Source organism: Myxine glutinosa, chromosome 7, assembly GCF_964187855.1.
Source record: "Myxine glutinosa chromosome 7, kmMyxGlut1.1, whole genome shotgun sequence".
Lineage (NCBI taxonomy): Eukaryota > Metazoa > Chordata > Myxini > Myxiniformes > Myxinidae > Myxine > Myxine glutinosa.
The window spans coordinates 87902919-87975007 of NC_136267.1; the positions used below are offsets into that span (position 1 = coordinate 87902919).

The window sequence follows — 72089 nt, forward strand, 5'->3', positions numbered from 1 at the left end:
GCTTGAGATATGTCTCTTTCATTTGACTAGCAGATCAGGCATAGATAACATTTTATGGAACCATGGTCATCATTCCCATGGGTATTTTTAAAGGCTTCTTGGCTTCAAATAAGATTTCAATTAAATCTAACCTTATGATGTGTCCGCCTACTTGACAAAACACTGAGGGTTAATACAATGGACTGAAGAGCATAAGGGAACTCTTCACAAAACATAACTCAGAATACATTCTCAAATTGCTAAAGAAAGTACTAGTATGCAGAACATTCTAATATACTTATGGACTGCAAATAAATTCCACCTTTTAAATTTACGGCAATTTTCAGTTGATGTTATGTAATACAATTAGGCATTAAAAGGCCCCAAATGCATATCAAAGTAATCAGTAGCATCTATTCTAAACGTTCCGTGCATCATAAATGTAAAAGTGAGTAAATCCATAACTTGGTGGGTATTTTTTTGGAGCAGTGTGAAATTTTCACTTGTACCCGGGTTTTGTGACCTTTTGACCTCTGGTGACCTCATTAACATATTAATTTGCATAATGATTATTGTAATGAATAGAGTACTTAAATACAAACATTTTAATGGGTATTTTGTAGTTCTGTGATTTATACTTCCAAAGTTATTGCGATTTATGTTTCCCCTACCCATAAATTTTGGTATCAATAGAGCGGCAAAGGGCGTGGCTAATGACGTCATTTCCTCTGTTACTGCCAGGTTACCAAAAGTCTACCCAAACTTTATTGATATGTCTCATGGTCTACTTCAATATTATGAAGAGTAACTTAGGGCACATCTCATGCACACGGGGACCCCCTCAGCCAGTGGACTAATTACCTTAACATATGTGTCGAAGATGGAAAGATAGAACTGTAAGGTCTGAACAGGTTTATCAACAACGCATGTAGACGGAGAACACACAGAAATGTCATTTTATTCAAATGCAAAAGCAGACCATAACAAACAATTTAAAACAAATTGTACATAAACAAAATTAATCATCGTCTATTGTGGTGGTATGCGAACTCAAATGTCCACTTCCGCATTTCCATGAAGCAATATCTGGTAAATTGCTATGATCACCTGCAATGGAACAGAGTGGGGGATTCCCTAATCGAGGGTGAGTGGGGGATTCCCTAATCGAGGGTGAGTGGGGGATTCCCTAATCGAGGGTGAGTGGGGGATTCCCTAATCGAGGATGAGTGGGTATTCCCTAATCGAGGGTGAGTGGGGGAGTCCCTAATCGAGTGTGAGTGGGGGAATCCCTAATCGAGTGTGAATGAGGGTTTCCCTAATCGAGGGTGAGTGGGGGATTCCCTAATCGAGGGTGAGTGAGGGATTCCCTAATCGAGGATGAGTGGGGGATTCTTCGCTCTGAATCCAGGTGCTCACCTCCAGCCAATGTTGCTAATCCTCAAAGCTAGACCAGGAAAAGCTGGAGGGTTTTAGGGACATACTCAGCTTCTTCCCTTGCCGTGTGCTGTGTGAAGAGCTGCTGTTGTGTTTAGCCTGAATGTTTAACTTCACCCCAGAGCTGCGTCTGGGGGACGTCGTGCCCATCCGTGACTCTGGCGGGAACACGTCCTGTGTACAGACAGGTATAGCAAAGAAGGGCATTCATTACACACAGGACATGTTACCAGACTCCATGAGATATGTTTGACATCACTTTGGGCAAGTCTATATTATCAAGTTCGATGCTAATAGAGAAACAGAGAAACAAAGTGAAAGTGTTATTAAAATCTATATCTATCTATAATTCCAGCAATCTCTGTGTGTCTGTCTGTGTGTCTGTGTGTCTGTGTGTCTGTGTGTCTGTGTGTTTGTCTGTGACCGCTGTTTCTCGACAACCACGGGTCCGATATACTTGAAACTTGCCAGGTATATTGCTGAGGACCCGAGGATGTGCCTTTTCAAGGTTTGTAATTAATCGGACAAGTACCTACCGAGCTATGTCCAAAAAACGCTTCAACCAATCAGAGAGCAGCGAGCTATCACGTGTGCCGAACCGTTAATGCAATGCAAGCGTTAATGCGTTAATGCAAGGCTTTTCTTTTTTTCCCTCTTCTCTTTCTACTTTTCCTTGCGATTAAATTGCAAACAGCCACAATACGTTGGCGCTAATTGAATAATTGGCCATTAACACTAAAATAATCGTAACTGCGATATGCCAACTTCCGGACAGTGCAGCCTTCCATGTTGTTGTTGTTTGCAGCAGCTGTTTGCAGCAAGGCAAGGCTTTTCTTTTTTTCCCTCTTCTCTTTCTACTTTTCCTTGCGATTAAATTGCAAAAAGCCAAAATACGTTGGCGATAATTGAATAAATGGGCATTAATAGATAGATAGATAGATATGCGATATGCGAACTTCCGGACAGTGTGCGCGTTACGAGCTGACCGCCATTACGGTACGTAATTCGATTTCTTATGCGCATTATTTCTCCCAATTCAGTCAGAGCGAAGGGCGGAAGCGAAGAGCGTTGTTATTTTTTGTTTACGGGCGTACGGGCGGGGTAGAGCGTACGGGTAGCGTTTTTTTTTTTTTTGGGCAAGGAACGGGCACCCACGTACGGGCAATGCCCTAGTATATAAAACACAGTTTGTGTGTGTGTGTGTGTGTGTGTGTGTGTGTGTGTGTGTGTGTGTGTGTGTGTGTGTGTGTGTGTGTGTGTGTGTGTGTAATGTTACCGATAGACTCCTAAACGGAGAGGCTTACGTGCTTGATATTTGACATAGACATGGCCATTGAGCGTGGGACGAACATGGCCGAACTCAAAATATTTGACGATCCATATATTTTATTCATATTTACCTCAGCGCATTTCAGCGAAGTACCCGCTAATCTCAGCCGGTTCCAGAGCAGCTCGCTGATTCGCTCAGAGCGATCACGTGATGTTCCATCCCGTCACACGTCACTTCACCTTTTATGCGATCGTGTTTTGTATCGATTTTGTGCGATATGAATTAAATGCCTTTGAAACAGCTGTGAAACGTCTTTCCACAACCCTTCCGTAACCGATTGGAGCAGTTTCTTGCCGCACAAAACGAGATCCGCGAAGCGAGTTGGTCGAGTCGTGCTGACCAAGATGGCGACACGGTGGCTTCACTTTTCACGGAGTATGAGCGTTCTATATACTGTATTTTCAATTCAGTGCGCCCGTGATTTGTGGCATAGACATGACCATTGGGCCTTCACGGTGTAATTTGTGCGAGGCTTTTGTCCGAGTGAGCTTGAGTCGAGAGGGCGAATGTACGGGTTGGGAATGTACGGGTCTCCCTTCCCCCGCCCGGCAACGCCGGTACTGGAGGACGTCACAGGATCGGTGAGTCTCCAAAATCCGCTTCGTGCTGTTGCGAATATGCAGGACTATGTCCGATTGTTGTGCTGCTCTCCGACCATGAGAACTGCAACGTCATTGTTGACTGGCCATCCCCTTCCCTCCCCCTTCCCCCTCCCCCCTCCGTCCCCCCTTCCCTTCCCCCTCCACCCTACCCCTGCCCTTCTCCCCTCCCCCCTCCCCTTCTCCCCTCCCCCTCCATTTTCCCCCTCCCCCTCCCTTTTCCCCCTCCCCCTCCCTTTTCCCCCTCCCCCCTCCCCCTCCCCCTCCCCCTCCCTTTCCCCCTCCCCCCTCCCCTCCCCCTTCCCCCTCCACCCTACCCCTCCCCTTCACCCCTCCCCCTCCCCCCTCCCCTTCTCCCCTCCCCCTCCATTTTCCCCCTCCCCTCCCCCCTCCGGCCCCTCCCCCCTCCCCCTTCCCCCCTCCCCTCCCCCCCTCCCTCCTCCCCTCCCCCCTCTCCCCCCTCCCACCCCCTCCCATCCCTCACCCTCCCCATCCCCCCCTCTTCTCCCCTCTCCCCCTCCCCCTCCCACTCTTCTCCCCTCCCCTCCCCTCCCCCACCCGGCAATGCCGGGTACTTCTGCTAGTGTTGTTATAAATGAACAAACCAAAGTATAATTAATAATTATTATTAAATGAGAATATTCGAGTTATTTTTGCTATATTCGAGTCTTAACAGGATAGTGCACAGGTAGCACACTTACCTTTGAGCTGTCTACTGTGAGTTTGATTCCTGACATCACTGTTCTCTTTTTTCCCACCTCTGGAACAAACTCTCACACTCTCTTCAATCCCACTCTTCCCTCCAGGTCTTCAAAACACCATCTCATGTATTTGGTCAGGTCAGTCTTTTGGGACTGCCACAGGTAACAGGTAACAGGTAACCTGCCGCATGGTCTGGTTTGTCGGCGACTAAACTGACACCTCTCACTGGCTTTGTTAGTGGGGAGGATGACTGTGAGTGTGACCCTGCCAGGACCAAAAACAACAACTGGCAAAGGGCGGATGAGGTCCCGTAGGGAGCCAATGGCCATCCAGCAAGGAGATGGTGTCTCCTAAAAACACACATCCGGTTTGAACCGGTTCAAATCATACCAAAGTCTTAAAAAATGGTACGTGCTGCTTTCTTGCTTGAAAAGGATAGAGCACAGCCAATCCCCATCGGTTGGGGAGGGGGAAATGCCTCTTGAGGAAATGCCCCACTGAGTATGATGAGAAAAGCTGCGCCATCGTTATGACGTCACTGGTACCCAGAGTATCCCAGGTCCCCAGGAAGTGACGTCAGTGACGGCATTTCCCCCAAGCTCAGTAGCTGTGTTAAGTGTTTGTCTCATCAGTAGGTGTGTGTATGTGTGTGTGTTTGTGTGTGTGTGTGTATGTGTATGTGTGTATGTCTGTGTATGTATGTGTATGTGTGTTTGTATGTGAATGTGCGTGTGTGTGTGTGTGTATGTGTGTGTGTGTGTGTGTGTGTGTGTGTTTGTATGTGAATGTGTGTGTGTGTATGTATGTATGTGTGTGTGTGTGTGTGTGTGTGTGTGTATGTGTGTGTGTGTGTGTGTGCGTGTGTATGTGTGTATGTGTGTGTGTGTGTGTGTGTGTGTGTGTGTATGTGTGTATGTGTGTTTGTATGTGAATGTGTGTGTGTGTGTGTATGTATGTGTGTGTGTGTGTGTATGTATGTGTGTGTGTGTGTATGTATGTGTGTATGTGTATTTGTATGTGAATGTGTGTGTGTGTGTATGTATGTATGTGTGTGTGTGTGTATGTGTGTGTGTGTGTATGTGTGTGTGTATGTGTGTGTGTGTGTGTGTGTGTGTGTGTATGTGTGTGTGTGTATTTGTGTGTGTGTGTGTGTATGTGTGTTTGTGTGTTTGTATGTGAATGTGTGTGTGTATGTATGTATGTGTATGTGTGTGTATGTGTGTGTGTGTGTATGTGTGTATGTGTTTGTATGTGAATGTGTGTGTGTGTGTATGTATGTATGTGTTTGTATGTGAATGTGTGTGTGTGTGTATGTATGTATGTGTATGTGTGTTGTGTCAGCTCTATTACAAGCCTTAGCCCAAATATATAAAAATAAAAAAATTCCAAAACCTTGATCTTTTGTACCCCCGTTAATCCACCCCAAATCCACCACTTTCAAATTCCGTTTTCCTGCCTGAAAGTCCTTGTAGTGTCCATCTTGTTTATCCCGTGTGCGCCACCCCAGCCCCCTCCCTTCCACAGATCTCCCAACATCCCTGTTCTCTACTGTTGTTGTACTTCCTTCTCAACCCCTCTTGTCTCCCGCTCCCTTTATTATATGTTATATATATGCTAACTCTTACACGAGCCTCGACTTAGTATACAAAAAACTGTCGGATTAGTGCTTCACAGGCTGCATGGGTGTTGCATCCATCACATTGCGTTAAATCAGGTGTCCTGTGTGCTCGCATTAAGTGGTATTTTCGAAGAGGATCTCCATCTATATCTCCCTTCCTGATTTGAAGACCTTCGGACAAGTTTGCTCTCTCTCTTTTTTCTCGTCTCTCATCATGGCAAAAATTTGGAATTTGAAATTTGGAGCAGGAATTTGTCATTTGTGAAACTGTTTTTGAAAGAAACCGTGGGATCTTTAACTTCCACCAACTTGAACAAAGCAGAAACTTTCCAAACTCACAAACAGAATAAACTGTGTGGAGGTGTGAATGATGAATGGAAGTTGTGGAGGCAAACACAACGAACGAAGTCGTGAAATGGATGGTAGTTGGGTGGGGAATGTAGGAATGGAGTTTAGGTTTGGGGATTTAGGGAAGGGCGATGGAGGCTGGGGGTGGGTGCCCCAGTTGTGTTCAAAAATGACAACTATTTAGGTATTGTTGCTGCTAGCAGGTTGTGCTGTTGTTGCATTACCCCATGTGTTTCGCTACACTAACTTGAGTTGCACAGGGATCAATGTAGAATGAAGAACTTGTCTTGCTGGTGAAGGTGAGTGCTAACCTGCGTCCGGAGGACAGGTAGAACAATGGATGGAATCAACAGGACATTAATTGGGGTATGCTAACCGCCGGGGCAAGCAAGGAGAAGCTCACATTGCAGGCATTAACCCTTTGTTGGAGCAAAAGAGCCTCAAACCTTGTTTTTCTTTAACGAAAAGGTTAACACCAGCATCTCCACGCCTCCAATCAAATGGCGGTTAGCATAGCTCAATCAATGTCCTGTTGATTTCATTCATTGCACAGGGATCCACTGGAGACTGAATAATCGGTGCCCAAACCCTTCCAAGAAACCCCAAGGCCGTATCGAGCCCAGTCTTGTTCCTCGTATACCTGAACGACCTGACCTTTCTGAAGCTCTGGAACAAATCTCACCGTCTCACCGAATCACTCTGAAAAGATCTCCAAATGAACCCCACCTATCTATTTACACGTTAGCCACTCAATGACGTTAAGTCTATTGAACTTCGAGGCCTTACAATCAGCCACCCCCTCTCCTGCACTGACCATATAGCAAAGCTTGCGTCCCAAACCGACAGCACATTCGAGACAGGACATCCTTTGTTGTTCCAAGTCATCTTCCTTAAAAATCAGAACTACTCACAGTTGACAGGCCTCTGTCCGTAGCTTAATGGCGTACTGCTCTTCCCTATGGCCTGGCACCTCAGCATCAGTGTTTCCTTGATCTATGGAATCTAAAGCTCCCACAAATTATTGAAATCCTCTGTGAGGCCGAAGCACAAGGTCTGACGCTTTGACGTCGCAGGCAGGTCGGTGATCTTCCTGTTTCTTACCACCATTCCTGCGGATGAGTTCCCTCTGCTATTTCAGCCCCCGAACCTTTCTAACAAGTACTGTTTGTTTCCGGTTTGGGATTGGCACCTTTTTCTCTCCTCTGTGAGTGACCTGCTTCCAGGGTTAAATGAACCATTCCAGATTTGTCTCTTTGTTGCCATCGATTGTTTTCCACTCTGTTTCATCTCTTATTATTCACTCATTCCATTCACTCATTCACCATCCACTCATTCCACATCTCCACCACTGAAGGTGGAAGGAGGTTGTTACCCTGCGCTCGCGAAGCGAAAATCAGGGTAGGCATTCGGTTACGTACGACGTACGTGTGCCGTACGTGTGGCGTACGTGCGTGTCTGCATTTTTAAAATTCATTTTCTCGGCAACCGTTGGTCCGATTGACATGAAATTTTACCGTAGGAGCGCCTCTGCCTGTAGATTTTTTTGGTGGTAATTATGACGTCATAGGTCACGTGGTACGGACGCCATCTTGGAAAAAAGTTACACCTCTATATCTCCCAAACCGCGTAATGGAAAAAATTGAAACATGGCTCGTTGTGAAGTACACACCATGGGGAATAAGATATGTTAATGATGATGCCATAGGTGCCTCCATTATGACGTCATAATTCGACAAGTACAATGCTTGATCTGATCAGTATGAAAAACAAAAAATTCCTCTGCAACTGTTAGTCTGATGAACACGAAGTTTTCAGAATATGTGCGGCTCCTCCTGTAGAATTATTTAATGATAATTATAACGTCAAAGGTCACGTGGTACAGACGCCATCTTGGAAAAAATCGAAAAATGTTGCACCTCTGTATCTCCGAAACCGCTGCATGGAAAAAAATTGAAACATGGCTCATTGTGAACTACTCCCCTTGGTGAATAAGATATGTTAATGATGATGTCATCGGTGCCTTTGTTATTACGTCATTATTCGACAAGTACAACACTTATCCTATAATTGTGAATTACTTTTCTCAGCAACTGTTGGTCTGATGGGCTCGAAATTTTCACCATAGGAGTGCCTTCTCCTGTAGAATATTTTAAGATAATCATGACATCATAGGTCATGTGGTACAGGCGCCATCTTGGAAAAAACGAAAAATGTTGCACCTCTATATCTACGAAACCACTGCATGGAAAAAATTTAAACATGGCTCATTGTAAAGAACTCTATATGGGGAATAGGTGTTGTTAACGATGACATCATTGGTGCCATAATTATGACGTCATAATTCGACAGGGACAACGCTTAGTCTGATCAGTTTGAAATGTATTAAGCGTGATCTGTGCATCAATTATATTAGAGAATATATACTTATGATGTCATCGCTCACGTGGTCTGGCAGCGATATTGTATCAAAGAAAAAACAGAAGAGTTGGCTCACAACAAGTTGACTGCGCAGAGTAAGTATGCTTTGAATACCATCTGATTTTCACTCGTGTGTTTGTCTGTTTGTTTGTGAACATGATATCTCAAAAAGTTGTGGGAGGATTCAGATGAAATTTGGTGGAGAGGTTGGGTGTGTGACAAGGACGAAATGATTCGATTTTTGTGAAGATCTGGATCCGAATACTATAATTTTAAAAGTAATTCTTCACCATTGAGAGAGGGGAAAAATATATAATATATAACACGATATCTCACAAAGTTGCAGACGGATTCGGCTGAAACTTGGTGGACAGGTTGGGTGTGTGACACGGAAGACTTGATTCAATTTTGGTGAAGATTCGAATCCAGATCCAGATCAGAGAATTTTTTAAAGTGATTCTTCACCATTGGGAAATAGGGCCAAAATCGATATATAGCACGATATCTCAAAAAGTGGTGGAATTGTTCTGACGAAACTTGGTGGATGAGTTGGGGAAGGTGACAAATACAAGTCGATTAGATTGTGGTTCAGGTCCGAATCCAGATCTGACCTATCAGTGGGATGCAAAACGTAAACTGTTCTGCCTGATGGAGGTATGCTCTCTACCGAGTGCCGTTCTAATATTTGTATCGTGTGCTCATCGCCTGTTTTTGTTTATCGTTATTTGATCTTGTGCATCTGCCTCGGCTGGTGTGTTTTGATGTGTTCAACAGGCCTGCTCTCTCATTCATTCACTCCTTGCTAAAAGTTTTCCTCATATCCCTTTCATTGGAATCGGGTTTTTTTCAACCTCATTCAAAACCTTTCCCTCATTATTTCTACTTTCTATAAACAACCAAAAATCTATAATAGTAAATGTCAGTTTGTGTCAATAAGTCAGTGTGTGTGTGTGTGTGTGTGTGTGTGTGTGTGTGTGTGTGTGTGTGTGTGCGTGCGTGCGTGCGTGCGTGTGTGTGTGTGTGTGTGTGTGTGTGTGTGTGTGTGCGTGTGTGTGTGCTTTATTACTTGCAAAATCGAAGATTTTTGCACCTTTTCTACAATAACGTAGACGTACAATAACGCACAAGACAAACCAATATGGTTTGTCTTGTGCGTTATTGTACATCTACGTTATTGTAGAATCTGACATACAGATCTGTCTGTCTGTATGTCAATCGCCTACAGGTCACAATTTTAAACCAATCTTCACAAAACATCACCAGATGGTAGAGTTGGTCAAAAGGAAGAAGCCTAATGATGTTGAGGTCAAAGGTCATCCTCAGGTCAAATTTCTAAAATCGCTAATTTTTATCCCATTGACATGGCAATTGAACAGCATTTTCAGATCGAGTCACTAAATTGGGAAACCAACTGTTTTTGGGGTCAAAAGGTCAAAGGTCAACTCAAGGGCAAACTTCTAAAATCATCAATTTTGATCTGAAAAATTGTCAATTTTAATCCGATTGACTTGAAAATTGAACAGCATTTGCATAGTGCACCACTGAATTGGGAACCCAACTATTTTTGATGTCAAGAGGTCAAAGGTCAATTCAAGATCAAACTTCTAATATCAATTTTCATCTGAAAAATCATCAATTTTAATTTGATTGACCCAAGCTTTCATTACGATTGTCAATTTTAATCTTAATGAAATTGACAATTTGATGTATCCATGGTAACCTTTTTGGGGGGGAGGGGTGGATTTTGCAAGTATCGTGCTTTTGCAAGTATTGTATGCAGTCTGTGGCTGTTTGGCTGCATCATTTTCTGGACACTGATGCAATTCCCCCTTACCAGCTAGCTGGTACTCATTTTGTCGATCTCGGAAGGATGGCAGGCTGAGTTGACCCACCTTGGTGTTAATTCAACGGCATGATAGGGGCTTGAACTCAAGACCATAGGATCTTAAGACCCACCTTTATGGTTAAGCCAACACCAGGCTAGTGTGAGTGTGTGTGTGTGTGTGTGTGTATGTGTGTGTGTGTGTCTTCCATAACTCCAAAACCATTAAACATATTGGCCTGAAACTTTGCATGCATTATAAAGGAACTCCAAGGCTTTATTCTTAGTCAGCCCAACTTTACTTTATTTTTGGCCCTATCACTCAATGGTGAAGAATCACTTAAAAAATCAAATAACTCTCATATCCGAATCCATATTCAGATCTTCACCAAAATCGAATCTATTTGTCCTTGTCGCACACACAACCTCTCCACCAAGTTTCGTCCAAATACGTCCACAATCTTTTGAGATATCCTGCTATGCATAGTTTTTGGCCCGATCTCGCAATGGTGAAGAATCACTTATAAAATTCTAGTAGCCGGATCCGAATCCGGATCTTCGCCAAAATCTAATAATTTTTTCCTTGTCACATACGCTACATCTCTGCCAAATTTCGTCCGAATCCGTCCACAACTTTTTGAGATATTTTGTTCACAAACAAACGGACAAACAGACAGGGTTGAAAACATAACCTCCATCCACCTTTGGTGGCTGGGGTAACAAGAAATTTGAAAAATTTAAGAAATTGCTGATTCTTAAAACTGAGCATATTTGACAAGCATTGGATTTTTTCAATATGCAAGGGGTCTAGGTTCGTAGAAGAGTTTGGACACATAACAGGTCAGGATAAAACATGGCAAAGGGAACAGCAGGGGAAAGGAGAAACGCCAACAGCAGGGCAGAGGGAGAAAGCCAGACGGAAGCCTCTCCTCGGTGAAAGACACATGAAAGCCCACTTGGAGTTTGCAAAAATGCACCTAAAGGACTCTCAGACTGTGAGAAACAAGATTCTGTGGGCTTTCATGTGTCTTTCACCGAGGAGAGGCTTCCGTCTGGCCACTCTGCCAAAAAGCCGAGATCGGTGGAGTGTTGCAGTGATGGTTGTCCTTCTGGAAGTTTCTCCCATCTCCACACAGGATCTCTGGAGCTCAGCCAGAGTGACCATCGGGTTCTTGGTCACCTCTCTTACCAAGGCCCTTCTCCCCCGATTGCTCAGTTTGGCCGGGCGGCCAGCTCTAGGAAGAGTCCTGGTTGTTCCAAACTTCTTCCATTTAAGAATTATGGAGGCCACTGTGCTCTTGGGAACCTTCGATGCAGCAGAAATTTTTTTGTAGGCTTCCCCAAATCTGTGCCTCGACACAATCCTGTCTCTGAGCTCTGCAGGCAGTTCCTTCGACCTCATGGCTTGGTTTTTGCTCTGATATGCACTGTCAGCTGTGAGACCTCATATAGACAGGTGTGTGCGTTTCCAAATCATGTCCAATCAATTGAATTTACCACAGGTGGACTCCAATCTAGGTGTCGAAACATCTCAAAGATGATGAAGAGAAATGGGAGGCACCTGAGCTAAATTTCAAGTGTCATAGCAAAGGGTCTGAATACTTGTGTAAATGTGATATTTCCGTTTTTTATTTTTAATAAATTTGCAAAACTTTCTAAAATCCTGTTTTCTCTTTGTCATTATGGGGTATTGAGTGTAGATTGATGAGGGAAAAAAATGAATTTAAACGATTTCAGCACAAGGCTGCAACATAACAAAATGTGAAAAAAGTGAAGGGGTCTGAATACTTTCTGAATGCACTGTATGAGCAAAAGAGAGTTGGGATGAGTGGTTAAAAATTGGTTCACATCATATGAGAGAGAGTTTTAGATGGAGTTGTCACTGTTGAGAGGATGGTACAACACACAGAGAAACATGAGGTTGGAGTGGAGGTGAAGTTGCAGCCAAAGGTACTCCTGGGTTTGGGATGTGTAAGAGCAGTATCCGGAGAGTGAGAAATGGAGTTTTATGTACAGCGCAACGCTGCTGCAGGGACACGGTTGAGGTAGATCAAACCAGAGAGGACAATAGCCAGGGAGAGACACTGACGAGTCAGGGACATCCTGTGGAAGGATGGATTCTGTTAAACAGATTGTTGTGGCAAAGCAGAGCAGAAAAGACAAGTAGGCCTTTAGGTAGGCTTTAATCAACACAATGGTGGCCAGGTGCACAAGAAGAGGCCTAGGCAGGGCTCAAAGTCCTTAAGAGGGAACCTAGCATGGAGCGGATCGTAGGCAGCCCGCATGTCGTCGGCTGACTCGCTTTTATACAGTAACGATCCCAGAACACAGGAAGTGAGGACACAGGAAGTGAGGCATCAAGAAAACTGGAATTATGTTACAGATGATGCACAGGCCTATCGGCAGTGGCCTGGATTGAGAGATCTGTCAGGTTAGAAGGGAGGCCCTGGATATTTGAGGTCCACATAGTTAGGGACAGGGGAGAGGAGCTGCTGATAGGGCATAGGGTGTTGAGAGGATCAAGGAGAGGGTGCCAGGTGGGTAAAAGGAGGGGGAAAGGACAGGGTGATGCCGGGAGGGGTAGGGGCAAATCTGGGAGGAGGAGGAGTGGATGGGAAGATGAGAGGGGGAAGGACAAAGGGGAGCAGATGGGAGGGATGGTACTGACATGGAGGGGTTTGACACGATGAAGGGTGTGAAGGGGAAATTTTTGTCGTGTGCGCATGACCTTTGCAAAATTTACGCCTCAGAATGCCGACAATGGATAACCTGTGACAGACGTCCTGAGTGGGATGGTGGTGATAATATTTTTGGTTGAAGGCATGGAGAAAATTTTGACTGTTAGTGAAAAAGTTTGGATGAATTGTGTTTGGGAGTGAGGAGGTTTTGGGAAATAAGCCATGTCAAGGAGAAAAGGAAGATTTTTATGAAGAAGAAGAAGAATGAATGGGTTGTTCCTGATGGGATAATAAGCAGAATAAGACGTTTCAAGATACATTTTGGAATCGTGTTTTAATGTTGTGAAGATAGTGGGGCAAATTAGCATAACAATTGTGCATTTTGTGAGGAAAGCACCAAATTTGGCACACTAGTAGACTATCATATTATGAAAAGATCTGGATATTGGGCCATCTCAGATTCAGAGATTTGATTTTTGCAAGATTTCGATTCGATTGGGATCGAAGAGAACACCTTCTTCGTCTTCTGTACAGTGAAGTTGCCAGCTCTGAATTCTCTGGCTACATCTGGGTGCTTCATTGGGAGTGCAACCATGTCCCTCAGGTGAACAGGGACCCACCTGGCATAGTGTGTGTGGTCTAAGGCATGGAACCATGGGACCAGTTCCGTCAGGGCATCAAGGTACATCGTGAATGAAGCCTGCCGCAGAGAACGCACGTAGACCAGTACCAACATCTCTAGTTCCAGCACAGTTGCCCAGTACTGAAAGTTGGGAATGTCTTCTCCTCTCTGGTGACACCAGTCTTCGAACTCTGGCAGGTCTTCTGCATCATCAGCATATGTCATACAGGTCGGCAAATCGGTCGGTTTCCGAGATCGGCAAAATGAGTACCTAGATTACTGGTTTGATGGAGATGAGTGGCGACCGCCCCCCCCCCCGCCCCCCCCACCCCTTCTATAGCACACACTTACCCCTGTATACCAGCCTTAGAAAGGCAATGAATTGCCCGAGGAGACTCGACATCATCATCATGTTTTATGAGAAGATCAAGGTAAGTGCTGTGTTTGTATTATCTATGATCTTTAAGTAATTGTGTGGCTGAAATAACGCTGAAGATATTGCTGGTGATACTTAAGCACCGTATAGAGATGTCCGGAGACACTTTATTTTAAAGCAAATCAACACTTTTTTAGCAGTCGGAACTGCTAATGAGCTCAATTCCACAGTTTAATTTTTGAAATTCGGCTCAGGTTAAGGAATTCTCGAGCTTATCACATTTTACTTGTAATTAAATAAAGGCACTAGCACTGCCTGGAGATGCCAGGAGAGTTGTATGGGGGTGGAGGTGGAGAGGGTTTAGGAGGAGGTAAACCTGAGGGGAGGGAAAGGCTTCCTTCCCCCTCCCTCAAGTCCTCCTCTTGCTTAAGCCTCCTTACATAAGATATGTTACGGAGTCCTTTACAATCTCCTGGTCTCGGTAACCTCCGAACCCCGAGAGGAACCCCGGCAGAAAAATATATTACCCTGTGTTGAAAACAATGGTGAAACCACACCAATGATTATAAATGAACAAACTTGTATTATAAATCACACACAGGTAATACGGTACAGCAAATGGCCATTAAGAGTGCACTCTATATATATCTTATATAAAGTCAAGTGACTCACTGCCCTGCCAGCAAATGAACGGACACTCCTCAATGTCTCTATGACTTTTTCCAAGGCGAATGGGATTCGCTCCAGCGGTCGATGGAACGAAATCCGGTCGAAGCCCGAATCTCGCTCTCCAGTCGATATCCGAAGCGTGTACAGTGGGCAAGGGTGCTCTTCCCGCCAAACTGTACAACGGCACCCTCCAGAGGTGCACCTTCACCGCTCCCTCAGCAAACCGCAACGTAATTGGAGACGAAGCGGTCGCACCCACTCATCCCCGACAGACGGTAGGATGTTAGGGGTGACGATGACATGAAGCAAACGTTCACCAGTGTCCGAAGCACGGGGTTCAAAATGGCTGACGGCTCTGGCTTGAGCTGATGCGACGAGGCAAGGATTCGTCGGAATCTCAGTGCCCCAAATCCGTCTTCGCAGATTTCTCCACTACAGCAAATATTCTTATCGCCGGATGTCCCTTCCAGGAACTCAAAATCCGCTCACGGCTGTCGGTAAACCCGGCTCGTTACGGAGCGCTGACGTCACCGTCCTCTCCGACTTTGCGCGCGCTGCTTCTTCCTCTGCACCTTCTCGTCTTTCCAGTTCGGTGTCCTGTATCATTTAAAGTTAGCCTTTTTAACTTTAAATAACCGTTCCTGGATAATAAGCCTTTTGAAGATAAATATAGTACATAATATCAGAACTACGTCAAGTGGGTGAAAACCACAATAATGGAAGTCACGAATCCGTAACACTTCCCCCCCCTCAAGAAAGAAAGTTTGAACACAGCGAAAACTTTCTTTGCATGCAAACTTTTTTTTAAAACAAAAGTAAATTCATAACCCACATCATCAATTCCCGTGGGCAACAATATTCAACACTCCCCAAAAATAAAGCAACAAAATTTCACACAACGCACAGAGATTTCCAAAGTTAATTCACTCTGGACAAAGCATCAGCAACGACATTGTCCCTGCTCTTTACATGCTCAATTTCCCGTTGGACTCCTGCAAAGCCAAACTCCATCTCATCACCCTCTGATTTTTAATTTCAGTTTCTTGTGAATGAAGGTTAAGGGGTGGTGATCAAAAATCCAAGGCCAGCAAATCTATAGCACTTTTCCCGGGAGGCCGAGCTGAAGGCCAGGTTCCATGGTGGTTGGGTGGTGAGGCCTGGAAGTATTCACTACATGGACGCCTTTATGAACTTGGCGTTCACGGTTAATCCGTGTAGGAATTTTTGCTCGGCTGCTCCGCAGCATTCAGTGCTTCAACTCTTTCTAACTTTCGTAATAATCCTGGTTGGACCGCTTGTCCCTGTGGTCACGGGAATAGCGGTCTCCTTCTCGACCGCTACCCTGATAATCATTCTTTCGGGAGATGCCGTAACTCTGGGAGCCTCCATGGTAATATCGGCTGCGGCCACCACCAAAACTACCGCCAAGTTGTCCTCTTCTGTAGACCCCTCGGCGCCTACGAAATTCCTTCCCTACAGTTATGGTCCGACCCTCCAACTTCTTGCTATTCAGATCCTTTTCTGCATCTCTGGCGTCCTTTGAGTTTTCAAACGTGACAAAGCCAAACCCTCTTGACTTTTGTGTCTCCCTGTCTTTTATCAGCACTACTTCCAAAAGTGGTCCATATTTGCTGAAGGCAGACTCCAGAACATCTCCCTTTGTTTTGAAGTTCAGTCCACCTACAAATAACTTGCTAACTTTGTCGCCATCCCTCACTGGTGTGGTGTTATTTTCCCTACTGGGCTTTTTAACAACCATCGGGTTACCATAAACTTGACCACCGGCCAAATCATTCCCTATAACAACAGATACTCCCTCTACAGGAAGAGTGGTTTGTAAACCTACGGTGACCGGTCCTGACACCACATCGGGCTCCAACTGGATGGCATGAAGTGGAGCTCTAACACAGCCACCAATCCCCTGTAAACGAACACTATCACCAGTTGCTGTCTCCTCTGACAATGGGAAGATGCCTTCAAGCATCAAAGATTGATGTGCTCTGGTGTCCCTCAATACCCTAACAGGTCTCCGGCTAGTCGAGGCTCCATCCAGTGACACAAACCCCTCTGAAATAAATGGTTGGTAACCCTTTTGAGGGCGACCACTCACATTTTCCATTGCATTCGGAGTGGTACTAGTCAAACTCCGCTCCTGATTTTCCTTTCCCAGAGCATAACAGTGGGACATCAAGTGTCCAGGTTTATGGCAAAAGCGCAAGTAGGCCCGGAGGAGAACCTCGTGATCTGCCAAGGCATGGGGGCGGCGGTCTGCCTCGAGCCCCCCGGACGATAGGTCTGTCTTGGAACCGCAGTCTTCTGATTTCTAGTAGTCGTGGTGTCAGAGTGGTCCTCATTTTCATCTCGAGGCCGCCCCCCTGAATCTTCGTTCTCCGCACCAGATGTATCATAACTCTCCATGCGAACTCTAGGTGGGAAGTTAGGTTTATGGAACCTCATCCTGTGTGTTAAGGCATAGTCATCCGCCATGATTGCTGTCTCATACAACTTTGGGACTTTCCTTTCCTCCAGATGTACTTTAATGTCCTCGTGGACGCACTGTTGGAATTCCTCCACCAGGATCAATTGTCGCAATAGTTCGAAGTCTTTCCCAACTCCTCTTGAATCACACCACCGATCAAACACGGTTTCTTTCATTCTGGCAAACTCCACATGGGTCTCATTCTCCCTCTTCCTGGCGTTCCGGAATTTTTGACGGTAAGCTTCAGGGACCAATTCATAGGCTTTGAGAATGGTTTTCTTCACTATCTCATAATCTACACATTGCTCAATCGGTAAAGCCGAATAAATATCTTGAGCTTTACCCACCAGAACACTTTGTACTAATATGGTCCAGGACTCCTCCGGCCATTTTAGCATTTGAGCCACTTTCTCAAAGTGTAAAAAAAAACTTGGCTACCTCCTTTTCATTGAAGGGTGGAACCAGCCTCACATGTCTGCCAACATCCCAGGTGTTTTGACTAGTTGTCGAACCAGTCGGCATGGCTGGTACCTCTCCCCGTTCTCTCATTAACTCCAGCTCCTTGACTTTAATTTCCTGCTGACGCGCCAATTCACGGTCCTTTAACTCCCTTTCGGCTCTTCTCTCCTCTGCTTCGAGTTCTCTTGCAGCTCTCCTTTCCTCTGCTTTTTTCTCTTCTAACCTTTCCTGGAGTTCTCCTTCCTGTACTTTTAACCTTTCCTGGAGGTCTCTTTCCTGTACTTTTAACCTTTCCTGGAGTTCTCTTTCCACTCTCCTTTCCTCTGTTTTTTTCTCTTCTAACCTTTCCTGGCTCTTCAATTGCATCTCCGTTTTTTGGAGCTCCACACTTTCTTGTTCTTCTGGTAACAAATCCAAGGCTCCCTCTCTCCATGTTCATTGTTCCACCATAGATTCTATCACCACTGTCTGCATCTCTGTTTTCTTCATTTTAGCTCTGACCTCCAAGCGAAAATGTTTGCCCAATATCAAGAGTTCCGATTTTAGTAACGCTCGGAACTGTGCCTCACTAGGGGTCGCTGTAAACTTCTCTGCGTCAAACTCCATGGTGACTATCTGTTAACACCTGTTAACCTTCACACAAGAAATTTCCCCAAAAAAACAAAAAGGTATTTTTTGTTTTTTGAAAAATTTGGGACCAGGAATTTGGGACCAAAATTGGAAAATTTGGGAATGCTAGGGAATTCTATCCCGAACGATTAAAGGAATTTTATATCCCAGACGAGCCCCCAATTTCTGTTACGGAGTCCTCTACAATCTCCTGGTCTTGGTAACCTCCGAACCCTGAGAGGAACCCCGGCAGAAAAATATATTACCCTGTGTTGAAAATCAATAGTGAAACCACACCAATGATTATAAATGAACAAACTTGTATTATAAATCACACACAGGTAATACGGTACAGCAAATGGCCATTAAGAGTGCACTCTATATATATCTTATATAAAGTCAAGTGACTCACTGCTCTGCCAGCAAATGAACAGACACTCTTCAATGTCTCTATGACTTTTCCCAAGGTGAATGGGATTCGCTCCAGCGGTCGATGGAACGAAATCCGGTCGAAGCCCGAATCTCGCTCTCCAGTCGATATCCGAAGCGTGTACAGTGGGCAAGGGTGCTCTTCCCGCCGAACTGTACAACGGCGCCCTCCAGAGGCGCACCTTCACCGCTCCCTCAGCAAACCGCAACGTAATTGGAGACGAAGCGGTCGCACCCACTCATCCTCGACAGACGGTAGGATGTTGGGGGTGACGATGACACGAAGCAAACATTCACCGGCGTCCGAAGCATGGGGTTCAAAATGCCTGACGGCTCTGGCTTGAGCCGATGCGACGAGGCAAGGATTCGTCGGAATCTCAGCGCCCCAAATCCGTCTTCGCAGATTTCTCCACTCCAGCGAATATTCTTATCGCCGGATGTCCCTTCCAGGAACTCAAAATCCCCTCACGGCTGTCGGTAAACCTGGCTCGTTACGGAGCGCTGACGTCACCGTCATCTCCGACTTTGCGCGCGCTGCTTCTTCCTCTTCACCTTCTCGTCTTTCCGGTTCGGTGTGAATATATGAATGAATGTTCGTTTTAAAGCCATTTTTCCCCGCTGGAGCGGGGGCTAGCCTAACAGGTGTCCTGGACAGGTGTCCTGGACAGGTGTCCTGTATCATTTAAAGTTAGCCTTTTTAACTTTAAATAACCGTTCATGGATAATAAGCCTTTTGAAGATAAATATAGTACATAATATCAGAACTACATCAAGTGGGTGAAAACCACAATAACGGAAGTCACGAATCCGTAACAGATATAAGAGGGTAAATCATCCACTCTCCCTTAAGATCCTCTCTTGCTTATATACCTCCATCTAAGTAAACTTAAACCTAATGCATATCAAGAACCCCACACCCCCTTCTCCCTCCCCACTCCTCCATCCTCCTTGCTCCTCCCTCTCTTGGTATTCCCGGCAGCGAAGCGAAAGGTGGTATTTGTAAGTGATGGGTGGTATTTTGAGAGAGACCTGCGGTGCAGTCCCACAGTGTTCACACACGTCTTTTTAGAATGTGTCAGTGCCGAGTGAGTGCCGCGGTAAGTTTAAGTAAACGATGAAGTATTCCATACATAGTTCGATCACCTGTGCTACATACAGTGTTAATTCATGGGCAAAAGTACGCATCGGTGACATGCACTGTCAATCTGGTAAATAAAAGCAAAATACATCCTATGTGTCTTCGTAATAAATGGTCCATGGATCAAAGTACAAGGTTCAGGCCTACGGTGTCATGTGGTGCCTCGATGTCATCCGGTCCGCCTGCTGAAAATGTGAAAAAAAATTTTAAGACGCGATCGCATTTTTCACATTTTTGTGCAACCTGATTTCATTATATCATGATCTGCTCCAATCTGATCTACTCCTCTCCTCTCATATCTCTCCTCTCTCTCTCACCCTTCTCCATTAGCATTCCTGTCAGCTAAATATAAACAAACACAACAGGCATTTTAAGGCCATTTTCCCTGCTAGAGCGGGGGTTAGCCTTGCGGTCCCCATGACAATCTTCTCCATTCTTTCCTATTTTCTACATCTCCCCTTGTTAACCCCCTTGCCCGCATTTATTCTTCCACCACCTTTAGCCAAGTCTTTCTCGGTCTTCCCCGTCCTCTACTTGATTCTACATTCATTTCCATCACTCTTCTCAACCAGTCACTTTCATCCTTCCTCAACACATGACCAAACCATCTCAACCTGTTTCTCTTCACAGCAGCCATCACAGGCTCTATTCCCATCATCTTTCGCAATTCATCATTTGTCTTCCTCTCTCTCAACGATACTCCACACATCCTCCGAACAATTCGCATTTCCACCCTTTCCAGCCTTCGTTGCTGCTCTATATTCATTACCCATGTCTTGCTCCCATAAATCATAACACTTCTCACACATGCAGCATACACCTTTCCCTTCAGCTTCAATGACACTCCCCTCCTCATCAGCACGCCACGCAGTTCCCGAAACTTCTTCCATGCACATCTCACTCGAGCAACCGTTGCCGAGTCTGATCCACCTTCTCCATTCAGCATGTCTCCTCGGTAGCAAAATGTTTTCACACCTTCCAGCTTCACGCCGTCTCCAAGATCCAACTCAACATTTCGTCCATCTGCAGCTCCCTCTGTGCACACCTTACACTTGAATGTAGCTGCCACACTGGTTAATGACCCTCTCAAACCACTACATTTTTTATGAACCCACTCAGCGCACATTGTACATTGAATGGAGTTCACTCCGACACCCTTCCTGCACAGAGCACATGGCCACTTCCCAGTTCTTTCCACCTCACCACATGCTTTACCATTTGCCATCACCTTCGTCTTTCCGATATTCACCTTCAGACCTTTTGCCTCCATACATTCCTTCCACTTGTTCATTTTCTCCTTCAGTCCATCCATACACTCCCCAATCAACACCAGATCATCTGCTTGCAACAACTCCCACGGTAAACCCTCCTTTACTTTCCGAGCCAGCACCTCCATCACAGCTACAAATAGTAGGGGACTTAGTACCGACCCCTGATGCACTCCCACCTTCACCTGAAACTCACCACTGTTCCCGTCCTTTGTCCTTACAGCTGTGCGCGCTCTCTCGTACATTGCCATCACTACTCTGATCAACAATTCCTCCACTCCTAACTTCCTCAATGCCCATTTCACTACTTCACGTAGTGAAGACCCCTATTGAATGCTTTCTCCAGATCAACAAACCCAAGAAACAACATCTTCCTCTTCTCCATGTACTTCTCGTGCAACTGACTTACAATAAAAAACGCATCTATCGTTCCTCTTACTGGCATAAATCCAAACTGCATTTCGTCGATCTTCACATTCTTCCTTATCCTCTTCTCCAACACCCTTTCCAATACCTTCATTCCATGCTCCAATAACTTTATCGCTCATTACGAGCCACACTCTACAGGGTCACCTTTCCCCTTGTATAGAGGGACGGGGGTACTCATTTCCCAATCCACTGGAATGCGGCCTGCTTTCACCATCAGATTACAGATCTCTGTCATTCTCTTCACACCTCAACTTCCTGCTGCCTTCAACATATCTCCCACAACTCCCGTCGGCCCTCCCACTTTTCCACTCTTCATTACTTTTATCGCTTCCTCAACTTCCTTCTCAGTTATCTTCTCTGCTGGTCCTAAAACTGGGTTTCTCTCCATGTTGCCATCCCATTCATTCTCTGCATTCAACAGCATTTCCATATATCTTTACCACCTTCCTTTAATCCCATCTGGGTCCACAACTATTTGTCCCACTTCATCCTTCAAGCAACTCACCCCCATCACATCGAACCTCTCTTTCGCTATCTGCTTTGCAATCCTGAATACCGCTCTCTGACCTTCTTCCAAATCCAAGCGTTCTCCGAACATTTTCCTCCATGCCTCCTGCGCCTTTGCTACCTCTTTCTTTGCAGCCTTCTTGGCTGCCTTATAACTTTCATTCTCTGCCTTTTCTGCCCCCGTACCTTTCGCCTTCTGCCACTCCTTCAACTTCTTCCTCTTCTCGTCAATCCTCTTTCCAACTTCATCATCCCACCACCATGTTTCCGAGTGCCTCGGTGGTCCTTTAGTCCATCCACATACCTCACCAATGGCTCCCAACAGACTATCTTTCATTGACATCCAACCACTTTCAAGCTCAACCACATCATCCTCTACCATTCTCAGCCTCTCTTTTAATGCCTCCCTCACTGTCACCTCATTCAACCTCCACACCTTCATTCTTGGTACTTCACCTGCCGAGCTCTCCTCGAACCTTTCACCCTTATGTCGCAGACAACCAAGTGGTGCTGTGAAACAGCCTCCTCCCCCGGGATCACCTTTGTGTCCCGGAGGTGCCCCCTGTCTCGCCTACGCACCAGCAGGTAGTCAACCGTTGTCGTCGACCCACCTGACGTGTATGTAACAAGCTTATCATCCGCTTTCTGGAATTGATTATTACAAATCAACAGACCAGCTCCATCAACAAACTCCAAAATCCTTTCACCTTCTCCATTTCTCACACCATATCCGTAACCCCCATGAACTCCCTCAAAACCGTCCATACTCCTTCCCACATGTCCGTTTAGGTCTCCTCCTACCACAACAACTTCCTCATCTTTCACGTTTTCCATCACCTTCTCTATTGCTCACCCCTCCCCTCCAAATCTTCCCCATCACCCCTCCCCTCCAAATCTTCCCCATCACTTCTTCCCTCCAAAACTACCCCATCCCCCCTTCCCTCCAAATCTTCCCCATCACCCCTCCCCTTCAAAACTTCCCCATCACCCCTCCCCTCCAAATCTACCCCTTTGCCCCTCCCCTCCAAATCTTCCCCATCACCCATCTCTTTCAAATTTTCCCCCTTGCCCCTCCCCTCCAAATCTTCCCCAACACCCATCCCTTTCAAATCTTCCCCCTTGCCCCTCCCCTCCAAATCTTCCCCATCACCCCTTCCCTCCAAAATGTCCCCATCACCCCTCCCCTCCAAAACGTCCCCATCACCCCTCCCCTCTAAATATACCCCCTTGCCCCTCCCCTCCAAATCATCTCCATCACCCATCTCTTTCAAATCTTCCCCCTTGCCCCTCCCCTCCAAATCTTCCCAATCACCCATTCCTTTCAAATCTCCCCCCACACCCCTCCCCTTCGAGACTCTCCCTCGCTCCTCCCCTCCTAGATTCCCCTCTCACCCCTCCTCCTCAAAGCATCCTCCCCGCTTCTTCCCCCTTCCAACTTTCACCTTCATCTCCCTCAACCTTCTGCCTCACTCTTCCCCCTCGTCAAATAACACCTCACTGCGCCTCACCAAATCACCATCAAACCTTTTGTCCGCCCCATTCTTCCCTTTCTCCAAGCTATTCTGTAATCTCTGACACACCTTCAACAGCTCTTCCTACCTCTTCCTCCTCTTCCACATCTTACCCTACCGCTCCCCCCCCCCCTGTTCTGTATCCGATGCTCCCCCTTCCTCTTCCTTAAGAGTATGGACCTCAAACATCCGGGGCCTTCGCTCAAACTTGTCTGATCTCTCCATACAGGTTGCTTCTGATAAACCAGACGTGATCTGCTTTACAGAAACTTTCCTCCTTCATGATGTCTCTGATTCCTTGGTATCTCTCCCAGGTTACTCCCTCCTCAGGTATGATAGACCTGAGCCTCGTCCTGGAGGTGGGGTTGCTATCTTAATAAAAAACTCTCTTCCTCACTCGCCCTGCACTGCCCTCTCTCCACCTCACCCCCAGGAATACCTTTGGCTACGGCTTCCCCTTCACTCCCACCTTTTGTTCATATGTGTGTTGTACCGTCCACCAAACAGTGATGACTCCATCTATATTTCGCTGTCTGAGAATATGGACCAACTTCTATCTACCCATCCCAACTCTCTCTTCCTCATATGTGGTGATTTCAACTGTCACCATGCCAGTTGGCTGGGTGTGGGTACCTCTCTCACCAGCCATGGTTCTTCAGCAAAGGACTTCTGTGACTCACTGGGACTGACACAATCTGTCAATTTCCCGACCCGGATTTCAGTCAACGGAGCATCTTCTCTTCTGGACTTGGTTATGACTAACTTCCCTAAAAAGGTCTGCTGCTCTTCTTCTGCTCCAATCGGCTGGTCTGATCATGTGCTTGTTAAAGTGAATCTCTCTGACCATTCTCAGAGAGCCTCCTCAGCGTCGACGAGTCTGGCATTTCACTCAGGCCAACTGACACGGTCTTCAAGCAGCCATCAATCATCTGGACTGGTCTCCCATCTCTACCGCCTCTGACATCAACTCATCCTGGGAATTCTTCCAAAGTAAATTGCTCTCTCTCATGCACAGATTTATCCCATCTCGTCTTCAGTTGTCATACCCTTCCTCCCGTCCATGGTACACGGAATCTTGTGGTGAGGCTATTGCCCAGAAACAACTTGCTTTCATCTCCTGGAAAGCAAATCCAACAGAAGGAAATCTCATTTCCTTTCACAAAGCCCGAAACAAGTGTGTGTCCATCCTCAGGAGAGCCAGGAAACAATATCTCTCCGTTCTCAGGACCGAACTCTCTTATCTGTCTCCCTCTTCCAAATCCTGGTGGCGTCTGGTCAAATCTGTTTATGGTGTTTGTTCCCCCTCCATCCCCTCCCTCACCTCAAATGGCCACACGGCTGACTCCGCACGTGAAAAAAGCTGAATGCCTCAATTCTGTGTTTGCCTCTAAATCTTGTGTCCCAAACCCATCCCTCTCTGTACCCACCGTACCCAGTCGTACCCAGCTGCTCCTGGACCCTGTGTCCTTTCCTCCTGACAAGGTGGAAAAGTTTCTGTCAACCCTCGACTCGGATTCTGCAACTGGACCTGACGGCATCAGCCCCGGGTCCTAAAATCCTGTTCTTCCGCTCTTTCACTCCCTCTCTCTGTTCTCTTCACCCTCTCTTTTGCTCAAGGTCATCTTCCATCTGCTTGGAAATCTGCCAACATCACCGCTTTGCACAAAAAAGGTGCAAAAACAGATCCCAGCAACTACAGACCAATCAGCCTTCTCCCAATTATCAGCAAAGTCATGGAATCCATCATTGCTTCAGATATGAAATCTTTCCTCTTCTCCAATGGCTTGATCTCTGATCATCAATTTGGTTTCAGACCTGGACACTCTACTCTGGACATGCTGCTTCTGCTTTCTCAACAATGGATGGAGGTCCTCAATGCCAAACAGGAAATTAGAGCAGTCTCCCTTGACATATCACGTGCCTTCGATACGGTCTGGCACCCCGCTCTGCTCACCAAACTCTCCTCTTTTGGTATCCATGGAAATCTCCACGCATGGCTGGCAGACTTCCTCTCTAGTAGTAGTCAATGTGTGGCCCTGAATGGGTTTCTCTCATCTCCTCTTCCTGTTCAGGCTGGAGTTCCCCAAGGCAGTGTTCTGGGCCCTGTGCTTTTTCTGGTCTTCATCAATGATCTCTCTGACTCTCTTGAAAATCCTCTCTATCTCTTTGCTGATGACTCTACTCTCTGTCGCTCCATTCTTCATCCCTCAGATCAGCAGTCTGCAGCCTCCTCACTCTCTGCAGACCTGGACAAAATCACAGACTGGGCAAACAAGTGGAACATGTCTTTCAATCCTGACAAATCTCACACTCTTATGATGTCTCTCTGAAAAGACCGACTGGACAACCCTCCCATCCACTTTCTGAATAATCCTCTCCAAGAAGTTCTGTCACTCAAGCTTTTGGGTCTCACTATCTGCCATGATCTTTCCTGGGAAAACCACATTTCAAATCTGGCCTCCAAAGCCAGTCGCCGACTGGGCATCCTCCGTCATGCGAAGTCCTTCCTTGGCACACCTGAGCTCCTCACCACATACAAGGCTTTCATCCGCAGCTCAATGGAATACTGCTCTCCCCTCTGGGCTGGTGCTCCTGCCTCACACCTAGCTCGTCTTCACGCTGTTGAAACCAAAGCATTCAGAATCATTGGATTCTCCCACGATGAAGCTAACTCCAAGGGCCTCTCACTCACTCACCGCAGGCAGGTTGGTGGTCTTTCCGTCTTCTACCGACTCCTCTCTGGCCTTGCCCCCCCCAGCTCTCTCTGGGCTCTGTCCCGCAAATATTCCTACAGGTCGCACAAGATCTGCCTGCAACCCTCTTATGGTTAAACTGCCAAAATCAAGACTCTCTGCTCACCTTCACTCCTTCATTCCTCTTTTCTCCCGCCTCTGGACCAAACTCCATCACTCTCTTCAATCCCACTCCACCCTCCAGGTCTTTAAAACAGCTGTTCACCACCATCTCTTATCTTCCCCCATCCAAAACCTTGATCTTTTCTACCCCCCGCTAATTTCACCCCAATTCCACTTTTTTGAAATACCAACTTCTGTCCTGGAAGTCCTTGGTGTCCTTGTGTTTTATACTTCTCCCTCCCCCCCCCCCCCCCTTCCCACACCTCCTCCCCCCAAGCCCTCTCCCTTCCACACATCTCCCTGCTCTCAAATGTTGTGTTTGTGTGCTTCCCCTTCTCTCCCCATCTTGTCTTCCGCTCCCTCTTTTTATATATTTTGTTTGTCTCGTTGATTTGGTTGTGAAGTAAATGTTAGCTCTTTCACGAGCCTCGATTCAGTATACAAGAAAAAAAAAAAACAAAAAAAAAAACTTGTCCTTCTCTTCATCGCTCCAACCAACCTGCGGAGCATATCCGGAGATGACGTTCACCGAGAGCTTTCCAATCATCATTTTCACCATCATCAACCTTTCACTCACTCTCGTTACACTCACCACACTGTCTACAAACTCCTCAGAAAACAGGACACCAACACCATTCACGCCTTCCGAGCACCCTTGCCACACAAACTTGTATTTCTATCCCTGCCTACCCTTCACCATTCTCACACCATTTCCCTTCCATCTCGTCTCTTGCACACAACATATGTCCACTCTTCTTCTGACCAATACTTCCACCACTTCTCCTGATCTCCCTGTCATTGTCCCTACATTCCATGTCCCAAACCTCAGAAATCGATCTCCACGTCGGGCATCAGACGTTTCGTCGTCATAAATGGAATGATTTCCACCCTTGCTTCGATCGGGTTCCCCACCTTGATTTTTGACGAGAGTGGACGAGGTCCCCCACGGGTACTTCGGGCTGTACACTGCCCATATGTAATTGTAATTGTCATGGTTCCTTTTGAGGCAATGTTTTTATGGCCGGATGCCCTTTATGACGCCAACCCTTTTAGTCGCTTCTTACAACATGCAGGGATACGGTGTACGTGTACCTATTCTAAACCGGGGTACACACCGGGATCAGCTAAATGACGAGTGGTATTTGCTCGTAAATAATAAAAAGTCATTCATAATTTCCACGAATTCTGACCTCATTCCTTAAATCATTCATATATAGTCAAGCTAGTTCCTTCCTCCTATGCCATTTTCTTACTCCTCCTCTTTCTCTGCATTGATACAAATCCATGAAATGACAAATTTTATTACGATTCATCTTCCCACACTCTCATTTCCAAATCAAGGATACCTGCAATAGCTCATGGAAATTTTTCATGAAATGCAGAGAGTTCTCACGTTGTAACTGCACACAAACATTGTGCACGAAACCCTTCACCTTTCGCTATTGGTTGAGGTGCAGTCCTTTGTCTTGTCCTGTCTGACATTAACTTGTCTGATCGAGGAACAACTTAATTTAAATTGAATGTTATATTTTGAACACGAATCGGAAAACAAACCTGTAGTTTTACAGTACTTTGACTCTGAATTCATCCCGATCGGACATGCGCAGAGAGGAGAGAGATCATTTTGTTTTCCTGTCTGTCTCTCTGGCAGCTAAAACAAAGTTGACATTTTTTTCCCAAACAGGAAACTTACTGTTTTGAGGGTGTCATAAGGGACACATATAACAGGCATGAAGAACTAATGGAAAGTTTTTAATAAGGTGGGTGTAAGAAACTGGGTTTTTTTTTCTATGGTAAATAAGGTGATCTTTTTCTACAACCTTAAATTTTTTTTAATTTTTTTCAAATGAATTATATACTTCAACACTGCAGAACACAAATCACCTTTTCGTCACTCACACAAACCTGTTCGGCAGGACTTGGCAACATATTCATGCCCTGAGGGCAGAATAACTATGAGACTTAATCAAATATGGCGCATAGCACTGTGTAGTTACCATCACACCTGTTATTCAAGCCCCCATGATCCAAAATCTAAAAATCTAAGCCTGAGCGATTGTGCAGGCTACTGTTTTGTATTATCGTGTCAACTTTCAGAACAATCAACCAGGTGATAAGGGAGGAGTAGCAGAAAGAGCAAAAAGTTAACCGGCGGACGGACGGACAGACAGACGAGCATCACGACCCATTTTATAAGGTCATCTATTCGAGATTGAGATGACATGACCTTAAAATTCCAACAACTATTGCAGGTATTCCATTTTGTTGGAGGTCACAATGAAGTGGTGTGCAAAGTCTCACCTCACCACATAGTCTTAGGTTTTTGGTTAAATACTTCATACTTCAACCTCAGACCTTTACAAAACCCTCGCAAATTTTCACCAAATATTAATGAGCTCTTTTGGGTCATTCTTAAAGCAGCGTTAAAAAAAAAACTTTTAAAACTATGTCTAAGTCTCATGGCATATCTTGTACGGACATACTGTATGTTTGAGATGTAGGAAGAGGACATCAGCAGACATTTGCAGTGTGCGTTTACATTAACGAGTACACCCACTCACTGTGGGAGCGGCAGGGGGTGTCATGTTATTATCCTTATTATTATTGCCAATTATTATTATTACTGTAACGTATATTAGATCACGTCATTGAAAAGATCAGACCGTGCCAGCCATTATAAATTCCATCTTACTATAATTCACCAAATGTCTGCCTGTCTGTCTGTTCCCAGGTACCGCAAAAACGGCTGAACCGATCGCAACTAAATTTTGGGTGGGTAATCCTGGGACCCCCTGGAGTAAAATAGTCGATATTGTTTTTTCCATTTTTTTTCTTCCAATTTTCCAGTTTTTCCAATTTCCAATTTTTCCAATTTTCCAATTTTTCCAAACACGATGGAATAATATTTACTGATATGAACAGTGGTGTGGCTTTTATTGAAATTCTACAAATACTGTTTAGATTTTGATGATTTGCGTGTGATATGATTTAACGGATGTTTATATAAATCGTTTAAAATAAAAAAAGCCTTAAATTTCTGATATTTTGCCTTTTCATTTGGGCCTCCCAATTGAAGCCCCGCCCGTCGGGCAGGTACCGTTGCTCGTGCAGTAAAATGGCCAGTTTGGTTTACGGTTACATAAAATGCAAACAATGGCATGTGGATATTTTGGTCTTCACATTTAATCTTCGAGGTGCATCGGAACGATTCTGGTGAGCATATACTTTCCCGACTAATTGTGTTCGTCCTCCAAGTCTAATCATTTCAGCAATCATTTTTATGTTAGAATGCGTACGTTTAAACGTCTTGGCATGTTTGGTAGTGTATGATTTACCTAATGTGCGGTACATGGTAGCATGAGAGTATAAATAGAGTCCAGAATCCGACTGGCCCAGTGATCATAAGGCATAATAAAATTTACTTCTGTGAGAGTGTCGAGGTGGGGGAGGGGGGGGGGGCGGGGAGGGGGAAGGGTGGAGGCAATATTGTGTGACAAAACCCCTTTGGGAGGGGGGATATTATAAATATTACTATTCTGCTATTATCATGAGCATTGTTGTTACTTTTGTGATTAGAAGCAGCTTTGGAAAAACGCCACGATAAAGCTGTCGTAACACGGATATACACCTCAAAACGCAACACCTTTGGCGGGGAAATCCCCTTTATGGTGGAGGGGGAGTTAAATCGCTATAACCTTCATTGTGTGATCCTTAGTCCTCCTGTCAGGTTTGGTTGAGATTGGATAAGTATCGACCGAATGTATCAAGGTCGAAAACCGTCAGACAGACAGACAGACACCAAATTGCATACTTTCGTATGATTGGGCATCCAAGGACAGGACAAAAAAAAACGGTGAAAGATCAAAACGCAATATGTGAAATAGAGAGACAGGAACCTCAGGGCCATGAGCCAAGTGTGCAAAAGGTAACATCAAACAGGGCAACACTTTTCACATTTGAGCCTACCTGAAAATCTTTAACACCACTGATGTGATCGTAATGCTTCTGGTCCAGGCCGCATGGCGCCTTCCGATCCGCAGCGACTCCGGTACAGGCCTCTCCATTGCTCACAGATTCCAGCTGGCACGAAAGCTCAGAGCTGTTGGACTCCTCCGTGTGAGATTCGAAGAAGGACTCTTCAGCCAGCTTCACCTCTAACGGTGAAAACACCTATGACATGAAGAGACGAGGAAGGTGAGCATATCGAGTTGTGGACATGCAGGTAAGAGTGTACATCATTTCATGTTTGTGATAATGGGAGCTGCGGTGGTCGTACAGGTTGCTGTGCTTGTCTGCGGAGCTGCCGCTCCCACTGCCGCAGTCGTCTTTCTTTGTTCCTCAACTCCTCGTCACGGCTACTCAGCTCTACCTCGAGCTCTCGAAGTCCTTGCAGCTTTTCCTCGATCTCCCACCTGCATCACATACAAGTACGTTTACACGCACCTGCATTAGTCAGGAAGTCATGTCCCAGAAAGCCTAGGACATGTCTGCAAACAGTGCATGGAGCCAGAGCCATGACAGATATGTTTTAACTTTTAAGATGCAATGACCTTGTTGTCCGAAGGGAATATTTAACACAAAGTTCGAATATATTATGTTCAAATTTAAAACCACATTTCAAATCTGGCCTCCAAAGCCAGTCGCCGACTGGGCATCCTCCATCGTGCGGGGTCCTTCCTTGGCACACCTGAGCTTCTCACCACATACAAGGCTTTCATCCGCAGCTCAATGGGTTACTGTTCCCCCCTCTGGGCCGGTGCTCCTGCCTCACACTTAGCTCGGCTTTCCGCTGTTGAAACCAAAGCTTTCAGAATCATTGGAATCTCCCGCGATGAAGCTAACTCCGAGGACCTTTCACTTATTCACCGCAGGCAGGTTGGTGGTCTTTCTGTCTTCTACCGACTCCTCTCCGGCCTTGCTCCCCCCAGCTCTCTCAGTGCTGCGTCCCCCAAATATTCCGACAGGTCGCACAAGTTCTGCCAGCTACCGTCTTCTGGTTAAACTGCCAAAATCAAGACTCTCTGCTCACCTTCATGCTTTCATTCCACGTTTCTCCCACCTCTGGAACAAACTCCCTCACTCCCTTCAATCCCTCTCCTTCCTCCAGGTCTTTAAAACAGCTGTTCACCACCATCTCTTATCTTCCCCCATCCAAAACCTTGATCTTCTCTACCCCCACTAATTCACCCCAGATCCACTTTTTCAAATACCGACTTCTTTCCTGGAAGTCCTAGCAGTGTCCATGTGTTTTATACCTCTCCCAGCACCCCCCCCCCCCTTCCCATGCATCCTCCCCCCAAGCCCCCTCCCTCCCACAGATCTCCCGATGTTCCTGCTCTCCATCTTGTCTCCCGCTCCCTTTATCATATGTTTTATGTGTCAGTTTGTCTTTTTGTGATCAATGTTAGCTCTTACATGAGCCTCGATCTTGTATACAAAAAAAATAAAAATAAACAACCAAGCGTCTTATTTGTGTGTAGAGTAAGGTAGTTTGTTTGAGCAATGACCAAAATAGAGAGAATACTACATTCCTGTAACTCCAAAATGGGAAATGCTCTTCTCTTTGCCTGACATTCAGGTGTTAAAAAAGAAAAGTAAACACAGCAAGCAAAGGTATATTTGGAGTACATCATCTGTTTAATTACCCTGCACTCGCGAGGCGAACAGAGTTAGGTGTTCAGGTGCATACGTGCGTACGTATGTCGTATGTGCGTGTCTGCATTTTAAAAATTATTTTTCTCAGCATCCATTGGTCCGATTATTGACACGAACTTTTCACCACAGTATGCATCTACTCATGTAGAATTTTTAGCGATATTTATGGCATCATACATCACGTGGTATGGACAGCAACTTGGAAAAACGTTTCACCTCTATTTCTCAAACCGCTCAATGGAAAAAACTTGAAACTTGGTTCATTGTCAAGTACTCCCCATGGGGAATAAGATATGTTCATGTTTCTGCCATCCATACCTTTATTATGACGTCATAATTTGACAAGTACAACACTTGATCCGATCAGTATGAAATAATTTTGACGGCATAGACCATAGGGCAAAGCCGTCTAGAACAGTGTTTGTCCGTCCATATGTATGTATGTATGTATGTATGTATATCCCCTCAAATGTATACCAATCAGAGCTGAGGATCTGGTCACATGACAGGGCGATGTGATTACGTCTGATGCCATTACGGCGGTGCGGCTGCTGACTCTCCACACTGGCATTTTGATTCCAATTTCCTTCAGGCCGAACATATCGTATACGGTACGTAACCCTAACAACAAATTAAGCCCAGGTTTCTTAATACAGTAGTGTATCGTTTTCGTAATAGTAATAATAATAATATAGTAAATATGACCATAACAATTTAATCAAAATGTCTTGAATACAAAGTTAATGAATCAATGATAAGCGATGTACGGTACTAACATTTGCGGAAGTAAGGAATTCGCCTCGGTTTTTTGATAGCATGTTATTAACTCAACCCTTGTGGGATATATAGATTACAGTAGATCTTCCCTCAGTTCTGTAAGTAAAACTTACGTCCAGATTCCTCCAAATTTCTTTGTTTAATGTTATAAACAGCATTAGCGACTGTTTAAAAAACTAATCATATGTGTTTGTGGTTTATAATATTTTACAAGCCCGGCTACGCCGCTGTTAGACTTTCAGTCTTGTTTTCTATGCAACTGTTAGCCCGATGGACACAAAATTTTCAACATAGGAGCGCCTCCTCCTGTATGATTTTAAATGATAATTATGACGTCCTATGTCACGTGGTACAGGCGCCATCTTGGAAAAACCGAAAAATGTTGCACCTCAAGATCTCCGAAACTGCCCCATGGAAAAAAATTGAAACGTGGCCCATTGTAAAGCACTCCACATCGGAAATAAGTGTTGCTAATGATGACGTCATTGGTGCCTTAATTATAACGTCATAATTCAACAAGTACAAGGCTTAGTCCTATCAGTTTGAAATTTCTTGAGCATGCTCTATGCAACAATTATATTGGAGAAAGTAAATTTATGATGTCATTGGTCACGTGGTTTGGCAGCCATATTGGATCTAAGTGAAAATCTTTGAAAACATTCTTCTCTGAAACCGTTTAACCAACCAAAGTGAAACTTTAACGAATAGATCAACTACCCATGGGAAATATGGTTTGATAAAGATGACATCATCGGTCACGTGGTCTGCCAACCATGTTGTGTCAAAGAAAAAAAAAACCTTAAAAAAAACAGAAGAGTTGGCTCGCACCAAGTCCTTCTCAAGACTGTGCGATGTAAGTATTCTACGAATACCATCTAGTTCAATGGAGTGTGATGAGGTGCAGTCTGACCTCCACTGTGCTTTATGATGCAGAAAGGAGTTTGCCTCCTCAGGTAGACAGCTGTCCCATAGCATCGTCTCGAGCGTACGAAGAACAGTCTGAAAATATGGCCGTTTCTGCCAAGGAAAGATGTATAATTGTTTCAATTGGCTAGAGAATTTGCCTCCTCGACATGGGATGCTTTTTGCCTCAAGCATCTTCATTTTCCTTAACTACTCCACCCAGGATGAGGACCCAGAGGCATTCGTACATCCAGTAAAATAAAAATTCAAGTTTTATCTGTGAATGTTGGGGGTTTCACCTTGGGGTCTTCATGCCAGCACTGCTGCAAGAGTGAGGCAAGGCTGGTGGGACATGAGCTTGGTACCATAGGTCTCTAAAAGGAAACACACACACACAGTGTCGTTTCATCGCCATTTAAGTCTTAACGTTGAAAGGGGTATCAAAAAGAGGTTTATGCAAGCTACATCATTGTACCTCCTTCTTCTCCACCACCAACCAGGCCACCTGCATGCCTTCAAAGCCCTTAAATGGTACCTCACGGGTCAGCATCTCCCAGAGTACCTGCCACGCACAGGAGGTAAACCGCATGAGCTTCAGGAAGATTCCGAGGAAGTTCCGATGCATCCGCTGATGGATCCTGAGCGGTGGGGAACTCACCACGCCAAAAGAGTAGGTGTCACAGGTCTCGGACACAGGCTTGCTCTGGATGACTTCGGGGGCCATCCAAGGGAAAGTACCAACGAGCGACATGTTGGTGGTCTGGCCATGGAATCGAGAAGCACCGAAATCGCAGATCTATCAGAGGAGGGGAATGGATCACTCCATTGGCAACGTCACGTGACTGAAATTATATAAAGAGGCATCAAACTCATTATGATGAATAACACACCAGGTGTTCAAGGCAATGCCATTATTTGCTACAGTAGTTATGCAGTTGCTGAATTTAATCCCTTGTGCTGAATATTTGAGGATTCTAGTACAATATATATATATATTTTGTATACAAGATCGAGGCTCATGTAAGACCTCACATTGAACACAAAATAACAAACTGACACATAAAACATATGATAAAGGGAGCGGGAGACAAGATGGGGAGAGAGAGGGAAGCACACAAGTACAACATTCGAGAGCAGGGACATCGGGAGATCTGTGGGAGGGAGAGGGCTTGGGGGGAGGAGGCACGGGAAGGGAGGAGGGGGGTAATTTAATACAGGTAGTAGTCTTACCTTTAATGTGTTGTCAGAGGCAATCAACACTGAGGAGTAAATGTAAGATGTTAGTGAGAAGTTTTCGGTTCAGGAATTGTAATGAGAAACATTGGTATGGAATGTTCAGGAATTTCATTTGAACCAATCTCACCATTTCGGGATTTCAGGTCGCGGTGAATGACGGTGACAGGTGCTTCGGTGTGCAGGTAATTCATGCCTACGCGTCACACACAAACTCACAAAATCACTGCACAAACAACGAGCAATCACAGTGTTCACACCAATCCACGTCACCTTGAACACCATCATTATATACAGGTATGAGGTATCGAGCCTCATGAACGATCAGGATAATGGGGGCAATGGAGAAAACGGACAAAGGTAATCCTGGAGGGAATTGAACGTGGGACAACGCACTCAGGAAATGGTTCCGCAGGTGAAAAAGAGTGCTGTGAATGAATGTTGACTTTAGAGATGGGAAGGGTAACAAGGACAGTGATTTTGGCAAAACACGTGACCTGGAGGTGCAGGGTGGAAAGGTGAGGGCAGGAGGAGCAAGGCTAATAAATAAATAAATAAAAATAGAATAAATAACAGTAGTGACCTTGCTTAAGGTATCAGTGTATGAGTGCGTGAGTTCAGGTGTGTGAGTTCATATGTGCAGGTGTGTGTGTGTGTGTGTGTGTGTGTGTGTGTGTGTGTGTGTGTGTGTGTGTGTGTGCGTGTGTGTGCTCTTCTGTGCTTTCTCACTGACCCTTGGCAATGTCCATCGCCCAGGTGAGGATGTCCTCAAAATTGAGATCGTTGCTTTCCTCGCTCTCCAGGAAATCATATAGAGATCCACAAGGTGTGAACTCTGCATGCCAACGCACACAACACCAACACCAACACAGGCATACCACATACGCCAACACGGTGAAGCACTTCAATGAGCCTTTACTAACTTAGCAAAGATCTTGAATATTGTAAGTTATTTACAAAGTATTCACATCTTTACGACTATTCGATTTTTGATTACTGAATAGCACACACAAACATGGTTTCACAAATTTAACTAAATATACTAATTATAACTAATTAGCAAATTATTAACTCTTTAATATTAACTATTATTAATTAGTATTAATTATTAATTTGGTATTAGTAACTATTAACTATTTATAACTAATTATATAATTATTAACTTTTGTTTGTAATTCACTCATTAATTCACTCAAATTCACATTAATCACTCAAACTATTATTATCAATTAATTAATCAATTATTATTAACTATCAACTAATTATATTTAATCCTAACTAATTATGTGTGATTTCCAATCAGATCCCAAGATAAACAAACTATTAACTAATTTATTATTAACTATTATTATCAATTATTTATTAATTAATCAATTATTATTATTATTAACTATTAACTAATTATATTTAATACTAACTAATTATGTGTGATTTCCAATCAGATCCCAAGATAAACAAACTATTAACGAATTTATTATTAACTATTATTATCAATTATTAATTAATTAATCTATTATTATTATTAACTATTAACTAATTATATTTAATACTAACTAATTATGTATGATTTCCAATCAGATCCCAAGATAAACACACACACACACACACACACACACACACACACACACACACACACACACACACACACACACACACACACACACACACACACACACACACAATGGTTAATTATTTTATTATTTCATGTGCAGCACAGCTGCTGGTTGCATCATTTCCTGGGAGCCCAGGCTCTATGGTACCAGCGATAGCTCGCCTACTCTTCATTCTTCACGAAGGACACACAAACTGGTGCCGGCCGATGGGCAACCGGATTATCGTTCAGATCGGAGGGAGGGCACACACACACTGATGACTCGCCCTGCATGCGAAACGCCAGGGTGGAAGTGTTTAGCTGGGTCGGGATTACAATCTAGCTTCGGCAGCTCAGAGGAAAGTGTGCATACCTCTAGGCTAAACTACTTACAATGAATGGGTAATAAAGCAATTACAAACACAAAACTATGCACAAAGCTTAATGAGTGAATTACAAACAAAATTGAAGTTTTGTAGAAGGCAGGGCCAACAAGATGACATTTGGTGCAGATTTTAAAAGACGGATGTGGAGAGAACGAATATGTAGGGAAAGGGAACCGGATAGCCTCAGGGCAGGTGTCCAAAAGGTGGATGTGAGCAGCAGGTTGTGGTCTTGTTTGCAGGTAAGTCCAAATTGCAGGTGAGCGGAATGGTGGATTTAATGGGACCAGTTCGGCTGTGCGCAAACTACAACACCACCGTGAATGACTTTGGAGGTCATAAAAATAATAATTTCAAATAAAAACAAAAAACAACATCAAAAAGCTTCAACAATTACTAAGTAAATTGCACACAATGGCCAAAGAGTTATTAATGTGATTACAAAAAAAACCTGAAACAAAGTTTACAAAGACCTTGAATAACAATGAAGTTTCAAGAATTAATTTAAAAAGAAAACTTTTAAATGACCCCCAAACCACACCTCATCCCCCTTGTTTGAGGAACTCATCCACGAACCCGGAAATTTATCGGGGATGTGATCTTGCATACCTGCTGTGGGGCCAAGAGAAGAAGTTCCACCTGTTTGCTGGGGGCTTCTCCCTTCGGTTGCTCAATAATATAATTAAAACAATCAGAACAATTGGTTGACTTGACTTGACCCTCTTTAGTTTAATGCAGGGCCACATTGCCCATCCTTTTCTATCCAATGCAATTTAAGGCCATTGTATAATAATGCAGAACAACAAGGAATAACAAATAAATTAGGCGCAGGTGGAGGACATTCGGCCCATCATGCCTGCACCACCCGAACACCAGATTAACCTAGAATGGCACTCAGTGGAGAGCATACCTCCACCTGGTTGGCCATATCACTCAATGGTGAAGAATCACTTTAAAAATTCGATTAGCTGGATCCGAATCTTCACCAAAATTGAATCAATTCTTCGTGGTCACACACACAACCTGTCCAACAAGTTTCGTCCAAATCCATCCATAACTTTTTGAGATATCCTGCAATGTATCGTTTTTGGCCCAATCTCCCAATGGTGAAGAATCACTTTAAAAATTAAATAATTCTCATATCCGAATCCATATTCAGATCTTCATAAAAATTGAATCGATTCTTCCTTGTCAGACACCCAACCGGTCCACTAAGTTTAGTCCAAATCCGTCCATAACTTTTTGAGATATCCTGCAATGTATCGTTTTTGGCCCAATCTCCCAATGGTGAAGAATCACTTTAAAAATTAAATACTTCTCATATCCGAATCCATATTCAGATCTTCATAAAAATTGAATCGATTCTTCCTTGTCAGACACCCAACCGGTCCACTAAGTTTCGTCCAAATCCGTCAATAACTTTTTGAGATATATTGCTATGTATCGTTTTTGGCCCTATCTCTCAATGGTGAAGAATCACTTTAAAAATTATATTAGCCGGATCCGGATTTTCACCAAAATCGAATCATTTCGTCCTCGTCACATACGCTACATATCTGCCAAATTTCGTCTGAATCCGTCCGCAACTTTTTGAGATATTTTGTTCACAAACGGACAGACAGACACGGGTGAAAACATAACCTCCATCCACCTTTAGTGGCGGAGGTAATAAATCCGTTAAACAGTGTGGCATGCTCAGGTATGTCATAAAGGTGTTAAAAAGTAAAATGGAGAAATATAGATATTTAATTATTACTCTGCACTAGCGAAGCGATCCGTTGAGTTCGTACATAGTTCGCCGTACGTACGTGTCTGCATTTTTAAAATCCATTTTCTCTGCAACCGCTAGTCCGATTGACACGAAATTTCCACCGTAGTATGCGTCTACTCATGAAGGATTTTAGTGATAATTATGACGTCATAAGTCACGTGATAGGTCGCCATCTTGTTTAAATTCATTTAATCATTGTCTTGGCAACCGATGGTGCGATTGACACGATATGTTCACCATTGTATGCGTCTATCTGTATATAATTTTTTTATTGATAATTATGACGTCTTGGTCACATGGGCACCGTCTTGGAAAAACCCAAAAACTTCGGACCTCCATATCTCTAAAACCACTCCATGAAATAATTGAAACGTGGCTCATTGTAAAGAACTCCGAATGGGGAATAAGTGTTGTTAACGATGACGTAATTGGTGCCTTCATTATAACGTCACAATTCGACAAATACAACGCTTAGTCCGATCAGTTATGAAATTTCTTGAGCGTGATCTGCGCAACAATTATATTGAATGAATGAATGAATGAATGATCGTTTTAAGGCCATTTTCCCCGCTGGAGCGGGGGTTTGCCTTGCGGGCCCCATGACAATCATGGTTCCCTGTTTGAGGCAATGTTTTTATGGCCGGATGCCCTTCCTGACGCCAACCCTTGGTCACGCTCTTACAGGGATACGCAGGGATACGGTGTACCGATTCTAAATCGGGGTACACACCGGGATCATTCATCCCAGCAAGCTGGTACTCAATTTGCCGACCTCGGAAGGATGACAGGCTGAGTCAACCCCCCTGGCGTTAATTCAGCGATCGACCAGGATTCAAACCCAGGATCCTAGGATCCCAAGCCGGCACCCTAACCGCTAAGCCAACACCAGGCTGGAGAATATATTGGAGAATTTAAATTTATCACGTCATTGGTCACATGGTCTGGCAGCCATATTGGATCAAATTAAATTAAAAAAAACTTTTAAAGAACAGAAGAGTTGGCTCGCACCAAGGCGACTCCACGGGGAAAGTATTCTATGAATACCATGTATCGTTGTAAAGAATGCTTTTAATACATTTTTTGGGGGGTGGGGGGATTTTAGGGTGAAGAATATACAACAACAAGCACACACCATCCCTTGACAAGACGCTCTCTCTGTATCCCTTCTATATCCAATGCTTCGAGGTATCTATCTAATTCCAATTTAAACTTATCTACTGTTTCTGCTGCCACTACCTTTCCAGAGCGACCATTCCATGCTCTAACTAGGAACGGCACTCGGTAGAGCGCATTCCTCCACCAGGCTGAACAATTTATGTTTTGTATCCCACTGATAGGTCGGATCCGGATCAGGATCTTCACCAAAATCAAATCAATTCGTTCTTGTAACACACCCAACCTGTCCACTAAGTTCCGTCTAAATCCATCCACAAAGTTTTGAAATATCAGGGTGTATATCGTCTTTGGCCCTATTTCTCAATGGTGAAGAAGCACTTAAAATTTTTTCGTGTCCAGATCCGGATCTGCATCCTCACCAAAATCGAATTGATTCGTCCTTGTCAGATATCAAATCTGGCCATGAAGTTTCGTCCGAATTCGTCCTTAGATTTTTAGATATCCTGATCACAAGCAGACAGACAGACAAACAAGCAGGGGTGAAAACATAACCTCCGTCCATCTTCGGTGGCGAAGGTAACTACTCTCTGAGTGAAAGATCCTTGCCTTGCTACTATCTCAACTGTCCTCTTATTTTTCTCACAAGTTTATGTCCCCTGGTCCTATTACTACGTCCTTTCATCCAGAATATGAGAAATTTGAGATGTATGAGAATATGAGAATTATATGAGAACATAAGCATCAGAATATGGGATGAAAGTCGGATATAGGACGTACCTTATATATAATAATTGTTTAGGTCCATCATATCTCCTTTTTGGTGAATCAGTACCACTTTAGCGTTCTTCCCAGTTATTTGTTAAATAATTATCTATTATTAACAAGTTAAGTTAAACTAGCAATTAATTAAACAGGAGTCCTGGCCCAATTTATCGACAAAGGTGTCATCCATCTATTCTTAAGTATGGATGGATGGAGGAAGCGGTGAAATAAGAGAATAAAAATGGGGACAAGGATTAAGAAAGGATAGAAGAAGTAAAAGGTAGGCCTGGAATATATGGGGGTAGTGGGGTTGAGGGGGGTGGGGGCAAGAGGATGAGACAAATTGCCATTTTTGCAAAAGTAATAAATATAAATTCCTAAACAGATTTGATTTTCCTTTTCTCTATTATTTCCATGATTTATTGCTTCACATCTCACTCCTCTATAAAACCCACCCAACCACCCCCGACCTTCCTGCATGCTAACCCTATTGGATCTATAAATAACTCACGATGAAGCCAGAAGCAACAAGTAATTGGAGCCAATGAACAGGTGTCCAACTGTAAATAATCCAAACCCTCTGGATCATTCCAGAATGATGACACCATGATTTGAACCATCTCATTAAAAAATGTCAATACAGTACTAATTTACATTAATTGATTAATTAATTATTTACATTAGGTAATTACCAGCAGAAGCCTGTGGTAAAAAAAATACCTTGATATACAGCATGGCAAATAAAGCCAAAAAAAATCGCAACTGTATCTGAAGGAAGTGGTTCCAGTTTGCCATTTTTAATATGAAATAGGCAAAGCCTAGAAACAAACCAAACCCTTTAGAATAACCCATTAGAATCACCATTTGGAACCCATTTAAATTACCCTTAAGTAGACTGTATATATGGGGTGGGGGGAGGGGGGGAGAGCTCACCTCACCACGCTTCGCTGCAGAGGGACAGGTTTATTTCAACTGCGGATAATGACTGTACTTGAGTTGCTGTGTTGTCATGATTTACAATTTTTACATCAATGTTGATACAAACATTGATTTTGCACAAATGTATTTGTAATATATGTGATATAATATTTTTTATAGACAAATGAAGTTGAAGATCCAAGTTGAAAAAAAAATCATTTTTTCTTCAAAAAAAAAAAGATAGGTACATTACAAAAGTTTGGTACGATTTCACAGTAGTTTGAGGGAAAGTTCAGTGACAACATAACACAGGACAGACACTGCACATATCTATCTATAATTCCAGTAATCTCTGTGTGTCTGTGTGTCTGTGTGTCTGTGTGTCTGTGTGTCTGTGTGTCTGTGTGTCTGTGTGTCTGTGTGTCTGTGTGTCTGTGACCGCTGTTTCTCGACAACCACGGGTCCGATATACTTGAAACTTGCCAGGTATATTGCTGGGGACCCGAGGATGTGCCTTTTCAAGGTTTCATATTAATCGGACAATTACTTACCGAGCTATGTCCAAAAAACGATTCAACCAATCAGAGAGCAGCGAGCTATCACGTGTGCCGAACGTGGCGATCAGACTCTGCCTCGGACGGCACATTTGACAGCGTATTCATTTATTTCACGTTGGAAAACTATGTTGCCGTTAAACTATGTTTTAAAACGATTTCAAACTGCGATTAAATTAAAACGATTCATCGTAACTGCGATTTGCGAACTTCCGGACAGTGAAGACTGTCCGGCAGCACGCTTTCCGGCAGCCAATCACAGAACGCTTTGTTGCGTAGGCGTGGCCGATGTGAGACGAGCGGAGCTGAGCGCGTTACGAGCTGACCGCCATTACGGTACGTAATTCGATTTCTTATGCGCATTATTTCTCCCAATTCAGTCAGAGCGAAGGGCGGAAGCGAAGAGCGTTGTTTTTTTTGTTTACGGGCGTACGGGCGGGGTAGAGCGTACGGGTAGCGTTTTTTTTTTTTTTTGGCAAGGAACGGGCACCCACGTACGGGCAATGCCCTAGTATATATAAATACATGTGCAGTATATATGTACTTGTGGGGTCACCCGTGGGAATCTCACGGGCGTGGATGTATGTGACATTTGGACATCTTCATTTAGATGCTGCACATTCAGTTTTACAAAATGGTTACAAGCAATTTGTCCACAAATTATGTAATCTACACAATGTATTTACTTCTGATAACATGTGAATGCATGTGCGTGCACATGGGAAATACAGTTTGAAATGTGTGATTACATCGCATGTAAAATGTGACTTCAAGAGCTCAAATCCTCTCCCTTCCCGCCCCCATCCCTCCCACATCACGCACACTGCACCAGGGAGTGGATCACCCACAGGGGAGTGGGTCACACACACACACCTGGGGGAGTGGGTCACACACACACACACACACACACACACACACACACACGGAGGAGTGGGTCATACACATGGGGGGGGGGGGGGAGTGGGTCACACATGCACACGGGGATGGGAGTGGGTCACACACATCTCGTTTTTTCATTTCTGTTCCTCACAATTCTGTCTTTCTTATTCACACACACACACACACACACACACACACACACACACACACACACACACACACACACACACACACATCGTTTTTTCATTTCTGTTCCTCACAATTCTATCTCTCTCTTTTATACACACGCACGCACGTACGCACACACACACACACACACACACACACACACACACACACACACACACACACACACACACACACACACACACATCTCGTTTTTTCATTTCTGTTCCTCACAATTCTATCTCTCTCTTTTATACGCGCACAAACACACACACACACACACACACACACACACACACACACACACACATCTCGTTTTTTCATTTCTGTTCCTCACAATTCTATCTCTCTTTTATTCACACACACACACACACACACACACACACACACACACACACACACACACACACACACACACTTTTTCCACATGCGAAATTTGCATATATGTATGTTTAAATTATACAATGGACTACAAAATGTAAATGATTCATGATATTTGTTATATTATATCACCTTTATCTCTCAATATTGTTGAAATGAAGATCAAATAGCTGTATGTTGAAATATGTTGAAAAAGTCAAAACTTTACATGGGGTGTACTTACTTTTTCACGTGACTGTATGTGTGTGTGTGTGTGTGTGTGTGTGTGTGTGTGTGTGTGTGTGTGTGTGTGTGTGCATGTGTTTGTGAACAAGATATCTGGAAAAGTTCTGAACGGATTTGGATGAAAGTTGGTGGGATGATTGCCCTTGGGATAAGGAAGGATTGATTAGTTTTTGGTGAAGCTCAGGATATTATTCCGGATCCAGGAATTTTTTGAAGGATTGTTTACCATCGGAAGATAGGGCTCATTTTTTTTAAACATTATCTTCTATATATTCTATATTTAACATTGTGATATGAAATTAGTTTTCATATTTGTTATAAATGTAGTTTAAACTCGTGGTTATGCGTTAGAGCGGTGTATTTTGTTAGCTGCGTCGTCTTCAAGGTTCTTTTTTTTTTCTTCTAATAAAGACATATTCTGTCATTTTAAAACCACCAAAGTGTGTAGTCGGTTTCCCCGTTTCATAAAATGTATCGTTTGATACGTATAATGCTTTAAAACCTTTTCTTAACCTCAGAAGAGATATCAACATTTACCTCAGCGAATGTCAATCGCGGTGTCAGTATTTGATGAACTTATAAAGACTTAGGTGAGTTATAAGTGTGACAAGCATGTGCACGGGATTCTTCCCAGAAGAATGAGTGGTCGCATTAGCTTGTATGACTTAAAATGAGCGAGTTTTGTTTTGGCGTTTGGGCCAGTTTTACATGTTGTATCCCTAAGGAATGAAACGAACGTTTTTTCTGGCTTACAATTTTATTTGAAGCCACACATGCCTCAAAACACACTCACTTATATAGAATTGAACGCTGAATCCGAAATGTAAGTGAAATTGCCTTGTTTTTTTTTTAACATTATCTTCTATATATTCTAAATATATATCTGTGCAGTGTCTGTCTTGTGTTGTCTTGTCCTGTGTTGTCACTGAACTACTCCCTCAAACTTTTGTGAAATCGTACTATTCCAACTTGACCCACGGCGGGAGTATGTGCTCTACTGAGTGGCGTTCTGGTAGTGTGTGTGTTGTCTTAGAGCACAACGTATCATTGTCTTTGCTAACTCCCCCTGTCCCCTCATCTTTGTCTTTCTTTTCCTCACCTACCACCTTCCTCCCGCCCCCACCCCCCTCAAAAAAAATACCAATTTGTGTTCATCAATTTAACCCCCTCACCCCTGTTGTTTTGTTCTTTCATGAGCCTCAGATTTGTACATCAAAGTATCTCTAATATCCAGTCCCTCATGTTAAACAATGTGATAGGTTTACCCAAAACCAGTAAGTACAACCTCTTACATTGCTGCCACTGCATGGACTATCTGGGGACAGACAAACAATTGTTTTTCATAATGGTCCCATAACCTCAAATCCAAATCCCATGTACATCAGGGTGGGGCAAGACCTCCCCTTACCCCCACCCTTTATCACCTCGTCACTCTTGGTTACTCGTTCAGCATCTTGAACGTCCAGGACTCTCTGGATGTCGGTCAACGGACAATTTCAAATCACAAATGTTCAGTATGTTGTACAAAAGTGGTTGAGGTTTGTGTCTTACACCATCCGACTCCACTGGGTTTATTGATCCACAAGGTACCCCTCTTGTACTTATGCTATTCACAAAACGTGCAATAATATCTCTTAGTGTCTTTATTCATGTGAAACTACATTAACATTACTTCCAGTCATTCATTCTAAACTGTCGATATACTTCCTGCAAGTGGTCAAGACCCCACTCCCTTTACTCACCATGGTGCACTTCCCGGTTGCTTGTAAAGTTAATCACATACCGTCGAGTTAAATCGATGCTAATGGAGCGATAACAACGACCTCCTGTGGACCTGGCCCGTAAGGTGTGCGTGCGAGAGGAAGAGGCAGGGGTTCACGCGTGTCGACCCCTCTCGCAACCCTACCAGACTAGGCCCAAGCCTACATGTTGGATACCGTACACGATTAATACAATACCTCTGCCTTCTTTGTACCTTTAGTGTGGTAAATAATTATCACTTTAAACGAAAAATAAAACGCTATCTAACTTTAATATCCTGCACACAAAAACATGGATGAAACGACCGTCATTAGCTTAGCATGGTACCGGTATCCCCGCACCCATGTATACAGTGTGCACTGCAATGTGTACTACCATGTGTAGGCCTACAGTATGCACTACCATGTGTACAGTGTGCACTACCATGTGTGCAGTGTGCACTACCATGTGTACAGTGTGCACTACCATGTGTACAGTATGCACTATCATGTGTACAGTGTACACTACCATGTGTACTCCCATGTGTACAGTATGCACTACTAAGTGTACAGTGTACACTACCCTGTGTACTACCATGTGTACAGTGTACACTACCATGTGTGCATAGTGCAGTACCATGTGTACAGTGGGAAGTAGTATGTGTGCTGCCATGTGTACAGTGTGCACTACCGTGTGTACAGTGTGCACTACCGTGTGTAGTGTGCGCTGCCATGTGTACAGTATGCACTACCATGTGCACAGTGTACACTACCATGTGTACAGTGTGCACTACCATGTCAACTACCATGTGTACAGTGTGCACTACTATGTGTACAGTGTGCAACCTACCATGTGTGCAGTATGAACTACCATGTGTACATTGTGCAGTACCATGTGTACAGTGTGCAGCCCCCATGCATACAGTGTGCACTCTCATGTGTGTTGTCATGCCTACAATATGCACTACCATGTGTACCACCATGTGTACAGTTTACACTACCATGCATACAGTGTGCGCTGCCATGTGTGCAGTGTGCACTACCATGTGTATAGTGTGCACTACCATGTGTGCTGCCACGTGTACAGTATGCACTACCATGTGTACAGTGTGCACTACCATGGGTGCAGTGTGCACTACCATTTGTACAGTGTGGAGTGTCATGTGTACAGTATGCACTACCATGTGTACAATGTGCACTACCATGTGTGCAGTGTGCACTACCATGTGTACAGTGTGCACTACCGTGTGTACAGTGTGCACTACCACGTGTGCTACCATGTGTACAGTATGCACTATCATGTGTACAGTGTGCACCGCCTTGTATACAGTGTGCATTCACATGCGTACAGTGTGCACTGCCATGTGTGCTGCCATGTGCACAGTATGCACTATTATGTGTACATTGTGCACTACCATGTGTACAGGGTGCACTTCCATGTGTGTTACCATGTGTACAGTATGTACTACCATGTGTACAGTGTGCACTACCATGTGTACAGTGTGCACTACCATGTGTACAGTGTGCACTACCATGTGTGCTGCCATGTGCACAGTATGCACTACCATGTGTGCAGTGTGCACTACTATGTGTACAGGGTGCACTTCCATGTGTGTTACCATGTGTACAGTATGTACTACCATGTGTACAGTGTGCACTGCCATGTGTGCTGCCATGTGCACAGTATGCACTACCATGTGTACAGTGTGCACTTCCATGTGTGTTACCATGTGTACAGTATGTACTACCATGTGTACAGGGTGCACTTCCATGTGTGTTACCATGTGTACAGTATGTACTACCATGTGTACAGTGTGCACTACCATGTGTACAGTGTGCACTACCATGCGTACATTTTGCACTACCATGTTGTGGAGGTTGTTGTGGTATGGTGGCTATGATTGTAGAGATTGTTGTGGTATGGTGACTATGTTGTGGAGGTTGTTGTGGAATGGTGGCTGTGTTGTCGAGATTGTTGTGGTGTGGTCGATATGTTGCAGAGATTGTTGTGGTGTGGTCGATATGTTGTAGAGATTGTTGTGGTGTGGTCGATATGTTGCAGAGATTGTTGTGGTGTGGTCGATATGTTGCAGAGATTGTTGTGGCATGGTGGTGGCTTTGCAGTACAATTTTCCTGTCCATGTTCAATGCGGTACCTGTAACGATCCCGAAGTTTGAGTGTTCCATCACAGCTCCATAAAACTTGATGATGTTCTTATGACTGAGAACGCTCAGTACTTCTGCCTGCAATGAATTTACAAAAGTAATAATGACAGTAATATTGCAATAATAATAGTAATTTCACATGAAGAATGATGATGACCAGTAAATAAAATATTTGATTTGATAAACTAGCATTTCTGTAATAAACACGTTTATCTTCGTCTCTCAGGCACATCAGTGTTAACACAACAGTTTACTACCTGCACCTTCACACCATCTACATACATGGTAACAGATATGATCAGCAGGATATTAAAGTTCACCTGTTCGTTCCCACCCGACTATAAACTGTGGGATTGGTATTTCATAAGCAGGGAGTTGGTTTCGTGACGAGTGTGTGTTGTTCTTCGGATTGATGTGAATCACGGTGTCCCTTCTGTATTACTCGGTGGACGTTATACATTTGCCTCTGAGCTCTCTAGCCTGGGTTCGAATCCTGACCGAGCTATAAACTGTCATCTTGATGTTTCACGTGCTGGGTTATGGATTCATCAATGAGTGCGCCGTCCCTCGGATGGACGTTGAAGATCCCACAGTGTCCTTTGTGACGAGCAGGGGAGCCATCGCAGGGACCCTGAACAAATTACAAACTAGATGGTATTGAAGGAGCTGCGCTCCAACGCGAGTCAAAAGAATTGACGCGACCAAAGACGGAATTCGTCCGAGTTGCTTTATTGAAACAAAACAGCTCAGGTATTCTGACAAGCCCGTTTATCGGGCAGCAATATATATACACATTTATGCCGGGGCGTTTGCCCGGGAAAACCGAGACCGGGCATGCCCGGGTGTCAAGGGCGAGTCCTGGAAAGGCGAGTCTGGACATGCCCGGGCGTCCTGGACGCGGCCTGGCAAGTCGAGGCTGGGCGTGCCCGAGCGCTCTGGGCGAGCCCTGGAAAGGCGAGAGCGGGCATGCCCGGACGCTCTGGGCGAGCCCTGGAAAGGCGAGTCTGGACATGCCCGGGCGTCCTGGACGCGGCCTGGCAAGTCGAGGCTGGGCGTGCCCGGGCGCTCTGGGCGAGCCCTGGAAAGGCGAGAGCGGGCATGCCCGGGAAAGACGAGACCGGACGTGCCCGGGAGGTTCGGGCGTGCCCGGGAACAGCGAGTCCGGGCATGCCCAGGAGAGGCGCGTCTGGGCCCGTCCGGACGAGCCCGGCATGGCGATCGCGCCCTGGCCGCGTCCTGGCAGGTGCAAGGCGATTGTGTACATTCAGCAGGAACCGCTACACACGCCCCTCCAGAATCGACCTGCACCGGCAGGGTCAATTTAAGGGGGGTCCGGATGACCCGGCCAAAGCGACCCCTGGAGGGTCGTGGGGGGGTGGGGGTCTGATCTGGTGGTGGGTGGTCGAGCGGGGGGAACTGTGGACGGGGGGCGGCCTCGCCGCGGAAGAAGGGCCAACCATGGTGGTCGGCCGACGTCCACGTGCGCCGGTTTGAGGCGGTCCACAGAGATCCGGTCCGACCGGCCGCCGACGTCGATGACGAAGGACTTGTCGCCCCGTCGCAGGACCCGGAAGGGCCCGTCGTACGGCGGCCGGAGTGGCCCCCGGTGCGCATCATGATGCACAAAGACGTACTCCGCTGTGCGAAGCGCTGGGGGGACGTAGGACTTGGGGCCACCATGGCGGGACATTGGCACGGGGGCAAATCGTCAGGCGACCTCCTGGAGGTCCGAGCGCTGGTGTGCGGCTGACCAGGGACTGGTAGTGTCGGGCACGAACTCGCCCGGGACGCGGAGCAGGTGGCCGTAGACGAGCTCGGCGGCGGACGCCCGGAGGTCCTCCTTGGGGGCCGTGCGGAGGCCCAAAAGGACCCACGGCAGCCGGTCGGTCCAACCGTCGTCCTGAAGGCCAGCCATGAGTGCGGCCTTCATGGAGCAGTGAAACCGCTCGCACAACCCGTTGGCTTGGGGGTGGTAGGCCGTGGTGCGGTGCAGCGTGACCCCCAACGAGTGGGCGACCGCGCCCCAAAGTTCGGACGTGAACTGTGGGCCGCGGTCGGACGAGATGTCCGCCGGTGCGCCGAAGCGCGCGGCCCAGGTGGCGATGAACGCCTGCGCCACGTCGGCGGTGGTGGTGGAGGTGAGGGGCACGGCCTCCGGCCACCTGGTGGTCCTGTCCACCATGGTGAGCAGGTGGGTGAACCCCCGCGATGGGGGCAGGGGACCCACCAGGTCCACGTGGACGTGGTCGAAACGCCGTGCAGGCACGGTGAAAGGTGCCAGCGGGGCCTGGGTGTGGCGGTGGACCTTGGCCCGCTGGCAGGCCGTGCAGGCGTTGGCCCAGTCGCGGACGTTCCGTCGAAGGCCGTGCCAGACGAAACGCGCCGACACCAGCTTCTGAGAAGCTTTCCGGCCCGGGTGAGAAAGGCCGTGGATAGAGGCGAAGATGCGGCGCTGCCAGGAAACGGGCACGATGGGGCGAGGCTGGCCCTGGGAGACATCGCAGAGCAGGACGGTGCCCGCGAAGGGGATGTCGGCCAGGCGGAGGCCCGTGTCCGCCGCCCGGAGGGCCTGCACCAAGGTGTCGGTGGTCTGGTCGGCCGCCATGAGCGCGAAGTCCACGCCGAGGTGGACCGCGTTCGCGCTGGCCGGAGAAAGACAGTCGCCCACGGCGTTGTCTTTGCCGGCGACGTGCCGGATGTCCGTGGTGAATTCCGACACAGCGGAGAGGTGGCGCTGCTGGCGGGCCGACCACGGCTCCGTGACTTTGGCCATTACGTAGACCAACGGCTTGTGGTCGACGAAAGCCGTGAACGGGCGGCCCTCCAGGAGGTGTCGGAAATGGCGAACGGCCAGGAATAGACCGAGCAGCTCGCGGTCGAACCTGCTGTATTTTATCTCATTCGGCCGCAGTTGCCGGCTGAAAAATGCGAGTGGCTGCCAAACCCCGTCCACCCATTGCTCATGGACGGCGCCCACCGCGTAGTTGGAGGCGTCCGTAGTGAGGGCGATGGGCGTGTTGAGCACCGGGTGAGCCAGCAGCGTTGCGTCGGCGAGGGCCCGTTTTGCGCTCGCGAAGGCCGTGTCCATGGCCGCGGACCAAACTATGTCATGCTTGGCCGGCTTGCCCCGGAGGGCCTCGTAAAGGGGCCGCATGAGCTGAGCAGCGCGGGGCACGAATCGGTGATAAAAACTCACCATGCCGAGGAACTCTTGTAGGGCCTTGATGGAACAGGGACGTGGGAACGTGGTGATGGCCTCGACCTTGGTCGGCAGCGGCACGGCCCCGGTCTTGGTGATGCGGTGGCCCAAAAAGTCAACGGTCGTCGTGCCGAAGTGGCATTTGGCCGGGTTGACAATTAAGCCGTGCTCACTGAGGCGACCGAACAGCGTTCGGAGGTGGAGGAGGTGCTCAGCGCGGGACGTGCTGGCGATGAGGATGTCGTCCAGATAGACGAAAAGAAATGGCAGGTCGCGCAGCACGCCGTCCATTAAGCGCTGGAATGCCTGGGCCGCGTTCTTGAGGCCAAACGGCATCCTCAAAAATTCGAACAGGCCGAACGGCATGATGACGGCCGTCTTCGGGACGTCGGCCACCCAGACAGGTACCTGGTGGTATCCCCGTATCAGGTCAATTTTGGAAAATATGACCCGTTCCGCCAAACGGGTGGAAAAGTCCTGGATGTGCAGGATCGGGTACCTGTCGGGGGTGGTAGCGTCGTTGAGGCGGCGGTAGTCGCCACACGGGCGCCATCCGCCCCCCGGGTTTGGCACGATGTGCAGTGGTGAGGCCCACGCGCTATTGGAGCGCCGCACGATGCCGAGGTGCTCCAACGCGTTGAACTCGGCCTTTGCCATGGCGAGCTTGGCCGGGTCGAGGCGGCGGGCCCTGGCGTAGACCGGCGGGCCCGTAGTGGGTATGTGGTGCTCGATCCCATGCCGCACTGCGACGGCCGAAAACGTCGGCCGCGTGAGGGCCGGGAATTCCACGAGCAGGCGAGCGAACTCGTTCGCCGTTGGGAGGGCGCACGCCAGTTAGGTCGGCGCGGAGCTGCTCATCGTGCACGCCAGGGAGCTGAAGGTCTCGGCGTTGACAAGGCGACGTCGTTTGACGTCGACCAGCAGCCCGTGCGCGCAGAGGAAGTCGGCACCCAGCAAAGCCATGGGGACGCAGGCGGTCACAAAGGTCCACTGAAAGCGCTGGCTGCCGAAGCAGAGGGTGATGTCGCGCGGGCCGAAAGTGCGTATGGCCGAGCCATTAGCAGCGACCAAAGAGGGGCCGCAAACGGCGTCCCGCCTGTCCTGCTCGGAGGCGGGTATGACGCTCAGTTGGGCGCCGGTGTCACAAAGGAAACGCCGCCCGGACGCTTTGTCCCAAATAAAAAGCATGTTGCCCGAGTGGCCGGCGCTCATGGCTGGGAATGAACGCCGGCCCGGCCGTTTCCCGACTTGCCGAAAGTGCACGGGGGTCGGCACGTCCGAGCTTTGTGTCCGAACCTGGCATGGTAATAACACCACGCCTGGTCAGGTGGAGGCCCCGGCCGTCGTGTCGGAAGCGGTCGGCGCGGCGTGGCGGCCGCCAGTTGCACCGGCAGTTCGGCCTCCAACCGCGCAGGGCGCTCAGGCATCGTGGGCGTCGCCTCGGACGGCGCCAGGCTCCAGGTAGCCGCGCCGATGTGTTGGCCCGCCGAGGAGATCTTATCGGCTTCCCTGGCGAGGGCGCGGGGATCGGTGATCGACGTGCCAGCCAGGGCGAGGCGTACCGGGTGAGGCAGCTGGCGAAGGAACAGCTCGCGGAACAGTAAATCCAGAGAGTGCTCACCGAGCAACGAGAGCATATAGTCCATGCGCTCGGACGGGCGCGTGTCGCCGAGCTCGGGCAGGTCGAGCAGGCGCCGTGTGCGTGCCGCCGGTGAGAGGGCGAAAGCGTCGAGGAGGAGCGTCTTCAGCGCGTCATACTTGTCAGCAGCCGGCGGGTGCTCGAGGAGGCTCAGGGCGTGGGCCGCGGTGGTGGAACCGAGCGCTGCCACGACGTGGTGGAAGCGGGTGTCTTCCGCGGTGATGCCTCGCAGGGCGAACTGGGAGTCCGCCTGGGCGAACCAAACAGCCGCGTGAGCCTCCCAGAAGGTAGGCAGTTTAAGAGTCACTGCCGTGTCCATGTCAGTAGGTCACCAGTGAAGGAGCTGCGCTCCAACACGAGTCGAAAGAATTGACGTGACCAAAGACGGAATTCGTCCGAGTTGCTTTATTGAAACAAAACAGCTCAGGTATTCTGACAAGCCCGTTTATCGGGCAGCAATATATACACAAAGAATTAAGTTAAGCACCCCCCCCGTTTTTTTACAACCTCGCACATTACAAGTTTGTTGTCGTCAAAACAGTGTAATATACCCATGATATTGCTATATTTTCTGGAGAAGTGATATTATGGTCACATAAAAACATAACAATCATGCCGTTTTCAATATTTTATTCTGAATAATTTAAGGTGAAATTTTTTGGGAATTTTAGGCATATTTTCACCTCAATTTAAGTATGGAGCTATAGGTCCATCACGGACAGTGTGGATGACGTTTATGTTTTCTAACGTACAGTCATTGTTCTGAGAAGACCTCTAGCGATCTTTGCGTCCATAACGTGTGTAGGACCCACGTGATCGGATCACTGACTCAACCCTACGTCTCATAGACCCTGTAAGCCGTCGTATGCGTTGCTGTGGCAGGTTGTTCCATTCCCGATGTAATGCACGTTCCAATTCATCCAGATTGGCTATTGGAGGGACCATCTTCGCAATTTGTCGTCCCAACATGTCCCAAACGTGCTCGAGGGGGTTCAGGTTCAGGACAGGATTAGGGGGTGCTTAACTTAATTCTTTGTGTAGGGGTGCTTAACTTAATTCTTTGTGTATATATACACATTTATGCCGGGGCGTTTGCCCGGGAAAACCGAGACCGGGCATGCCCGGGTGTCAAGGGCGAGTCCTGGAAAGGCGAGTCTGGACATGCCCGGGCGTCCTGGACGCGGCCTGGCAAGTCGAGGCTGGGCGTGCCCGAGCGCTCTGGGCGAGCCCTGGAAAGGCGAGAGCGGGCATGCCCGGACGCTCTGGGCGAGCCCTGGAAAGGTGAGTCTGGACATGCCCGGGCGTCCTGGACGCAGCCTGGCAAGTCGAGGCTGGGCATGCCCGGGCGCTCTGGGCGAGCACTGGAAAGGCGAGAGCGGGCATGCCCGGGAAAGACGAGACCGGGCGTGCCCGGGAGGTTCGGGCGTGCCCGGGAACAGCGAGTCCGGGCATGCCCAGGAGAGGCGCGTCTGGGCCCGTCCGGACGAGCCCGGCATGGCGATCGCGCCCTGGCCGCGTCCTGGCAGCGTCCTGGCAGGTGCAAGGCGATTGTGTACATTCAGCGGGAACCGCTACAGTATCTTATTATAATCTTATTATAATAGAGCAAACGTATATGGTTCGCTATGTATGTATGTATGTAGGCCTATGTACAGTCACGTGAAAAAGTAAGCACACCCCATGTAAAGTTTTGACCTTTTCAACATATTTCAACATACAGCTATTTGATCTTCATTTCAACAATATTGATAGATAAAGGTGATATAATATAACTTCTATATAAGCAGCATGGACTACACTGCTTGGACTTCCGTTTCCGGTCTTGCTGGCGAGGGTTCGTTTATTCGCAGCTCTACACGCTATCCATCGAAATCGAAGTTAAGTAATTGTTCCCATTTGTATTTTCGTTATAACTGTATTTATTTTATGGTGTATGTACGTATATTGTCCCGACGAAGATTTTCGGTGCAAATCTTTCATACCTGTATTGAAAATTGTGTTAATTCGTGTCGTGTCTTGAGGCCTTGTACAGTGTACACTGTACAACCTTGAGGCTTTGTTTTTCTCTCAGCGGTCCGTCGTTTGTGATCCAATAACTTTCGTTCTCTGTTTTCCCAGTCTTTTCACCCCATAGCCTACTTCCTTATGTAAATCTCAACTCAAAAAAAGAAAAAAGAAAAAAAAAGACTACCTTCTCTGTGCTCATTCGTTTATTCATTCTTATTCGTTCGTTCGTTCTTCGACCACGTGTTTCTCCCCCATTTCCCCAGATAGATTGTCAAATTTCAACTCGTTATTTTATCGTCCATGTGATATTGTTTGATTATAGTTAGTTTTGGTTTGAATTTCCTGTAACTCGTAATTAATTAATCGTGTTCTGCTCCTCGTGTGTGGCCTTGTAGTTGTACCCCCGTCGGTGTTTTGTTAACTTTAGCGTGTTTTGCTTGGCTCTTAGTTTTTCCCTTCTACCCCGACCATAATACTCTGTCTAACGTTCTAAATCCCCACCCCCCCCCCCCCAAAAAAAAAAACATCCCAAAAAAAAAAAACCAAAAACATTTCTTTTCCTTTCTCCACGTGTACTGTTGTCTCATCCTGTATTTTCTGTCCAGGTGTGCTGTTCGCCCCGCCCCCATTATCTCCTTGCCATCCACCGTTTGCCCTGTTCACGTGACTCGTGGTGGTCCCTCTCGGCTCTCCCCCCGTTGGTATTTTGTGCATATAAGATTGTTCACAGTTCTGTTTAAATATTATTTAAATATGTTTAACCTTTCCCCTTCTGTGTTTTATTCAGTGGTATATTACAACACGCTGTTTTTCTACCTATTTAAAAGGCTTTTCTCAATTTCCTCTCCAACTCAATCCACTTCAAAAAAAAGAAATTAAATATCTTATACGTCTCCCTCACTACATGGTCTAAATTCACATTCATTCCATCCCTCCTCCATCATTCTGAATCGGATTGCTAACTTGAAAATCACAACAAACCCAATTTGTTATCAATGTTCGTCTTTCATTAATCATCCACTTTCTAAACTCCCCTCTTGCCCCTCCCATCCAATTCCCCCCCCTTGCACCTACACTCCTAAACTCCCCCCTTGCCCCTCCCCTCATAAACTCCCCCCTTGCCCCTCCCCTCCAAATCCCCCCCCTTGCCCCTACACTCCTAAAATTATTTTATTGAGCCGCCAAGGGGGCACTGCATCAGCGGCACAGCTGCGCCCCCAGAAAATGATGGTACCCACAGGCATGTGTTGCATACGAAAGACGATGCGCAGATAGTCTTTTATCGCAGGTGACACTGCTTTCGTCTCCGTGTGGTTGCAGCAACTCGAGCGACATAGACAACAACAAAGTCACGTGTTCTGGCCTCTGGAGGTGTTTCCTGGACCTCCATGACATCGCGATTATCTAACCCCAGGGGAAGGCCCCCATTACCCGCTTATAGCCTCGACATAACAAAACATCGAAGGTGATCGATAACGTGCAAAGCAAGTATGACCTTTAACCTTTACAACATCTAGATTTCGATACATCTGCAGTCTAGTCTACACCAAGCAGCATCCATTAAGGGGGCAAACTGCCTCCCCTTTTCGGGCCCAAACTACCACGTGTGAACCTTCTCTGGCCATGCAGGCTTGTTCATTCCATTCTCCAAGAGGTTGTACGTTTCATTGTTCATCCCGCTCTACATCAGTGTTTGTACTGCTGGAAAATTCTGGAACGTGTAACAATAACATTTCACTGCGGATGATGAACCCTGCAACACCTTTCACGGTCACTAATGATTTATCAAATGAATTGACTCTGTCTAAACAACTTGCTCTACATGGTGTTTATTGTTAAATAAAGAGACTCCTTCCTCCTTCTTTAGTTTTCATGTCCATGTCCAGTTTTCACAAACATGACCCCATGACACTTATGGTTCCACGTTGAGGTCTTGTCCTTATCCTCGAGCATCCTCGCCACCTTACGTCCATTCCTGCCCAGGTATTCGTTACAGTCACGAGGGTACGCACCCACTTCAGCTTCGGGAGTGCTTGATTAAACAACTATCCAGATTACGAGCTGGGAATGGTCCATCATCGACGTTTCAACCTTCAATCCCAGAACCTCTCCAAACGGTAGGTCCCCCGACCTTAATTCTGTCTTAACGTCACCCAATCAGGCTGGGAGACACGTATAGTAGGGTAGGAGAGAAAAAGACAGAGGAGGGAGCGAAAGGAGAAGGATACAAAGAAAGAAAAACAAGTTACACCTTGTCATTAATCAAAGGAAGGGAAATTCTGAGTCAGTGACCAAACCAAACCAAACTTTTTCGTCCCTACAATGACCAGCCCTGAGCAGAAAAATAAATAAATAATTATGCCATAATGAAACCTCTACAATTGTTGAGGGTTGGTGCAGCACCTCCACAATTGTTGAGGGTTGGTGCAGCACCTCCACAATTGTTGAGGGTTGGTGCAGCACCTCCACAATTGTTGAGGGTTGGTGCAGCACCTCCACAATTGTTGAGGGTTGGTGCAGCACCTCCACAATTGTTGAGGATTGGTGCAGCAGATGTTAAATACGGTAGTTCAGTTGTCCTTACCTCGCGGCCAATGCTGAGAAGCTTCTTGAACGCAACAGTCAGAGCACGTGGTTTCCAGGTTGCGCGGTACACGCTGCCAAAGCTTCCACCACCGCACATCTCGTGCACCTCCAGGTCATGCAGGGAGATCTTCATCACAGAGTGCATTGCCTCTGTCCCACCTTGGCTACGCTCATCCATGAATCGGTCCCACAGGGTTTCTAACCTGTCTCCGTGTCCGAAGTAGACCAGAAGAACCAAAACGTACTCGCAGGAAGACGATTAGGTCATCCTGACGCGTCGATCTGTGGAGCACGGGATATTGAAATAGGGGGTGATGACACCAGAATTCACTCCACACCCCTCGAGTAACACCACCTTGACACGCTGTTAAAACCAAGTGATGATATCACAGCCGAGAGTTGACCTAGAAATCCTGAAGGCCTTACTCGGCTTTCTTCGCAACCGAATGAGACCTTTAGGCTGCGAAGCTCTGCCCCAAACGACGATGGGTGAATAAGGACCGCCTCTGTACCCTCACAGCAATGGAATGCTGGCAATGTCCAGGCCTGCCAACCCTAAGCCGTGTGGTGAGGGGCAGGGTGGTTTTGGGTGTAGTTTTGTTTAAAACGAATTAGAGGGGAGAAGGAATGGGGGTAATCACTCAGGATTAGACATCCATTTTACAAAACACATACGGTACAGTAGGTTAGATGACTTCGGCTTTATGAAAGATGATTTGAGAGCAAATCCCAACTGGTACCACAAGCAATGTGGAGAGATGGAGCAACCCTATCTTTTTTAGGAAAACTATGATGTCACGGAGAGTATTAATAGCGCACTCTCAGAACCTTCTTGCTAATGGAGATACAGTGATGGAACTTTGCAAGGAGGGTAGGGTTCAGAGGTAATTCCTCGTTTCCATTTCCTCATGTGCTTCCAGATGTTGTGAGATGAATGCACGATTTCTCAAAAAGTGTAATTTAAACTTTGCACAAACAACAAAACTTGCATCGTCCTTCGCAGGTAAACCGTGGGCACCTTGTCTGAGACCAGCCCTTGGGACGGAGTGATCAGCAGTTCTGTACCCATTTCGTCTATTACGTTCTAAAGTACTTCATGAAATCGATGAACCAGTTTAAAAAATTTTTTTTAACGAATGACTTAAATGTTAAAGAATTTTAAAATGTTAAAAGTACAAAAAAAGTTGTTAAAAAAGTTTAAAAAAATGAATGAGTTAAAAGTAAAAAAAACAACAAAAAAAAACTTCCTTACAAGCCTCAGACTTTTTCTGTGTCCACCATGTGTTTAAAGAGCCGCTTTGTTACCACAGAGATGCTTTGTTTTCACAATAAAAGCAAAGGGTGGATAATGGTGGCTTTCGGCCTGGTCCGATGGAGTCTCAGCGACAAATGTCATTCCGTGCCCTTAAAAACAAACAGCGGTATAATAAACTTTGGAGAGTGGGCACAAGACCCATGATGGTCCAACAAGCATGGAGCGAGTCACCAAAAAAGTTCTGAGATCTTTAGCAAGCCTGAAACGTAAGTATTGCACTTGATCAAAAGTTAACAGTGGATGTAAGGAAGGAAGGAAGGAAATTCATCTTGGGACGTTTAAATCACAAAAACAAACAAAAGGAGCTCTTCCATGAGCTTTAAACTCCGAAAGAAAAAGAAATATTTTTAAAACAAGGAGTCGATAAACAAAGCAGTACTCCTCCCCCCAAGCCCTCTCCCTCCCAGAGATCTCCCGATGTCCCTGCCCTCTAATGTTGTACTTGTGTTCTTCCCTCTCTCTTCCCATCTTGTCTCCCGCTCCCTTTACCATATGTTTTATGTGTCAGTTTGTCTTTTTGTGATTAATGTTAGCTCTTACACGAGCCTCGATCTTGTATACAAAAAAAAAGAAAAAAAGTACGTGCACTTCTGTACCTCAAGGTGACAGGACCCACTACTTGGTCATCAAAAGAATGGAAATGAATTCACACGGCACGTACATGACAGCACAAGGCCAAGCAAGGTGGACGGGATCTATGCCAGGTAGGCATGATGGGGGCACCACAAGGCACGTGGTAAGTCGATCCACAATGTCGTGGTGGTGCAAGCGACTGAACACCCACACGTGGAATACATCCTTTCCTCAACCACAGAGCAGCATGTTTGAGTGTTCAGAAATGCAACACAAATGCTTTAGCCGCTGAACCCTTAGCTCACGTTGCAAAGAGACTCAGGTTCAAATCCCAAACACCATCGGTGTTTCTCCCATTGGCAACTAATATCCTCATAATGTAAAAACAGTGATGTCCACTGACGTCTGTCTTAAATGTGTACAAGCTCCTCCATGATCTTTAGATCGATGTAAATAAACATAGGGGCAATACCCCTGGCGCTCACCTGGTGGAATAAGCAGTATACTGCACCGACTAAAGGTATTTTAAACCAATTTCAATGGTTGCTCGAAGACAGAGCAGTATGTAGAATCACACTGACAGATTCATGACTTTAAACAAACAATAAAATACCTATTTTGGGGGGCAACTCCCCCAACCCTGTATACCTCCTCAGACCCCAATTTTTTAATGCAGTGAACAAACTTTGGTACATCATGGGTGATTAAGGTTGTGGTGAAGTTTCATCGAAAGTGTGTGTAGTTTTAGAGGAAAAAGCAAATTCCTATTTTGGGGGATAAAACCTGGACCCACTTTGACCTCGGTAAACTCCCTTATACCCCGATTTTTTTAAATGCCGTGAACAAACTTTAGTCAAAACACAACAAATATAACTTGTGCCAAATTTGGTCGAAATCCCATCAGCGGTTTCGGAGAATAAGTCTCGAGTGTTTATGGACTGACGGACGGACAACGCGCCATCGAATAAGCTCCCCTGAACTTCGTTCCAGGTGAGATAAAAACTAGAGCGAAGTCGTACGCTCGTCATTGCAAATCCCCGTGCTTCCCACCTTTTCTTTTTTTTGTTTACAAGATCGAGGCTTGTATACAAGTAAGAGCTAACATTAATGTAAAAAACAAACAAACAGACACAGACGAAACTAGAACGGGCACTCGGTAGAGCGCATACCTTCGCCGCAGCTACTGTTCTGTACTTGGCATGGGAGTGTAGGGAACAGAACAGTGAACAGTTTGGTGCTGATTTCATGCAAATCGGATATGAATTGACCGAGTTATGACAAAAAACGCACATTTTGCAAGGTCGTGACCCCCCTGACCTTTGACCCCCAACCGCTAACAAGGGTAATGTCTTCACTGGGTCATGTCGTATATCACAAGATCGGGCATTGAATTCTGAACATTTTGGCATTAGTTGCATGCCAATTGGATAAAAATTGACCGCGCTATGGTAAAAATACGATTTTGACCTTTTCGTGACCTTGACCTTGACCTTTGACCCGATTGCTCCCAAAATCTAATCAAATGTGTCCCGTATAATAACCAATCATCCCACCAAATTTCATGCAATTCGGTTGAATACTTTTTGAGTTATGCGAATAACATACACACACACACACAGACATACAAATAAATACACAGCGATCAAAACATAACCTTCCGCTTTTGCGAAGGTAATAAAGGGAGCAGGAGACAAGATGGGGAGAGAGGGGGAAGCACACAAGTACAACATTTGAGAGTAGGGACATCGGGAGATCTGTGGGAGGGAGAGGGCTTGGGGGGAGGAGGCATGGGAAGGGGGGGTGGGAGAGGTATAAAACACATGGACACTGCTAGGACTTCCAGGAAAAAGAAGTCGGTATTTCAGAAAAGTGGATCTGGGGTGAATTAGTGGGGGTAGAAAAGATCAAGGTTTTGGATGGGAGAGCTAAGAGATTGTGGTGAACAGCTGTTTTAAAGACCTGGAGTGATTTGAAAGCAAATCCTAAAACCAAACCAAAAGCAAAGTGAAAGATGGCAAAAAAGTTCCACCACGAATGAACCAATAATAAATTCGGAGTTGTTTTTTTTCCACCCCGTTTTGATCCTCGTGACACCCCGGGTCATAAACTGGGGATCAAATCCAAGAAAATCGTTACATATTCCATGCATCCCCCAATGTTGATTGCATCACCGCTCTTGCACCTTCTTGCCATGTGATGATCAGAACTACCAAGTTTGGTGAATTTCTGACAAATGGTTAGGAGGAAATAGCGTGACAGACAGAGAGCTGATTATATCTCCCCCGCCACGTTTTTTGTTTTTTCCAAAAAGTGTGCTGATAATAAAAATTAAGGAATGTCCAAATTCCACACCATGCCAAAGAAGCGGGGCAACTTTCGTGCTTTCCATCCAGCACACTCAGATTTGATATATTTTAAACAGGGAAGAATGTATGTGATTGAGGCACGAGATTGAACTTGCAGTAAATAAAGATGGTACATGTGGTACGGTTTGGAAACATCAATCAGAACCAATATCCAAAGGAGAAATGTCGTGCAATTTGTCAAATTGGTCCTTTTGACAAAGTCATCCATGAGGCTTTGGTTCCAAATGTATACGAGTCGTCATGAGAACTTTTATTTCAATACATCTTTATAAAAACATGAAACGATTGACATTTGGAAAGTTGTGAGAAAGTTTGCATTAAGGCATTATTGTTTTAAATAACAAAAGCAAAAGCATTCAGCTCCGCGCTGCAAAACCGAGCTTATGAATAGTGCCAAGTCATTCAGCTCTCAAAGGACGATCCGCCCTTATTCCGGCGACTCAGTGGAAAGGTAGATTTGCTCTGTGGTTGCGCCATCTTTTTAGCCAGGAACACGAACGGCTCGAGCAGTGTAAGCCTATCAGACACGGTCACCTCAAAAAGACGTGCCTTCTCGGTTTTGGCCCACGCCTGTGCAGTGTCTAGCTCGACCTGCCGTCGATCTGCCAGGTCTCTCTTGTTACCGAGAACAACGATGGTCACCTATGGATAAAGTAGAGAACATAAGGTATTGCTAGAGTCTGTCAACAAACAGGTAAACCACAAAATGGCATTATTACCCTCGCGAAGCGCGGGGTTATGTGTGCCGTGTCTGCATTTTTAAAATTCTTTTTCTCGGCAACCGTTGGTCCGATTGACACGAAATTTTACCATTGGAGCGCCTCCGCATGTAGGAATTTTTTATTCATAATTATGACGTCATAGGTCACGGTGTACAGACGCCATCTTGGAAAAAGGTTACACCTCAATATCTCCCAAACCGCTAAATGGAAAAAATGGAAACATGGCTCATTGTCAATTACTACATTTGGGGAATAAGATATGTTAATGATGATGTCATCGGTGCCTTCGTTATGACGTATTAATACGACAAATACAACTTATCCATCCGATCATTAAAAAAAAATTCAGCAACTGTTGGTCTGATGGACACTAAATTTTCACCATAGGAGCGCCCCTCCTTTTGAATATTTTAATGATAATCATGACGTCATCGGTCATGTGTTACAGGCGCCATCTTGGAAAAACTGAAAAATGTCGCACCTCTATATCTGCAAAACTGATCCATGGAAAAAATTGAAACGTGGCTCATTGTAAATAACTCTACGGGGAATAGGTGTTGTTAACGATGACGTCATTGGTGCCATAATTATGACGTCATAATTTGACAGGGACAACGCTTAGTCTGATCAGTTTGAAATTTATTGAGCATGATCTGTGCAATTATATTAGAGAATATAAATTTATGACGGCATCGCTCACGTGGTCTGGCAGCCATATTGGGGGAAAAAAACAAAAAACGTTCAAAAACAGAAGAGTTGGCTCACACCAAGTTGACTGCGCAGGGTAAGTATTCTATGAATACCATCTAGTTTATCCTCTGTTTTTGGCTTGTATTTATCGGGAAAGTAAATAAACAGGCTTATGATGGTTTGGAGGATAGAAGGTGGAGGATGATTTAGGTCCCGGTACGATTTCCTTTTCCCCCCAATATACTGTATAGAGTTACAATTACAACCTGATTTGTTGGCCGATGCATCGCTAACATCCTACTCCCTGAGAAATATCACAATGGTCAAGTTCTTGGTGAAACTTGAGTATTCAATTAATATCAAGTGCACAGGATAAATAAATGAAACATGAAAATAAATCACAATTTAATTTAATTATATTAATGAATAGGACTATAAATAATTAATTGACATAGTCGTGGCCAAAGATATTGACACCCTTGCACTTTTTTCAAATAATACACCATTTCTTCCAGTAAATTGTTTAAATTAAAAAATCTTTTGGTGTCCACGTACGTATTTCTTTGGTTTGCAATGGAACAAAACAAAAAAAGCTGAAAAAATTACTAAATCTTGGCTTATTCCACACACAAATCCTAAAATGTCTGCCCTGCCCTGTCTTCTAGCAACCATTGAAATTGGTTTAAAATACCCTGAGTCAGTGCAGTATACTGTTTATTCTACCAGGTGAGGGCCAGTGGTGGTGAGGTGCCCCCATATGTTTGCATAACATCCTCTAATTCTTCCAAAAATGTTCTTCCTCTCCTCATCTAAGTTTACTTGTGGTGCGTAAGGTGACACTGCATTCATCACCTTTTCTCCTACTATCAGCTTCAATTTCATGTTTCCAGTGCTGCATCTCGACACTTCCGAAATTTTCTGTATAAACCTTTCTCCAACAAGCACACCAACTCCCCCTTCAGCCTTCTTTCCCTCCTGAACAAAATAACGTGTACCTTTCCTGTCCCGTGCCAATTGTCCTTGCCTCTTCACCTCTCCAGGTGAAATCAGGTTAAAATCAGGTGAAGGTTTCACCTGATTTAAATATTATTATTTTTAAAATTTCATATGTTTAAATATTATTTAAATATGTTTAACCTTTCCCCTTCAGTGTTTTATTCAGTGGTATATTACAACACGCTGTTTTTCTTCCTATTTAAAAGGCTTTTCTCAATTTCCTCTCCAACTCATTCCACTTCAAAAAAAAGAAATTCAATATCTTATACGTCTCCCTCACTACATGTAGCAAGGGCATTTTATGAGATATTTCACAAATCTGTTAACTAAATTGTTACCAAAAAATTTCTTCACCAATATGTTTGTAGAGGTGTGTAATAACATGTGTTAAAATGTTGAAGTTCAACTCCCGTGGGAAACCCAGAAAAAAAGCTGTTGAATTCGGGTACCGAAAAATTATTTTCGAGAATTTTTATTTTTTTAAATCGGCCCTTAAGTAACTTATGAGGGGTCAAATAAGGGTTTTTCATGATTCTGAGTTGATTGTTAACATTTATATTTTCACTTTTACATTTACACACAAAGTAGCTTTTATTTCACATACATATATAATACTCAAGAGTTATTTCTCATTCACAATGTCAGAAGTTTCAACAGTCATTGTCTATGTCTTCTTCAGACTCAACAACATCATGACTGCAGTTTCTGCATGTAATGCCATTACAGACTCCACAGGCCGAGATGCACGTGACCCCATTCTTCTTGCAGCTGCATCGCCGGTTGCTGCAATCTCCAAGATAAGACTTCAGCAGGTGGAAACCACCCAACCTTGGAATGACGGGTAGATTTGCCTGCTTTATTATATTCACAGCCTTCAGCCAAATCGGAAGATCAAAGGTCACTATAGCGACCCCAGCGCGCCGTATGCACTCTTTCAGTGGTGAAGATGGTGTTGAGGTCATTAGGGTCTCCTTCAATAACTGGGAGGAACTCGATCTGTGTGCTCTGCTTTGCATCATTAGCATGGATTCTCTTCATCCAGCCATTCCAGTTGGAGTGTGGGAACTCAGGATCGTTGGCTTTGATCACCCACCCCGCTGCCCAGAGTGTGTCACCTGGAGTGAGGAGTGGCTGATCATGAGCCAGGGAGGAGGAAAGCTCAGCGAGGGGGAGAAACATGATCGCGTTCGTTCCTATCTGTTTCCTGTTCGTAAATGGAATAATCTTTACTTCAGTTCCTCTCAGGATGACCAAGTTCCCTGCGCATCGTAAGAGCATGACCAAGGGTTGGCGTCAGGAAGGGCATCCGGCCATAAAAACATTGCCTCAAACAGGGAACCATGATTGTCATGGGGCCCGCAAGGCTAACCCCTGCTCTAGCGGGGAAAATGGCCTTAAAACGATCATTCATTCATTATTCAGTTCCTCTCAGGATCTTAGCTTTGTCGAGTGCCTTCAACTTCACCCGGGGGAAAGCTGCTGTTGTCTGTGGATCTGGCAAAGGTGGTGCCGGAGAGGTGACTTCGATCCAACCCATTGAGTGAAAGGGAGTGTTTCCGTGAATAGAGACAATGTTTAAATCTATATTGTCTCCAACAAACTGAGTGACTGCATTGTTTGTTTCCCCAACCTCCATAAAGACCACCTGATCATTACTTGACAATTCACTTTCACTGGCTGGCACTTTGGCTGTCATCACTGATTGATCCTCAAGCGCAGCATCAACCGCAACCTCATCATTGATCTGTTCATCGGTTTCCTCCACAATGGTGTCAAGAGTGCCAGAAGTATCTGGAACATCATCTCCACTCCTACTATTAAGGAAGCAGTATTTGTAGTTTTGTGTCTCCGTGTAAGACTCAGTGTATCCCAGCCGGTGGAACTTGTTGAGCATCCATTTTGACCCAAATCTATGATCAAGTTGTATGGCAAGCCCCATTTGGTGTGGCAATACTCCAGACCGAGGTCGACAGGCCTTAATAAAATTCTGCCCCCAAACGGCAACTCTTTCGTCTGTCTTGACAATCGGTCTCAAGAACATCTGAAGGCTTGCAGGAACAAGTGTCAGCTGACTATCGATGTCAGTCATACTGTGTGTGGTGGGGTATGACTTTGGACCTAAATCAATCAAGGCAATATCATTGGATATGAACTTGAGTGCCGTCTTTATGATCTGAGTCTTCTCATCTCCATGGTCAAGATTAGCATGATGCTCTCGCAGAATATTGTCGGTGCCATCTTTGAGACAGAGTACATCTGCCCTTCTTTCCTGTGTTGTGAAATACAAGGTGTCTTCGTATTTCTCTAGAAGTTTTATCTTTAGCCAATGCTTTGAATAAGAAAGGCTCTTCTCTGGTGACTGATCAAACTCCTGCAGCTTTTCATGGACTTGGTCCATGTTCATTACCCCATGCTCTAATTCTGAGTCTAACCATTCGCAGAATTAAATAAAAACTGCCTCTCGCTCCTCATCAATACTCCTCTGTCCTCTCTTCCTTTTTCCTTCCTCATCAGTCTTGGACAAACTGTCACCTCTCGCAAACATAAGTTTGCATCGCAAATGGTACAGTGTTTCTTCTGCTACCAAGTCGTTGATCCCTTCCAGGCGTCCAGTGACTTCAGTGCCCCAGTCATCCCCGCGACTCCGTGCTGTCTTCAGCAAGCTTGCCTTCAGTGTATCTGCAGTCAAATTATCTGGCACTCTGTATTTCTTTCTAGCTTGTGCTGGATTATTTTTGTAGAGCTGGGCTGGTTGGTTGCAAAGAATGCATACATCCTTATACAGGAGGTCAACTGACTGTGATCTTCTAGAACTGCAGCCAGTTGATGAACTGACCTCACAAGAAGTGCGTCTTCTCTTCAACTTTGATGACTCTTTCTCTGCCTTTGATGCTTGAGCTGACTTCTTGGTGGTTGCAACAAAGTTGTTGTACAGATCATTTTTACACTTCTGGTGGTACCTCAGTTTTCCTTCCTTTTGAGCCTCCTTCATACGTTCCACAACAGTAACATTTTCGACAGTTTCTGCTTGTTTCAATAAAGTTGAGTATCCATTTGGAGTTGCCTGTATGAGCCTTTCAGCTGGTGTATCCGAGCGTGCACAGATGAAGCAATTGAGCACAGGTGGAGTAACGTCTTCATCCATATTGCTAGACTCCATGTCCTGCAAAGTAGAAAATGAGATATATTTAGAAATTATTTTTCCACAAAGGAGTGTCTGTGGTGAAATATAAATGTTAACAATCAACTCAGAATCATGAAAAACCCTTATTTGACCCCTCATAAGTTACTTAAGGGCCGATTAAAAAAAATAAAAATTCTCGAAAATAATTTTTCGGTCCCCGAATTCAACAGCTTTTTTTCTGGGTTTCCCACGGGAGTTGACCTTCAACATTTTAACACATGTTATTACACACCTTTACAAACATATTGGTGAAGAAATTTTTTGGTAACAATTTAGTTAACAGATTTTCATATGTTTCCCTTACTAATGGTCTAAATTCACATTCATTCCACCCCTCCTCCATCGTTCTGAATCGGATTGCTAACTTGAAAATCACAACAAACCCAAGTTGTTATCAATGTTCGTCTTTCATTAATCATCCACTTTCTAAACTCCCCTCTTGCCCCTCCCATCCAAATCCCCCCCCTTGCCCCTCCACACCTGAACTCCCCCCTTGCCCTTCCCCTCCTAAACTCCCCCCTTGCCCCTCCCCTCCAAATCCTCCCCCTTGCCCCTCCACTCCTGAACTCCCCCCTTGCCCCTCCCCTCCTAAACTCCCCCCTTGCCCCTCCCCTCCAAATCCCCCCCCCTTGCCCCTACACTCCTAAACTCCCCCCTTGCCCCTCAACTTCTAAACTTCCCCCTTGCCCCTTACCTCCTAAACTCCCCCCTTGCTCCTCCCCTCCTAAACTCCCCCCTCACTCCTCCACTTCAAAACTCCCCCCCAACCCCTCCCATTCAAATCTCCCCCCATACCATTCCTCTCCAATTCTCCCTCCTCCCCCCTCCTCCTCAAAGCTGCCTCCTCCCCACTTCGTCTCCCTTCTATCTCATACCTCCAACCCCCCCAACCTTCTACTTTCCTCTGCCCCCCCTCAAACAACCCCTCACTGTGCCTCATCCCTTCACCATCAAACTTTTCATCCTCCTCATCCTTCCCTTTCTTGGAACTCTTCTGCAATCTCTGACACACTATCAACTGCTCTCCCTACCTCCCCCTCTCATCCTTCATCTTACCCTACTCCTCCCCTCCCCTGTCCTGTACCCGATGCTCCCCCTCTCTCTTCATTAACGGTATGGACCTCAAACATCCGGGGCCTTCGCTCAAACCTGACTGATCTCTCCATACAGGTTGCTTCTGACAATCCAGACTTGATTTGCTTAACAGAGACTTTCCTCCTTCAAGATGTCTCCGATTCCTTAATATCTCTTCCTGGTTACTCCCTCCTCCGGTATGATAGACCTGAGCCTCGGCCTGGTGGTGGGGTGGCTATCTTTATCAAAAACTCTCTTCCTCACTCTCCTTGCACTGCCCTCTCTCCTCCTCACCCCCAGGAGTACCTCTGGCTACGGCTTCCTCTCCGCTCCCACTTTTTGTTCATATGTGTTCTGTACCGTCCCCCAAACAGTGATGACTCCATCTACATTTCACTGTCTGACAACATGGACCAACTTCTATCCACTCATCCCAACTCTCTCTTCCTCATATGTGGTGACTTCAACTGTCATCATGCCACCTGGTTGGGTGTGGGTTCCTCTCTCACCAGTCATGGCACCTCAGCAAAGGACTTCTGTGACTCACTGGGATTGACACAATCTGTCAATTTCCCGACCCGGATCTCAGCCAATGGAGTATCTTCTCTTCTAGACTTGGTAATGACAAACTTCCCTGCTAATGTCTGCTGCTCTTCCTCTGCTCCAATCGGTTCTTCTGATCATGTGCTTGTCAAAGTGGACATCTCTCTGGCCATTCTCAGAGAGCCTCCTCAGCGTCGACGAGTCTGGCATTTCACTCAGGCCGACTGGAACGGTCTTCAAGCAGCCATCAATCGTCTGGATTGGTCTCCCATCTCCACTGCCTCTGACATCAATTCTTCCTGGGAATTTTTCCAAAGCAAACTGATCTCTCTCATGCACAGATTTATCCCATCTCGCCTTCAGTTGTCTTACCCTTCCTCCCGTCCATGGTACACTGAATCTTGTGGTGAGGCAGTTGCCCTGAAACAACTTGCCTTTGCCTCTTGGAAGGCTAATCCAACTGAAGGCAATCTCAGTTCCTTCCACCAAGCTCGGAACAAGTGTGTGTCTACCCTCAGGAGTGCCAGGAAGCACTATCTCACCTCACTCAAGAATGAACTCTCAAACCTGTCTCCTTCCTCCAAATCCTGGTGGCGTCTGGTCAAATCCGTTTCTGGTGTGTGTTCCCCCTCCATCCCCTCCCTTACCTCAAATGGCCACACAGTTGACATCGCACGTGACAAAGCCGAATGCCTCAACTCTGTGTTTGCCTCAAAATCCTTAGTCCCAAACCCATCTCTCTCTGTTCCCACCTTTCCCAGTCGAACCCAACTGCTCCTGGACTCTGTGTCCTTCTCTCCTGACAAGGTGGAGGAGTTTTTGTCAAACCTCGACTCTGATTCTGCAACTGGACCAGACGGCATCAGCCCACGGGTCCTAAAATCCTGCTCTGCCGCTCTATCTCACCCTCTCTCTGTTCTTTTCACCCTATCTTTTGCTCAAGGTCATCTGCCAGCATCCTGGAAATCAGCAAACATTACCGCTTTACACAGAAAAGGTGCAAAAACAGATCCTTGCAACTACAGACCAATCAGCCTGCTCCCAATTATCAGCAAAGTCATGGAATCCATCATTGCTTCGGATATGAAATCTTTCCTCTTCTCCAATGGCTTGATCTCTGATCATCAATTTGGTTTCAGACCAGGTCACTCTACTCTGGACATGCTGCTTCTGCTGTCTCAACAATGGATGGAGGTCTTCAATGCCAAACAGGAAATCAGAGCTGTCTCCCTTGACATATCACATGCCTTCGATACGGTCTGGCACCCAGCTCTGCTCACCAAACTCTCCTCCTATGGTATCCATGGAAATCTCCATGCATGGCTTGCGGACTTCCTCTCTGGTCGTAGTCAACGTGTGGCCCTGAATGGATTTCTCTCATCTCCCCTTCCTGTTCAGGCTGGAGTTCCCCAAGGCAGTGTGCTGGGCCCTGTGCTTTTTCTGGTCTTTATCAATGATCTCTCCGACTCTGGAAAATCCTCTCTACCTCTTTGCTGATGACTCCACTCTCTGCCGCTCCATTCCTCTTCCCTCAGATCGGCAGTCTGCAGCCTCCTCACTCTCTGAAGACCTGGACAAAATCACAGACTGGTCAAACAAGTGGAACATGTCTTTCAATCCTGACAAATCTCACACTCTTACTATGTCTCTCCGAAAAGATCGACTGGACAACCCTCCCATCTACTTTCTCAACAATCGTCTCCAAGAAGTTCTGTCGCTCAAGCTTTTGGGTCTCACTATCTGCCATGATCTTTCTTGGGAAAACCACATTTCCAAGCTGGCCTCCAAAGCCAGTCGCCGACTGGGCATCCTCCGTCGTGCGAAGTCCTTCCTAGGCACACCTGAGGTCCTCACCACATACAAGGCTTTCATCCGCAGCTCAATGGAATACTGTTCTCCCCTATGGGCCGGTGCTCCTGCCTCACACCTGGCTCGGCTTCACGCTGTTGAATCCAAAGCTTTTAGAATCATTGGAATCTCCCGCGATGAAGCTATCTCTGAGGGCCTTTCACTCACTCACCGCAGGCAGGTAGGTGGTCTTTCTGTCTTCTACCGACTCCTCTCCGGCCTTGCTCCCCAAGCTCTCTCTGTGCTCTGTCCCCCAAATATTCCTACAGGTCGCACAAGATCTGCCAGCAACCCTCTGATGGTTAAACTGCCGAAATCTCGGCTCTCTGCTCACCTTCACTCTTTCATTCCTCTTTTCTCCCACCTCTGGAACAAATTCCCACACTCCCTTCAATCCCACTCCTCCCTCCAGGTCTTTAAAACAGCTGTTCACCACCATCTCTTATCTTCCCCCATCCAAAACCTTGATCTTTTCTACCCCCACTAATTCACCCCAGATCCACCTTGCTTGAAATTCCAACTTCTTTCCTGGAAGTCCTAGCAGTGTCCATATGTTTTATACCTCTCCCACCCCCCCCCCCCCTTCCCATGCCTCCCCCCCAAAGCCCTCTCCCTCCCACAGATCTCTCGATGTCTCCATGTCCCTCGGTCCCTGCTCTCAAATGTTGTTTGTGTCCTTCCCCCTCTCTCCCTATCTTGTCTACCGCTCCCGATGTTATTTGTTTTATGTGTCTGTTTGAATTTTCTGTGTGATTAATGTTCGCTCTTTCACGAGCCTCGATCTTGTATACAAAAAAAAAAAAAAAAGGTGATTTGTCTTTGCACCACTCTTCATCAGACACTCCATGCTTCAAACCTTTCCTTACCTCCTTCTTGTCTCGGCTGCGATCAATATCACGTTTCAGTGTCTGCACCCGCTGGAATGACTCAAGACTATCGATGCTGTAAACCAGGAGGAAGGCATCTCCCTGTGCAAGGTAGTGCTTTGGGAATTCCATCCCGGCACGGAGGCCGCGGGTGTCATAGAGACGTAGCTGCTCACGTACACCACGTTCTGTCTCTACGCAGGCAACATAAATGTCTTCAAGTGTCTCGCATGTCTTGGTTCCTGCATGCACAGGATGCATCAGCGGTGGAATTGAGAGAGGACATGTTAGAAATCAGTTTGTGTGCCAGGCATCTGCTAACACGCTCTCAAATGGCACGACAGGCCATGCTATCACACTCACCCACGGCGTGGTTTCCATACAGCAAATGTTCAAGGATAGAGGTTTTACCGACTGAAGCCGAACCACAAACGACCACTTTACAGCTCTTTCCCATTGTTCAGCGAAGCGACCACCTGTCAATGACATATCAATCGAACAAGTATCAATCAAGAAAATGATGCTTATTAAAAGTGTCTTTCAGGAGAAACCAACATAGGGCATTGAGATTTCAATGCCCTATGTTGGTTTTAACTTTTGTAGATAACAATGGACGAAAAGCCAAAGCAATAAATTCAAGTTTAAGATAAAATAAATAAATCGGTGAGGAAAATTAATGGGCCATTGCATCCAGTGTTTGGAATTCTTAATCTGTTTGTGTTAACAGTCTGTTCCGTAGCTGTATATGGTTCAGGTACAACTGCAAGGATATCCAAAGAAGGATATACAAAGAAAGGAGAAGGATATTTGGCCCGCCATGGCTGCATTACATCAACAGCATATTCATCTTTAATATATTACTTTATCGATTCCTGGAGGGTGGAAAAGATTGCGACAGGCACAGGGAAATCACCAGGATGATATATACATGTGATGATGAACTGTATCGTACTCTTTAGAGCCGCCAAAGTAGTTTCCTGGCAC

At 45.8% G+C, this 72089-nt stretch overlaps 2 protein-coding genes across 7 annotated transcripts in view; both read right to left on the reverse strand.

Moving 5' to 3' along the window:
• Window positions 1–917: 917 nt before the first annotated feature.
• On the reverse strand, window positions 918–57716 carry LOC137431389 (mitogen-activated protein kinase kinase kinase 20). 3 transcript variants are annotated; one of them, XM_078781971.1, is made up of 13 exons: window positions 57355–57716; window positions 56927–57210; window positions 47488–47575; window positions 35581–35682; window positions 34978–35043; window positions 34845–34873; window positions 34273–34410; window positions 34090–34176; window positions 33914–33988; window positions 33622–33728; window positions 30556–30691; window positions 30246–30449; window positions 918–1587 (listed from the first exon to the last, which is right to left on the reverse strand). In XM_078781971.1, the coding sequence occupies exons 2-13, from the start codon at window positions 57104–57106 to the stop codon at window positions 1411–1413; spliced, it is 1389 nt and encodes a 462-aa protein (XP_078638097.1). In that variant the 5' UTR covers window positions 57107–57210; window positions 57355–57716; the 3' UTR covers window positions 918–1410. The 3 variants fall into 3 exon arrangements, with proteins under 3 accessions (XP_078638097.1, XP_078638096.1, XP_078638099.1); XM_078781970.1 differs by having other exon boundaries at window positions 57333–57680; XM_078781973.1 differs by having other exon boundaries at window positions 57284–57415.
• Window positions 57717–61409: 3693 nt separating this feature from the next.
• The window catches only part of LOC137431390 (NF-kappa-B inhibitor-interacting Ras-like protein 2), a 23963-nt gene continuing 13283 nt past the window's right edge, over window positions 61410–72089 (reverse strand). For all 4 annotated transcript variants that reach the window (XM_068122669.2, XM_078781974.1, XM_068122666.2 and 1 more), the window contains 3 exons: window positions 71469–71581; window positions 71106–71347; window positions 61410–61824 (listed from right to left, as the gene is read on the reverse strand). In XM_068122669.2, coding sequence (XP_067978770.1) covers window positions 61585–61824; window positions 71106–71347; window positions 71469–71562 — 576 coding nt within the window. In that variant the 5' untranslated portion in view covers window positions 71563–71581 and the 3' untranslated portion in view covers window positions 61410–61584. The remainder of the gene's footprint in view (window positions 61825–71105; window positions 71348–71468; window positions 71582–72089) is intronic.

What these genes read in the sequence shown, in the direction of transcription:
- LOC137431389 (XM_078781971.1), bottom strand. Translation starts at nt 57,106, where the DNA reads ATGGATGAGCGTAGCCAAGGTGGGACAGAGGCAATGCACTCTGTGATG. An exon ending in GCTGGCATGAAGACCCCAAG is followed by an intron (nt 33,729 to 33,913) that starts GTGAAACCCCCA and finishes TTTCCTTGGCAG; the next exon opens with AAACGGCCATATTTTCAGAC. An exon ending in GTGGTGTTAAAGATTTTCAG is followed by an intron (nt 1,588 to 30,245) that starts GTAGGCTCAAAT and finishes GTCTGTACACAG; the next exon opens with GACGTGTTCCCGCCAGAGTC.